The sequence below is a fragment of the Salvia splendens genome, chromosome 19, assembly GCF_004379255.2.
Source record: "Salvia splendens isolate huo1 chromosome 19, SspV2, whole genome shotgun sequence".
In the NCBI taxonomy this organism is placed as follows: domain Eukaryota; kingdom Viridiplantae; phylum Streptophyta; class Magnoliopsida; order Lamiales; family Lamiaceae; genus Salvia; species Salvia splendens.
Genome location: NC_056050.1, coordinates 20,538,925 through 20,611,013, shown reverse-complemented (window position 1 = coordinate 20,611,013; position 72,089 = coordinate 20,538,925). Strand labels below are relative to the sequence as shown.

The following is a 72,089-nucleotide window of genomic DNA, read 5'->3' as shown; positions in this document are numbered from 1 at the left end:
AATGTACTCCATAACTTTCCGGGAAATTTCATGAACTATCAGTTTACTAATGTCGGAGCTGAAAAATAAATAAATTTGAAGTCATTGAACGACATTGTCGATGAAAATTGGAAATATATGTATCATATTAATTATTGTTAGGAGCAAAAATTTCCTAACCTTATATAAAAACAAGTATTGATTTAATCGATGGGAAATTGAGATGACTCGAATAGAAAATGCCCAATATTTCTCAATCCATCTTATCAGTTTTGGGCTTGGACCACTAACGTCATGGACCACAACCAATGTGAATCACCAATTTAACTGATAATAACAAGAATTAATTAATCAATCAATTAATATTATTCAGTAGATGAGTTAATCCATTAATTAATCAAAATATCCGAAAATTTATTAAACCGAATTTAAATAAAATTTTGGAAATGAATTGACGAAATCAATATATTAGCTGTACGTGTCGGTGTCGACTAGTTTTGTGTCAATTAGTACCACAAACTTTTTCAGAGAAAAAGAGATAAATTTTTCTTTCTAAATTAAACGCTTTTGAGATTTTCCGGATTATATAATAGGATAATATAAAGTTTACCCATTGTAGAAAATCTTGGTTTCCCGAAACATACATAGAGTCACAGAGATACTCTTTGAGAAAACAACAAATACTTTATTATTTTATTTATTTATGTATATTTTTTAAAAGTTATTTGTACAATTATCCAAATCAACAGTAACTTTGAAGATTTAGTAAATATATACTCCCTCTGTCCGTGAATAGGAGTCCCATTTTTCCATTTTAGTATGTCCGCGAATAGGAGTCCCGGTTCACTTTTACCCAGTGGCGGATCCGGGATTTTAGATTTGGGGGTACGATAAATAGTTATATCAATTTAGAGTTTCAAAAATTATTTGATCTTTTAATCACAATTTATATCTGTATTTATGAATATGTTATGGAAGTTCTTATATATTTATATTTTAAGGATGATTTATTTCAAGTTTTGTAATAGAGTTTCAAAAAATATTTCAGTTATTTAAGCAAAGTTTTAGTCTGTCATTTAAAAAGTAGAAAAGATACAGTTTTAAATCGATTAGAACGAGCCGAAATTTTAAAAATGCATTAAAATGTTTACAAGTGATAAAAAAATAGTACTAATAAAGATTAAAAAAATGTATTATAGAGAATCAAATATAATATTTTATAAGAGAAAATTAAATACATTAGGAATTTTCGATGTACTAGAAAGGAAAAGATAAAACAATTACATTTAGCAAAAATATTATACTACAACAGATGTATTATAAATCAGAAGGAGAAAAAAAATAATTGAATAGATTGGTAGAAAATAAAATGAGAGTAAAATTTAAAGAAAATAAAAACTATTCATGAAATATACACGGGAAAGAAAAAACAGTTACCGAATAAATGCATATACATTTGAAAATTTAGGGACTGTTAAGAGGAATCAATCCCGTATCTCTCGGATGGCAGGGCAATAATCCTATCACTGGGCTACTACTAATACTTTGTTTTGGCGTACACTCGAACCCCTTTATTCCAACGTAGATCCGCCACTGCTTTTACCATAAATGGTAATAGAGTCTCATCTTCCACTAACTCATTCCACTCATATTTCATTTAAAACTAATATATATTCATATTCCACTAACTTTTTTCCACCCATTTTTTTAACATTTCTTAAAACTCGTGCCGCCCATAAATGGGATTCCGAATAGCGTACGGAGGGAGTACAATAAAATAAATAATGTTAACTTAAATTACGAGAGCGTTGCTGATGAGTACAATCCATATAAAATATTTAATAGTGCTATAATATCAATAAGCTGTACTCCTAGTATATAAAATCTATAGGCATGATAAAAAAATACTCCACTAAAATAAAAAAATGTGTTAAATGAGTGAAATGAAGATAAAATAAATTACGAGAGAGAATAAAATAAAAGAAATAAAACAGATTAAAATAGAATAAAGAATAAAACAATAGTGATTAGATGTTTTACTTTTAATAAAAAACAGAAACGACTCAATTTATTTGGACATAGTGACAAACACGGATTTGCATATTTTTAAGGGCTAGATTTGACTTGTTTTAAATGTCAATCTTGCAAAATATGTTCTTAAATTGCATATGTTATACATTTAGTATTTTTGACGTGTTTGTTGATAAATGATAGAAAAAAATAGAAAAAGGTGAAAATGGCCAAAATGCAGCAGCGTCAGTTTATGCCGATTTTTCCAGTAACTGTGAAGTCCAATCAGTGCTTAATGCATATAATTTTCTTTGTCTTCGAAAGAGCTTCACGTGGATATCTCGCACGTCTCAATCGGTGTTTTGTGGAGAAAGTTATGACTATTCTACGAACGTTGCGCAGTGCAGTCAAAGCTGACGGGAATTTAGGCGGAAATTCACGGAAGAAAAGAAATTATTATATTGTGAAGCCAAATTTCTCCCATTTCTTGAAGGCAACGAAAATTATCAAAAAATAAACATTTTCCCAACCTATAAATACCTCTAACCTAATTCATAATCTCGATCTCATAGCCTCCAATCTTTCTCCATCTCTACACCTCCTTCCATCTCCCATTGGAGCGGAGTCCTGCAGATCCAGGCAAGAGGAGACTGAAGATTGAAGATTCAACCTTGGGTTTTATCATTTTCTTTCATGTCTCGTTTTTTAATTGTATTTCTTACTTGTCTATGAGTAGAACATCATTTGTGGAATTTTTTTTGTGAAGATATTCAATTGATTTTCTTTGTTAGCTCTTGCAGTGATTTGATTTATACGTGCCTTCTATATTCAATTGATTAGCTACCTCTTGAATACATGTTAGAGTTGATTAGAGTACTCGGGAGACAAAATAATTGACTTGGAAAGGGGATAATTCACACTTTAATTCAATAGAACTTGGGAGAGTTGAGGTTTCACGTGAGGTCATTGGTCTTAAAGGTCTTTTGGGAGTTAGATGTTAGAGATTTAAAGGGGACTTAGGTTTCAACATCTAATCTACTGATTTCTCACAACGGGAAGGGGTTTAATCAAATAGAGTGACCGACTTAATAACTCTAGAGACCGTAATTCAAGGAAGTCGATTTGATAATAGCTCGTTATTGAGTTTTTGGATCCTATAATTCTGCAATCCTCAGCATGCTTTGTATTAATTTTTTATGCTTTCTGTTATTTGTTTATTTATTTCTGGCTAGTTTATAAAAACCCAAAACTCCGTGTCTCTAAATAGTAAATGAATGATAGTCAGTTGCAATCTTAATCCCTGTGTTCGATATCCCGGTACTGACCTTTAGCTATACTAGATCTAACCTGTAAACTTGCAGATATTTTTAGTGCTAATAAATAGTGCATCAAGTTTATGGAGCCGTTTCCGGGGAATATTATTGCTTTAAGCTGATATTGTAGAACGGTTGATAATACTAATTTAGAGTGTAATATTTTGTATAGTTTTATTTTGAATTTTTTTATCTGTTTTGCAAGGTTTGTTATTTGAGGAGAGCACGAAGCACAACAATGGATTACCCTCCACTCCGGTACAAGATACAATCATCTGGTACAACACTTGATATGCTCCGTAGAGCGTGGGTGAGATATAAAGTTCAATGATGATAACTCTCTGTTTTTGGTTAATTTTTTTTTAAGTTTCCAGGTTAGTTTTTTTCCTCCTCCGTTGAGATGAAGTTTTACTCTGTAGAGCTTAAGCTGATTTTTTTTCTTTTTTTCTTTATTTTTTCATTTCTCTTTGTTTTAATGTTTGTTTTTTTTAAATTCGTTTTTATGCAAAAAAAATTGTTTTTTTTCTTTTTCTTTTACTTTTTTTTAATTGTTAAGAAAACAAAAAAAAAACTCCTTACCCTGATTATATTTCATTTTCTCCACATAAGTCACACGCACTCTTCAAATTCACGTTACTTAATCAAATTCTTTGAATTCTACCAATTATTTTTGTGCTCAACTATCAACCAACACAAGGTATGTTCTTCTTGTAATTTCTGAGCATTGAATTTGAATTCTTTCATTGAATGACTTTGTTGTTGATATGTATTGGCTGTTTGGATTAGAGTTTGATGGAGGATAATGAATTTGTATGTTTTGGATTTTTGAATTAATTATTGTTGCGTGTGATCGAGTATATTTGACCTTTGTGGTGAAAATTGAATATCACTTTGACTTGATTGTTGATACACATAGTTCATGTTCATAGCATTGTGAGGCTATTTTATCTTGCATGAATTGTGTATATTTAGAGCTTAATTGTTTGCTTGATCTTGGTCCATTGTTGAAAATTTTTGCAATTGATTGGGGGATAGAGAATATTATGGGGGATGAAAAATGATCATGTTAAGGTAGATAATTTTATTTGCATATTTTATGCCTTGATATGATTAAAGTTTGAGGGATTGCCACATATTATGCATTGTACTCTACTACAATTTTATTTATTCTATGCTCACATTGTGAAATTGTAGGTACAAAAGGCATCCTAAAGGAATTCCCAAGAATATGAGATATGTTATGAGCTTCAAAGAACGTCAAGCTAAAGACGTTAACCAAGCGCTTGTTGGGAGGCAACCCAACATTGGTATCATTTTCTTTTACATTTAATTTGTTTTCTTAGTTTACTAACGTCCCTACCGACTTTTCAAACTTATTCTTAACGTAGTTTTGAATAAGATTGGGGGATGAAGTGGTGGACTGAAGAGGCGGTTTGCCTTGATGTGATCGATGCGTGTTTCAAGAGCTCTTTCCTTAATGCAAATTCTTAGGTCCAGAGGATTCGCTAGAGCACAGGGTCTAGGAGATCGTGAACTTTCAGAATGCAGTCGTTGTCACAACAAATCCCGCTTCAAAACCTCAACCCTCTACACTATTGGCTAGTATAGGGAAGTCGGGATCGAATCCACGAGGATGGAAGCGTTGGAATGCATTGAGAGAACTTTTGGATGGTTGGCTGCTGCCACGCAACACGAGGATTAAGTTTTAACTACTAGGCCTGAGAATTGAAATCTAGTCTATTCTAACTACAAGATCTGGAGAACTGGAAGTACGTAAAACATTAAAGCATGCATGATCCGTATCCAAAAGCAACTTCGAGAGTATTCACCAAATTCCTGGGTCAAGTAAAAGAGTTTCCTAGAATAACCAAACAAGAAGGCGATGCGAAAGTAAACGACAAAACAGATTACCTTAACTAGCTACTAACAAAAGCTGCAACTAACAAACTAAAGCAACGCGACTACAACTACCGATCAACTTCATCTTCTCCAGCAAACAAGCATGAAATGAACAGAACAGAACATGAAAACAGAGCATACTTCAGATCGAACGATGAACACTTCAATTGAACTATCGGCTATCAGATCTAATCTCCTAGACTAAGTAAACAAGCAGTAACAGAGTTTTCCATGCAGATCTGATAAGTCGTATTCTAGGCCTTGGTTACTGGTCAGTATAACGTGCATAATTGGATTATATCTGCAAAACAGTTGCTAAAGCGTGCAGGGAAAGGGTTCTAGTCAGTATGGAAAGAGTCGGACAACTTAGGTGAAAAGGGCATCAGAATGTTGCTATACTGACTAGTATGCATATCAAAAAGTCTCGAGATGGAGAAGAAGGATTGCTGGGAAGATCAACCACAAACAAGGGCAAAAGAGTCATTACACGAAGAAAGTCTACCCTAAAAATCAAGGGCAGACCTCCATATAAATAGAAGCCACTTGAAGAGAGAAGGCATCATCAATTTTAGGACCTCTACACTTAGTTAGAATTCTCTCTCGGTAGATCATTCCTTTAGGATTGTCCTACATCTTCTCGTTCCTCGCCACAGCCATGGTCACCTGAAGTTCACCAGTTCGCCGGAGTTCCAAATTATCTCGTTCCAGCCAGTTCATCGCGTAGTGACAGTCGTTTCATCGCCCGGAGTGGCAAAATAATCTTTAATTGCTTTCGTAGTTAATCTTACTTGTTTTTCTTACGTTGGATCTGTTGCATTTTCAATACTTGCTGACTTTGAAGTGCTTTGGTTGAGATCCAGACGTTTTATTACTATGAAGTTGTTTTTGTGCATCGGTTTCTGTTTGATTCAGTTTCTTTCTGCCTAGATAGTGTAGATCAAGTTGCTATTGTAATTTCAAGTGTTGAATGCATATTTTCATTTCTAAGTTGATCGTTCTGAGTTTGTGAATTAAGTTTGATGTTAGATTTAGATTTAAGTGTTAAGTGCGAAGGCTTAGTTCACGTGATTTCTGCCACCTTGCATGCTACCCAGTTAGCGTAATTTCAGTTTCGCTAGTTTAATCTTTTGATTTGGAGTTTTAATTATTAGATCTTTTTTCGTGAGTTGTTAATTTGAAACTCTCGTTGATGAATTCTGGGTTTGTTGATTTGAGTTTATTCATGTGGAAGAAGATAACACCTACATCTAAGTTTGGGACCACTTTTACTTTTTAGTTACTTTTTGCTTTGTCCTTTACTTTTCTCTACCTTTTTCTGCTGGTACCCTACAGATCTGTCAGCCTAGTCACCTAACTATCACTTATTCTCTGATATTCCATTTAGCCTTTTATAGTAACCCCGTACCCTCCAGATATTTTATGAAACATAATGTTCCCTCAATCTCACGTACATAGCTGCTTGTTAATCATCTTTCACACCTCCTAGTCAGTAGTATACCTCCTTAATTTTCAGTCTAGATAGAATCTCAACCCAAAGTGTGGTAGCTAACCAACAATTCCAGAATATTACCACAATTACCAAAGCGCATTCATCTCTGTGGGATTCGACCCTTACATCCACTATACTAGTCAGTAGAAGTGGGTTGAGGAATTATTGATACCAGGTTCAGGCTTAGCTGGGACTTCCATCCTGATCAGTAGGATACATCCTTTGCTTGACGCGACACCTGCTCAAACCTGCTCTTTCAAGATCCAAACATACGTACTCCAGATTCGAACAATTACAGAATTCTAAGCTAGATCTACCAGAATCAACACCGAACAGACTAGATCCACAATTTTCAACATCATTTCAACTCCAATTCAACCTCAATTCAGTAAATCAACTCCAATCAACACCGATCTCAACTCCGATCAACAAAACAATTGTGAAAAGCATCCAAATAATAAATCAGAGCAGTAAACATCAGAATTAACAAAAAAAATAAAAAACGAAACTAGATTAACCATGAGCTTAAAACGAGTCACCAACAATCGCCGAATTTCCGGCAAGGAAATCGGTGAGATAAAAGTACGTGCGGAAGAGTAAAATTGTTTCTTCACTCCTTCTCGGAGTGGTGTTACACTTCCAAATGAACAAAACACACCACACTAACTACCCCAGATTTTCCATTTTGCCAAGTGCGTGAGCTAAGTGAGTGAAATTTAGAGTGAGCCGAAATAACCAAGGAAATTCTCTCACTAAGTGCTCTATTCCCTCGTAAGTTTCCTGGTATTTATAGGCGTGGCTCCAATCCCTAGGGCAACGGTCTTCTTGATTTGACGATTGTGCCCTTTGTGGATTTCACTCTTTTTTCTTCACTTTTCTCTTCTATTTCCTCTGACCTGGTAATTGTTCTTCATTCTTGGGTCTGGCAGATTTTTCACGCACCTGGACTTATAAATGCATGTTAGTACCGTATAAAATACAGAATTTATATAAAATAGATGCATGAAACGAGCCTTATCATGGACCGTGAGTTTATTTGTTTTTTTTAATAAACACGAGGTGAATCTTGTCATGAGCATAACATAGAAAACTTAGAAATACTCATGTTTAGGGACATCAGACCGAGTTGCTTATGATGAAAAGTTTGTTTATGTGTTGTTTGAGTTGACTTGATGCATTGATTTGAGAGTTTTGTGAAAATGTGCACAATTAATGAATTGCTTGTTTGCCTTGAATCATGCTTATACCTTGTGAGACTTGAGCTATAAATTTCTTTCTTGTGTGATTTATCTGCATTCATGTACTTGTTTCTAGAACTTGCTCTCAGTCTGCCTAAGTCTACATAGTATTTAAATGATAAAAGATGATGTTAGACCATCCTTCTCAGCTACTTTATATATCCCTTTTAATGACCTTATTCAAAATATTTTCCCTAGCTAGCCATTTTGAGCCTTTAAAGCATTTTTCTTTGGAAACTAAATAAGGGGAATATCCATACACTCTTGGTGAATTTTAGTTTATATTTTGTGAAAAGAGTTGGAGAGTTGAAGATAAAGTTTAGAATTTACTGAGATTTGAATTGTTGGTGGGGTGCTAAGTTTGATGTAGTAGAAATTGATCACTTTTGCTATGTTTGGGTTTAGTCACTTTTTAGCCATATTTCCTCACCTTACCAAAGAGCCTATATTATAACCTAAAATAAAGACCTTTCAGATTTTTTATTTTAATCACATAAAGTAGCGGAGGGATTAGACTTCAAGCAAACATATGGGAAACTTTGTATGTTGCATGATCTGAGAGCATACACTTTTTCCAATATACACTTTGAGAGTGAGTGATAAACACACTTCTAAACACTTGTGAGCGCATGTACTTCAAGGTGATCAACGAGCTAGTAATGAAAATGCACTAATAAGCTTTGCTTGATTTGATTTGTATTCTTGTCAAACTCTTTATTTCTTGTTACAATTTTTGAGGAAACTATGAAGTTTAGTTCTTAGCATCCGTGTTTCTTTATTAGTTTTTCTCTTGTTTTGTTTGAGACAAACAAATAATTAAGTTTGAGGGAGTTGACAAACACGGATTTTGCATGTTTTTAAGGGCTAGATTTGACTCGTCAATCATGCAACTTATGTTCATAAATTGCATATGTTATATATTTGGTATTTTTGATGTGTTTGTTGATAAATGATAGAAAAGTATAGAAAAAGGTGAAAAAGGCCAAAGTGCAGCAGCGTGAGTTCAAGCCGATTTTTCCAGCAAATGTGAAGTCCAATCAGCAAATGTGAAGTCCAATCAGTTCAAACCCATATCATTCTCTTTGTCTTCGAAAGAGCTTCGTGTGGATATCTCGCAAGTCCCAATCGGAGTTATGTGGAGAAAGTTATGACTATTCTACGAACGTTGCGCAGTGCAGTCAAAGCTGGCGGGAATTTAGGCGGAAATTCACGAAAGAAAAGAAATTATTATATTGTGAAGCCAAATTTCTCCCATTTCTTGAAGGCCACGAAAATTATCAAAAGAATAAACCTTTTTCCAGCCTATACATACCTTTAACCTAATTCATAATCTCGATCTCAGAGCCTCCAATCCTTCTCGATCTCTACACCTCCTTCCATCCCATATTCTATACATAATTCTTCCGTCTCCCATTGGAGCGGAGTCCTGCAGATTCAAGCAAGAGGAGACTGGAGATTAAAGATTCGACTTTGGGTTTTATCACTTTCTTTCATGTCTCGTTGTTTAATTGTAGTTCTTACTTGTCTATGAGTAGAACATCATTTGTGGAATTTTTTTTGTGAAAATATTCAATTGATTTTCTTTGTTAGCTCTTGCAGTTATTTGATTTATCTGTGCCTTCTATATTCAATTGATTAACTACCTCTTGAATACATGTTAGAGTTGATTAGAGTACTCGGGAGACAAAATAATTGAATTGGAAATGGGATAATTCACACTTTAATTCAATAGAACTCGGGAGAGTTGAGGTTTCACGTGAGGTCATTGGTCTTAAAGGTCTTTTGGGAGTTAGATGTTAGAGATTTAAAGAGGACTTGGGTTTCAACATCTAATCTACTGATTTCTCACCTCGGGAGGGGGTTTAATCAAATAGAGTGACCGACTTAATAACTCTAGAGACCGTAATTCAAGGAAGTCGATTGGATAATAGCTCGTGATTGAGTTTTTGGATCCTAAAATTCTGCAATCCTCATCATGTTTATATTATTTATTTATTTTTATGCTTTCTGCTATTTGTTTATTTATTTCTGGCTAGTTTATAAAACCAAAACCCAAACCTCCGTGTCTCTAAATAGTATATGACGACTAGTATATGATAGCCAGTTGCAATCTTATTCCATGTGTTCGATATCCTGGTACTGACCTTTAACTTTACTAGATTTACTATAAACTTGCAAGTATTTTTAGTGCTAATAAATAGTGCATCCCATAGTGAAAATAAATACGACTCAACTTAGTTGAAAAATACATATATTAGTATATAACTAGATACCAAGTCTAGATCGTATAATATTTTAATCAAAAGGCTAGATTTAAGGATAAATTTTATAGATTTAATTATTAAATTTTTCGTAGCAGGGCATTTTAGTCACCCTGATTTTCAAGTAGGCAGCGGAGTTTGTAACGGAGAGACAAATCCCATTGCTGTCGTGTTTGTGTAGTTGCTTCCATCTCTCAGACACAAGTGTGAGGCCTTAGGAGATGAGCTTCTGGCAGCCAGTAGGTTAAGGCCTCCTCCTTAACGGGTACGTACCTCGATTGAACCCCTCAAATAATGTCGGGCCGGAGTATGGGGGCCGCCAAGGCGATGAAATCACTTTTTTATGCTGCAATGATTTTCAAGTAGGCCACTAATGTTAGGATTTACATGCAAACCTTAATACATTAGGATTTACATTCCTTTAATACTATAATGTTATACTATTTAATTTTCAGAATATATTCCATTTTTAATCATATGGATTACTGTGTCCTAGGGGAGTGATCAATTGCCAACTCAATCTTTAATTACTAACTACAACTAATTTAAAATCATATGATTTGTAGAAATCTAGTGGTCTATAAATTGTCATGTGTAATTTCATTTTATTATTATATAAATTTAGTGTTTTATACATACATCTAATTGCATTCATAATATAAATCAATAACAAAACACCTAATTAAATTAATTTTTTAAAGTAATTAAATCAATTGAATATTTTTAATTAAATTATTTTTACTCATTTTATGGTTGAAACACCTAATTAAAAATATTCAACTCTTTATCATTATGAATACAATTCACAATTTTAAATTTTGATTAGTTATTAATTTAATATAAAATAATAATTATTATTAATATTTATTAATTACTACTAGTTTTTACTAATATAAAATAATATTATTATAATGATTAAATATAATTATAACTATAATTATGATTAAGTATATTTAAATAAAATTAAAAAATAAATTAATTATTAATTTATAACACCAAAATAATAATATTAATATTGATTAATAATAGTATAAAGAGTGATGAGAATGAGAGAAGATATTATAATATCACTTTTGGTATTAGTTTTGTCTATGCTCAAAATATTCTTTATGACTTAAATGGAAAGATGAATTTGTTTAAAGGGTATTTTGGGGTGAAAATTGCATCAGGTACCTAAAAATGTGATTTATAGGTAAAAAACAATATAAAATAAAGATCAAGTACCATTATGTGCGAAAGTGAAAGATCAGATATCATTTATGTAGTTCACTCTTTACAATATGCACGTAGAGACATTTCATTAAACTGAGCGCGAAAATTGACATGCCAAAAACTGTGGCTTTATACATTTATTATAGATATAGATTATAGTAACCTAAAATAAATGGTTTAATTGACATTCCTCAAACTGACCACTGATCAGGAAAAGTGCATTTGGTGTGGATTTCGGCCTCTCCAAACCAATGTCACTAGGACAGGAAGATGGCCGCGTTCACGAATTCATCAACCACCACCCTCTACTCAATGAGCCACCTCAATATGAACCTATCCGGCTCGCTCTCAAGCATTATAGGCTTGTCCATCCGGTTCTTCAAGAACCCTTCGGCCTGATCCTCAAGAGGATCCTGCGCACCATGGACTGGAAACTGGAGCGTGCGAATGGGCAGCTGAGCAGGCGTATGTATGGTGAGATCATGCAGATCAGGATGAAGAAGGAGGCGAACGATGATCCGGCCTCCAAGTATTTCTTGTCTCTTAATACTTAGAGCAAGCAAGACATAGAGTAAGTTTGTCTATCTTATGTTTCACAGCACTATTCTTCAAAGATGATCAATTTAATCACAATGTATTTTCTTGATCATTAACTAAAAATTATGTCATCAAAGAAGCAATAAGATCCTAAACATTTTATCCCTTACTTGCTAGAAACATCAGCCTTTTAATTCCCAAGAAGCGCATTGCTTATGGCGGGAAGGAGGAAGTACTAAAAATTGACTAAAATGATAAAAAAAAAACAGTCTTTCAATTCATGGCAAAACTCATTAACAATTACTACTACTATATTACACAATGCAGAAATGAATAACAAACAATCAAGCTGTTGTAAGTTCCAATCCACATTCCTTCCCCTAACCCTAGAAAACCAATCACGTCGGGATGCAAAGGGGTCGAGGCAGGGCACTAGAATCAGCATTGGTGAAAACCATGGACTTGTTGAGAAACTGAAACTCATCCATGGACTGCTGCCTCTGAGCCCCGTGCCTCCTCTGCTTTGCCTTTGTTGCCTCAGTCAAGTTCATGTAGTTCGGCCTGCTGATGCTACTGCCTCTCTCATCAGTCCTGTCCGAAGCAGTGTTTCCTGAGATGGAAGTTGCTGTGAACATCGAGGATGAGGTCGAATTCTCATCGTAGCTAGGGCTCGACGACGAATGAGCAAAGGGTGGAGGCTTTGCTGATATCCTCTTGGTCATGTTGTTCCTCCTCACTTTCACCATACTTGGCTCAGACTGCTTAGATACATTGCTCTTATTGCATTCTTTGACCAACGGAGTCGAATCAGAGCATCGTTCCTCTGTGTTCGACTTCACCATGAGCCGATTCTCCCACGGCTTCGCCACCATCCACATCTCCAGCCAGCTCCACCCAGAGGTGTTCTTGTCCAAGCCTTGACATTTTGGCACAGTGATGCATGAATCACAACTCTGGCTTGATTTCCACTGCAATAGATAAGAGAGAGTTAGCAAATGATGAATCAAATGAGTAACATTAAGTTATACCTTTTGAGCAAGAGAGTAAGCAAGGGCTCTCTCCCTCTTGACAGCTCCCTCTTGCCTCATTTGAACCTTGGCCTTAACCTCTTCAAGAGTCCCTCTACTATCACACCATCCATCCTAAAATCAATTCAAGCACTCATAAGATTAAACCAATCATTTTCAAAACAAAGCAAATAAAGGGACTACAAGTCTACAACTAAACCAATACCTCAGCCTCCTTCAAGACCTCATTCTCGCGGTGGCACTCGTCGAGGAGGCGCTGCACGGCCTGGCCCTCCACAGACATCCGGACACGGCGGGCCCGGACTCTGGCCTGAACCCTAACAAGAGCCTGCATACACCGTAGAGTCACTGCAGCCTGCTTCCTAACCTGCCTCCCTCTAACAATTGCTTGAAGCCTCACTAATCCCTTCAATGCCCTCAAAGCCCTTCTTGCCTAAACCATAAATCATTACCATTTTTTGTTAATTTTTTAAAATCATTCTTTGCTGCATATTATCAATTTTTGAAATTATTTATTTAGCTGATGAAAATGCTGACCAGGAATCCTCTGAATGCGGTTTGGATTCTGATGGCGGCCCATTCTTGGCGCACGGCGTGGAAGTCCTTCGGCGGCGCTCTGACCACGGCGGCGACGGCGGCGTTGAATGAGGAGGACTCGGAAGAGAAATCCGGGCCGGCATTGATTTCTTCGGGCCTTTTCACACCTTTCCAGATCTTCCATTTTTTGCTCTTTCCACTAATCTTTTCCTGTTTTTTCAAGATTGCAAAAGGTTTCATCTTTTTAGATAAATCAAAGAACTGCAACACTCACACAATTAGATAAATAAACAAGTTACAAATCTAAACAAAATGAAAAAAAAGGTTTCATCTTTTATCTATTAAAAGTTGGAAATGCAGCAGAGAAAATGGGACCATAAATTGAGCAGGGAATGCATATAGAAACGTGCAAAAAAAGGGAATTTTTATTATTATAAACTGAAATTAGGAGCTTACATTGTCATCTTTATCTTGTTTCTTAATCCCTATCAAAGCTTTGACCCATTTTCCAGAAGCCCCCATTTCTAGCTGACTCCAAACCTTCAAGAATAATCTTCGAAACAGAAGTGAGAGAGTGTTGACTGAGTGAAGCAATTGATAGGCAGCAGAGGTGAAGTGAAACAGAGCTATTAACTTTTCAAATTTTTTTTGCTTGAAAAGGATACAAACATAAATAAGGGACAATGAGAGTGGTGGGGGTGTTCCAACTGGCAATTTCAGAACACAAAACCCATTATAGATAAATCATTATTATGGTTTCCAATGGAGAAATTAATTACCAAATCTATAAATAAATGCATTTGTTGTTTTTTATTTGAATAATGTTATGCGGCCACATTATGGCCGGCCATAAATTAATTAAATAACAAAAAAATTGTTTTTTTTTCAATTTTTTGGTTTAATACTACTTGATTTTACTTTTATATCATTTTCATTATATGTTGCTCAACATGTTAGTGTTGCTCTTTCGTAGTTTTTGCTCAACTTATTACTACTGTCATTTCTTGATTGTTGCTCAACGTATACAGTAATTCGTGATATTAATGTGTTTTACGTAATGGAATTCAAAGATAAGTATCAATTCACAAGTCCATTCACACACATATAAGTTTATATCGGTAATTCTAATTTTTTTATACATGTAAATGAACTAAATTAACTCTTTATGGCCAGCCACATTATGGCCATTTAGCATCACTCTTTTTATTTTCCTCTGTTGTGGAAAATAGAATGACAGCTGCATTTTAGGCGTCATTAATTTTCATTCATTACAGTGAAAGTACAAATAAAATTCTTGGGAAAAACTCCTACTTGCAAAGACACAATTAACTCGGCATTTATGAAGTATTTTTGCCAGCTTATTTAATGCTAAAAATAATTCTCTTTATTTTGGGTTTTAAAAAAACTAAAATGTTGAGAGAAAAGTGTGTATGGAAAAAGAGGGGCACCTCCTAAAATTGTGTTTAAAGGAGTATAAAGAATTGCAAAAGATCGTGAATCTAAATTATAAAAATAAAAAAGGAAAAATATTGAATTGCAATAAATTTCACAAAGTTGGAGTAGTTAGTTACAGACTATAATAGTAAAAATAGTTAGTTGAATAGTGGGGTGGGGCATAACTGTGTGTAGTGTGTTTGTTGTAGTGTCCAATGAGTGAGAGAGAGAGAGCCGTTAGTTTATGGCATTTCAAAATTCAAAAGGTGGGGCCGCCCCCTTCCCGCTCCAATGTGTTGGACGAAAATGTCCTCCAAATTAAATACTACGACATGAAAAGGCACAAGAAGGAAATAGGATTATATAATTGAAAATTTCATTTTTTAATGTTGTAGTACTTATTTAAGTTATTCTTGTGTGAAGGATAAATTTCTTTTACGCCTCGGATTTTAATAGATTATGTGGGGAAACAGAGTGATGATGTATAAGTGTATAACAGACTACACATAAAAAATATTTTGGAGTATAAAGTTTTGACTTCTATCTGTTGCGGTCAATGGAAAGGTGTAGTATTTAAAATCAATGGTATTTCACTATCAGAAAACTGAACTCTGATGTTAACTTTACAAGATGCCTTCAATTTTCAAAACTAATAGAGCATTTGTTTTTAAGTTTTATCATTCCATGATATCGTACCATGTCTGCAAATAAGAGTCCCGATTAACTTTTACTATAAATGATAATAGAGCCTTACATTTTACTAACTCATTCCATTCACATTTCATTTAAAACTAATACTATATACAAGTGAGTTCATAATCCACTAACTTTTTTTTACCTACTTTTTTTTTACATTTCTTAAAACCATTGCCGCCAAGAAATGAGACTGGCAAACGGAGGGAGTATAAATATGTTTTTGGTGACTGAGGTAAAATTTAAAACCATAACATTTTAATCGTAGAAATTAGAATCCCCCTTCTAGGAGAAGTATATTAAATGTAAATTAGGGTCTAGCTTAATTGAGTTCAGTTTAACTAAGAGCGTCCACTATAGGTCCACTATAGGGGAGCCGCGGCCGATTGGTGACTGAGGTAAAATTTAAAACCATAACATTTTAATCGTAGAAATTAGAATACCCTTTCTAGGAGAAGTATATTAAATGTAAATTAGGGTCTAGCTTAATTGAGTTCAGTTTAACTAAGAGCGTCCACTATAGGGGAGCCGCGGCCGATTGGTGACTGAGGTAAAATTTAAAACCATAACATTTTAATCGTAGAAATTATAATACCCTTTCTAGGAGAAGTATATTAAATGTAAATTAGGGTCTATCTTAATTGAGGTCAGTTTAACTAAGAGCGTCCACTATAGGTCCACTATAGGGGAGCCGCGGCTCGGCCGCGGCCCCCTATAACGAGAGCCACCAAAATCCGGGGGTGCCCAGGAGAGAGTCACGCCGGCGGCTCGGCCGTGGCGCTTGGGCACGAGCCGCGGTTCCCCTCTTTTTTGATTTTTTTTTGTTTTAATTTTCTTAATTCTATAAATCTACCCATTTTTCCCCATTTTTTTACCTCATTCCAATCTTCACTCTTCTCAATTTATCTCAATTCTACTTTGAAAAAATGAGTTCCGACGATGAGTTTCAACAATTAGTAGTTTCAACAATTGGTCGATAGGGAGTTCGATGAACTAGTTGAAGAGGTGCAACGTGAAGCTGACGACGAGGAGGAGGCGGCGGCAGCGGTCCTTCGGCCGTTCCATCATCGGCGGACAATCTGTCGTGACCATGTCGGGGTCGACCAGCGGTTGATGGAAGACTACTTTGGCGATAACGCCCGTTATCCGCATGAGATTTTTCGTCGCCGATTCAGAATGTTGCAACGACTCTTCATCCATATAGCGACAATATTGACGCAGCGGTACAAGTGCTTCACACTTTTACGTGATGCTAGCGGTCGACCCGAATTGTCGACATATCAGAAGTGTACCGCTGCAATTAGGCAGCTTGCCTATACCGGTCCCGCTGACATGTTCGATGAATACCTACAGATGGGTGAAACAACTTCCCTAAAGACGCCGAGACAGTTTTGTAATGGCATCCAGGATATCTTCGGTCGGGAGTATCTACGGAAGCCAAATGTCGATGAATGCTAGAAATTGATAGATATGCATGGGACGGTGCACCATTTTCCGGGGATGTTGGGCAGTATCAATTGCATGCACTGGGAGTAGAGGAACTGCCCGATGACTTGGAAGGGGCAGTTCACATCCGGATTTAAAGGGAGACACCGCACGATGATACTGGAAGTCGTTGCTCACTACCGTTTGTGAATCTGGCATGCGTATTTTGGTGTCGCAGGGTCGAACAACGACATCAACGTTCTACAATCGTCTCATCTCTTCAATGACGAGTATCGGGGTGAGGGTCCGACGGTCAGATTCTTGGCCAATGGCACGCAGTACAACAGGGCATACTATTTGGCCGATGGGATATACCCTCGTTGGCTCGTTTTTGTCAAGACGATCTGACAACCGGTTGGGCCGAAGCAATCCTATTTCGCGGCAAAACAAGAGGTTGCTAGGAAGGATGTTGAGCGAGCTTTTGGTGTCCTCCAATCGTGATGGCCATTCTACGGTGCCCGGCATGAGCTTGGCACGAAAATGATGTTGCCTCCATCCTGTATGCATGTATCATATTGCACAATATGATAATAGATGACGAAGGATTTGCTGCAGAGCGCTGGTCACCGGAAGAGGGTGCTAGTACGAGTCACGGTATTGCCACTTCCCCACTGCAGATGGGTGTACCGCGTAGTGATACATACTTGATCCAACGGTTCACCGATATGCGGAGGGAAACATCACATACGACACTACAGGCTGATTTGGTTGAAGAGGTCTGGAATCGTAGGGGAGGGGGCAGAGCGTGATATGCGTTCGCGGTGTAGTTTGTGTGATGTCGATAATTTTCGTTGTATAATTTTACCCCTTTTCTATAATACAGCGAAGATTTGGTTTTAATTTTTGTTTTATTAAATTATGCATTTTTTAATAATTATTCTAGTCTGATAATTTTTATTGTAGTTAAATTAAAATACCTCAAAAAATGAAAAAAATTAATATTTGTTGGCTTGGGCTTGTCCACTATAGTGTGAACAAGTATTTTTGGTGGCCCGTCCAAGTTTTGTGGTCTAGGCCAAGTTTTGTGGCTTGGCCCAGGGCCACGGGGCTCTGTGGACACCGTAATTGCGTAACTCTATAGGCAATAATTGATCTAGGTACTTATGTCGTCGCCGCTAATATTTTTCAAGAAATCGATGAATTATTAATTTAATTACGCATCTGCACAGCTTATTTGGATTACCTTATGTTGGTAAACTTTAAATACTAGTACTATTAGGGTGTCCACAATGGTGGCCCTTGAAGGCCACCAAATGTGGCCCGACCACCATTTGTGGCTCTCATGTGGCCCTCCGCAATGGTAAAGTAACAAAATTAACAAGGGCCACCAAATGTGGCCCTCTATAAAACAAATTAATTTGTTTTCTTTTTTTATTGTTATTTTTAATTTAACTATGTTAAATTTTAGTAGACTAATAATTTGGGAAATAAACATAATTTAATAAAGTTACGAATTAGAGTCAAATTTTCGTCGTACTATTGATAGAGGAAATTTCTACAACGAAATTTTTAAGAAAACACAACATAAAAAGATAAAAAAACGCCACCGCTTTCTACTCGGTGGCGTCATCGGAATCCAGCACATCTTCTTCACCACCTTCTCTCCCGCCACCAGCGCCCCCACTGCCGCTAGCTTTGCCCGTCACCGACCCATCAGAGAAGCCCAACTTCGACCTCAATCTAAGAATGAGGTCGTAGTACATCTTCTTGGTGATAGGGTCCGTCGATTTCTCGTACAAGGACAAGTTATCCGCAAGTTGCTTCATCATCTGCACCTCCAATGTTTGAGCCAACGCCGCGGTCGGCGAAGGGCGCGGTGCCGCCGCGCTCGCCCAGGAGACTTGGGAAGCGGTTCATGCTTCCCGGATGGCGGCTTGTTGGCCCTGCGGGCGCTGGGGCCTCGACATTGTCGAGGGGGGCTCATCCCTCACATCGTCATTCAGGTTGAATGCACGTGAGTCGCTACCACTGCTGTAGGTTCCGTCGGCCCCGAGTTTTGTCCGCTTCCCAGTGGGACCGGTCTCATCATCGCAGATCGCCTTGAATTGAGGGGAGTCTCGGAGAAGCATGTATTCATTCTAGTAGGTGAACTTGGGCCAACCTTTAGTATTGAACAACTGATACGATAACGCTCGTACGTTGGCTTCGCTGCGGCCACTTTTGGCATTCTTGAGTTGTTTCTCGTAAATGCTCCTGAACCTCTTCACAACTCTACTGATCCGGCCGAACTTCTTCCGGATCTGGCCTTCATCACGCTCGGCACTGCCTTCTGGTTTGAAGCCGTTGTACACCGTCAGGAAGCGCCTCCAGAAGCAAATGTCGGTCTGATCAGTGCCGATGACCGGATTCGTCGTGACCACCTCCCAGGCCCTCGCAACAGCAAGGGATTCGTCGTCGTTGTATTGGATCCCCCGCCGATCACCACCGCTCCGCCCGCCGCCTCGGCCGCCGCCGGTTTCCGGCTCTCCGCCTCCGCCTTGGCCCCCCACGGTGGGCCCCTGCTCTCTGCCGCCTCGCGTCCCACCGCTGCCGCCTCGCCTCCCACTGCCGCCACCTCGCCTCCCAGCGCCACCGCAGCCGCCTCGCCCCCCACCACCGCCGGTACGGCCACCCCCGGTGGGGGCCTCCATCTCCACACTACCGGATGTCGGGGTCTCCGGTGTACCCATCAACTGTTCCCATGTGACTCTATCAGATTCAGACAGAGGAGACTGGGAGTATTGGAATTGGGAGGATTGGAAGTGCTGGGACGGGTTGTTGATCGCGTCCATATTCGGTCAGTAGTCACTGATAAGGCTAATTTCATGCATGGGTCTAGGGATTTAATTCGTGATTTTACTAGGACTAACGCACGTTTTAAGCCAGGTGTGTGAAGGAATTCGCCAGGTCCAGGAAAGAAGACCAAAAAATCACAAGGTCGAGGAACTGGCGATTTAGTGAACGATTATGAAGAGAATTGCTCGACGGAGGAAGCTCCAGAGTTGAAGGGTAGAATAGGGATTTCTACGAAGACTCAAGGGCTATGTCCGCATCTATAAAAGGCAGAAGCATGCAAGCTGGAGGGATCTTCTCGGGGGAGACCTCACCACAGCCTGTTGCTTAGTTCACTTTCCCACACACACACTTGATACTAGTTTTGAGGAGATCTCAGTTCGCACGTTCGGGTTTCATCTTAGCTTCGATATGGTGTAACACCGCTCTTGTTAGGAGCGAAGAAACAATCTATTTTCCGCTTTCCGCATTTTACTTACTTTGCCGAGCTTCGTTGTTCGAAGCTCGGTTCGCTGTTTTCACCGAATAGTTTCTGGTTTAAATGCAAGTTTGATTTTCCGTTATGGCGATTGTGTTGATTTCTGGTTTGATCGTTTCGCTTATTGAGATTTTGGAGTTTTAAATTGTCTGAGTTGGATGCGTTTCGCAGCTGTTTACTGAGTTATTGTAGGTTAATGGTCAGATCCGGGAGATTGGAGTTGGATTGTGGAAGAATTTTGGTTGGATTTGCTGGATTTGTTGGTTGTTGGGTTCGGATGTCTTGGATCCGGAGTGGATCAAGTATTCTGACGTGAATCTGAGTAGTTTCGATCTGATTTTCATGCTTAGTTTACGTGTTTTACTTTCATTCCGTCTAGTGTACGCAGATCTGATGTTTTTCCGAGTTGCAGCAAGATAACGACGACCAAATCTCTATATTCTGTCGAATCTCGCTTTTTGCTCTGTTTTGTTCATCTGCAAGTTTAATTCGGTTGAGAGGATGCATTTTGCTGCGAGCTAGCGTCAGAGTTTGTTAATCTGCAGTTCTTTCCGTACTTGCCATTTTTGGAATTATGGTCCCCACTTTCAGTCATATTCTGTTTAGCTAGATTAGGTAGTTGTTTACACTGTCTAGGAAGTGGTTATGTTTCTTGTTGTCGAAGTCTGAATTTACAAGTTTAACATGTCCTAGGTCTAGCATTTACATTTTCTGCCTAGGTCTAGAGTTAGTTTAAAATTCTCAACCCTTTTGTTGCGTGGCAGCAGCCATTTGTCTGTCCAAAGTCTCTGAGCACTACTTTGCGAGTCCATCTCTGTGGGATCGACCCCACTTCCCTATACTAATTCATAGTATTCAGGTTGAGGGATTTATATTTTTTTGAAGGGGAGTCGATGTGTGTCCAACGACCAAGCACCTTATGTTCTCTTAAGTTCCTAGACCTTGTGCTCTAGTGGATTTAAGGAGCGTGGTGTCTTGACCAAGCGCTTGCAGTGATCTATTTCTGTGCACACGTGTTAAAAAAATCCTCGTTTCAAATGGCGCCGTTGCCGGGGATGGATGGCGTACTTTGTGTTAGTGCCTAGAGTTTTTGGTGTGAATAATTTTAATTTACTTTTTCTTTCCGTTTTCTTTGTAGTACATGAGCAGGAGCTTCCACCGGAGTAACTCGTCTGGTTGGAAATACGGTCAGTTCGTTTGGAAGATCAAGGATACAGCCTCCACCGTGACTACCAGATCAGGGTTCACGACGGGAGATCCGTTCCCGACTGAGTTTTTGAGTGACGAATCCTGGGAATCTTCAGGACGAACAGATCCGGAGTCCCCACCAGAATCGGAAACAGAGTCAGAAACAGGGGAGAAAGAGGAAGTTGAGATGGCACACGTAGCGGACCCAGATCCAGAAATAGGGTCACTAACGGCTCATCTCGATGGAGAGCCAGCACACGCAATAGTGATGAACCCACGTCAGAGATCTATTGAGATCAAAACGAATGTGTTAGGAGTCTTGCCAACATTTTCTGGGCGAAGGAGTGAATGCCCGTACGAGTTTTTGAACGAGTTTAGCAAGTTATGTGGCATTCAAAAGAGGCCTAATGATGCGACAGAGGAGGACTATCGCTTGCGCGCGATTCCTTTCACTCTAAAGGGGGAGGCAAATACATGGTTGTTGAGATTACCCCCGGATTCTATCCGCACCTGGAGGGACTTTAAATTGGAGTTCCTAGATTACTTCTTTCCATCCAACAAGACGAACGCTCTGAAGAAGGAGATAGTGGAATGCAAGCAGGATTACGATGAGTCATTGAGCCAATACTGGTCAAGGTTCAAGGGATTGCTGGACGCATGCCCGAATCATCGGATGATAGAGGCAGAGACCTACTCTCTGTTTTATGAAGGGGCAACTCCCGAGTCTAAGGATTTGATGAACTCCTCGAGCGGGGGGAATTTTACAAGAAAGAGAGGAAGTGAGGCAAGAGAGATTTTGGGAAGATTAATCGACGCCAAGAAGGCGTATGACAGTACGAGGAATGCTGTGAGAAGAGGCTCTGTGAATGCATTGAGGGAGCAGGAGGATGACAAAGTTGAAGCAAGGATTGATAGGCTGGAGAAAGCCTTGCTGAATGCTATCGAAAAAACTAATACAGCCGCACCAAAGGAAACGGCTAAGTTGTTAGGTCCAGTAGATAATCAACTCCAGCAATATTACGGACCTCAGGAAGGTGATTACCAGGCCCAGGCGAACGCGATGGGAAGTTGGAATCCTGATGGAAGTTGGAACCAAGGAAGACAAAGAGATGCACCCTGGAGGAATCACCCGAACTTTAGATGGTCTGAAAACGAGCAAAGCTAGCCAGCACCCCAACTGAGTATACAGTCCGCACCGCAGCCCGAGAGGCAGGGTAACTGGAGAAATCATGAGGGGCAAGGAAATTGGAACAACCGTAATCAAGGAGATCACTCGACCTGGGGAAACAAGAATCAAAATTATCAAGGGAATTCTTATGTACCACCACATCAAAGGAATTTCCAAGCACCTTACCCAGGTCAAGGAAGTAATTTCAACAACAATCCAGGAGGTCAAGGGCACATTCGCCCAGGCCAAGGAAGTGGAACAAACCAAAATATAGGGCCAGGCCCAAGTCAGCCAAGCTCTAGACCAAGGAACCTTGATGAGATGGTTCACGACCTCGTTAGTTCCCAGCAGCACATTCAGAACAATTTACAGTCGAACAATGATGTGGTCCACAAGCTTCAGGATGCGCAGCAAGAACAGAAGGCGGCAATGGATATGTTGGCCAAACAGTTGTCTCAAATAGCTACTTCCTTGAGTGATATGCGGGGAAACGAGGGCAAGATTCCTGCATCGGTAAGACCACCTGACAAAGCCAATATTAGCCAGATCACGCTGAGATCTGGGAAGGAGTACGAAGGGCCGGTCATGAGGTACAGAGAGGTCACGACCCCCATTAAGGATAAGGAAACAGAGGAAAAAACCACTGAATCAAGAAACTCGGTTGAAAGCAACCCTGCAGTTAGAGATGAACTTCAGGCAGGAGATTTAGAGAAACGGCTGCCCAGGACAATCGAACCATTTTTCCTAGATCCAGAACTGGAATTGGTAGAGAAAAAAGGAGTCGATGAATCTTCAGCAGGTGAATGTTCCGGAACCGGGAAACGACCAAAACCTTTCCCAAACCGAGGAGAGGCAAAGAAAAAGAAGGATGAGCTAGTGGATCTTATGGATATTTTCGGGAAACTGGAGATAAATCTACCCTTCTTACAGGCTTTGAAAATGCCAGTTTTCAGCAAGTTCATCAAAGAGTTTATAGCTGGGAAGGCTAGACCTAGTGGAAAAATCTTGATAGGCGAGAATGTGTCCGCGGTAATTCAGAAGCGGAGGATGCCTTCGAAATGCAATGACCCAGGTATGTTCACCTTGCCTATTTCCATCGGCGATGTAAAAATTGAGCATGCTATGTGTGACTTGGGAGCATCCATAAATGTGTTACCCCTGTCCATATACAAGAGGTTAGTGGGAGTAGGTATGGTGGATACGAAGGTTGTGATCCAATTGGCGGACAGGTCATGCATCTGCCCTAAAGGAGTGCTCGAGAACGTAATAGTCAAGGTACACGACTTCCTGTACCCAGCTGACTTCCATGTGATTAAGATGAGCGATAATGAGTCTGTAGAGTCTGGTGGAGTATTATTGGGGAGACCTTTCCTGCGAACTGCTAAGACTATCATTGATGTCTTTGATGGTACTATCTGTCTCGATTACAATGGGGATAAATATACATTCAGCATAGATGAGGCAATGAAGAAGCCACTTGATGTTGAAAATTTGCATTCTGTAGATATCATTAACCCCTTGGTCCAGGAATACCTCGAGACTGAATTAATGCAGGGACAGATTGAGAACTCAGAGATGAGTCATGCTGTTGATAGGGAGGTGGCCAGTTGGTGCCAAGCAATGAATACGAGCAAGTTGTCAGATGAAGAGCTAGCAGAAGCAATTCTGGAATTTTGCACCAAGCCCGAGCTAGCCAGATCGAGGGAGACACTTTATGGGGCAAGCAAGGAAGATCTTCCTGGATCGACTAAGGGGATGACGACTGGAGCAGCAGAAAAGAACCCCCTGCCCCAGGAAAAAGATGTTCCCAAGAAGGAGTTGAAAACACTTCCGCCAGGCCTAAAGTATGCTTACCTTGAGGCGAATGAGACTTTTCCGGTGATTATCAACAGCAACTTGATCAAGGAACAGGAAGAGGAGCTGCTGAAAGTCATCCGAAGGAACAAGAACGCTATTGGTTGGACACTTTCTGACTTTGTAGGGATTAGCCCTGATCTGTGCATGCATCACATTCGATTAAATGAAGGAGCGAAACCCTGCAGAGACCCTCAACGCAAATTGAATCCCAATATGAGGGAAGAGGTATTGAAGGAGGTATTGAAGTTGTTATCCCTAGGAATCATTTATTCCATACCAGACAGTGAATGGGTTAGCCCAGTACACATGGTACCCAAAAAGTCGGGAATCCAGGTTGTCAAGAACGACAAGAATGAGTTGGTACCGACCAGGCTAGTCACCGGTTGGAGGATGTGCATTGACTACAGAAAATTGAATGAGGCAACCAAGAAAGACCATTTTCCCCTTCCGTTCATTGACCAGATGCTGGAGAGATTAGCAGGCAAGCAATATTTCTGTTTCTTGGACGGATATAGTGGGTATTTCCAAATTTACGTGGACCCCGAGGACCAGGAGAAGACAACTTTCACGTGTCCGTTCGGAACGTATGCATATCGGAGAATGCCGTTTGACCTTTGCAATGCACCAGGCACTTTTCAACGATGTATGATGAGTATTTTCTCAGACCTGCTGGAAGATTGCATCGAGATCTTTATGGACGACTTCACTGTATACGGGGATTCATTTGATTCATGTCTGGCGAGCTTGGATGTAGTGCTGAGAAGATGTCAAGAGAAGCACTTGGTTTTGAATTTCGAGAAATGCCACTTCATGGTCCCTGAAGGAATTGTCCTGGGGCATGTAGTATCGGAAAGGGGCATACAGGTGGACCAAGCAAAAGTGGACGTGATATCAAAACTGCCCCACCCGACAAATCAAAAGGAAGTGAGGGGATTCCTAGGTCACGCAGGATTCTACAGGAGATTTATAAAGGATTTTGCCAAAATTGCTCAGCCACTCACTCATCTGTTGCATAACGATGTTGAGTTTGTTTTTAATGAGGGGTGCATTAAGGCTTTTCAGCTGCTGAAGGACAGATTAGTATCTGCCCCCATCATCAGAGCACCTGATTGGGGTTTGCCGTTTGAAATCATGTGCGATGCGAGTGACTATGCAGTAGGGGCGGTGCTAGGTCAAAGAGTTGACGGAAAAAGTTACGTGATTTTCTATGCGTCAAAAACGCTAAATCAAGCCCAGAAAAATTACGACACCACGGAGAAGGAAATGTTGGCAGTCGTGTACTCTTTTGAAAAATTCCGACCATATCTGCTCGGGTCGAGGGTGATAGTCTTCACAGATCACGCTGCGATAAAGTACTTACTGGCAAAGAAGGAGTCTAAGCCAAGGTTGATCCGATGGGTGTTACTGTTACAAGAGTTTAACTGGGAAGTCAGAGACAAGAAGGGGACGGAGAACAAGGTGGCTGATCACCTGAGTCGCATTTACCAAGGTGAGACGGATGAAGCAATACCTGATGCGTTCCCGGAAGAACATCTTTATTATTTTAACGATTCTCCTAGACCTATCAATTGGGAAGAAGTAATGGCAGCAACAGGTCCAGGAGATGCTGAAAAAAGGAAATGCCAGGCGAATGCAGAGCCATGGTTCGCTGATCTAGCAAATTACTTGGTCACTAGAGAAGTGCCCAGTTCCGACGAAATTTCCCGGGCCCAGAAGATGAAATTAAAAAGTGAAGCCAAATACTACTTTTGGGACGATCCGTATTTGTGGAAAATGGGAGCTGACCAGGTAATTAGGAGATGCATTCCGGAGTGGGAGCAAAGGGATGTGCTGAATCATTGCCATGCTTTAGCTTGTGGGGGTCACTTTGGACCTAGGAAGACTGCAAGGAAGGTTCTAGACAGTGGTTTCTACTGGCCTACATTACATAAGGATGCATTCGAATTCTGCCAGAATTGCGAAAGGTGTCAGCAGATTGGAGGAATTTCTAGAATGGACGAAATGCCACAAGTTCCGGTGATTGTTTGTGAGATTTTCGATGTTTGGGGTATGGACTTTATGGGTCCATTTCCATCTTCATATGGGAATACATACATACTTGTGGCGGTGGACTACGTTTCGAAATGGATAGAGGCAAAAGCTACGACCTCCTGCGAAGCTGTGGAAGTAGCCAAATTTCTGCGGTCTAACATTTTCAACAGGTACGGGATCCCTAGGGCTGTCATCTCAGACCAAGGAACCCATTTTAAGAACCGTACAATAGAGGCTCTCATGAAGAAATACGGAGTCCACCATAGGTTGTCTACACCTTATCATCCTCAGTCCAACGGCCAGGCAGAAATATCAAATAGGGAGATAAAGGCCATTCTCAAAAAAACGGTGAACCCGTCTAGGAAGGATTGGAGTAAGAGACTGGATGATGCATTATGGGCTTATAGGACAGCTTATAAGACACCTATTGGTATGTCACCATATAGGTTGGTATTCGGAAAAATGTGCCACTTACCCGTGGGAATCGAACACAGAGCATACTGGGCGGTCAAAGAGATCAACATGAATCCGCAGGCTTGTGAAGAAGAGAGGAAGATGCAGCTCCAGGAACTGGAAGAGTTACGGCTTGAGTCTTATGAATCTGCCATGTGGTATAAGGAAAAAACTAAGCTTTGGCATGATAAAAATCTCCGGGTCAAGGAACTCAGGGTAGGACAGAAAGTCCTTTTGTTTCAATCCAAGCTCAAGTTGATGCCTGGAAAGTTAAAGTCTAAATGGATTGGGCCTTACATCATCATGGGACTTCGAGCAAACGGAGCAGTTGAAATCCAGGGAAGTGCACCAAATTCCATACCTTTTCTTGTCAATGGACATAGGATAAAGGTCTTTAGGGATAGCTCAGAGTTGTGTGTAGTGGACGAAGTGCCACTACGCGCACTCTTTGATATCACCTAACCAGTCTAGGAAGGAAGTGTTTTTAAAATATCTCCTGGGTCTAGTAATTAAAAGTTTGACCATACCCTGATCCAGGAAATTTTGAGAACACTTGACAACAATTTTGTAAATATTTAATTGCTTTCTTTAAATCAAGAAAAATCCAAACAACTAAAAAATTTTATTCTTCCAAAAATATTTTCGAAACACCAGACCCATCGGGAATGTTTTTGATGCTGTCATATCCTAGACCCGGGGAGTTCGGCGTTTCATATTTGTTTTTTTAGTTTGATGTTTTCTTTTAGTGTGTTTTGGCAGAAGGAATTTACTTGAGCAAGGAATTGTGGGGTAAAAGAGTTTTGGAGGGAGTTGGCACCGGTCCGGATTTCAAAGAGCACTTTATGGGGAGGCGTACGGTCGCTAGCGTCACCACCTGCACCCGCCTGCAAAAGGAAACTGTCCTCTCCAATGCCTACACTATGATCGGTTTTGGCCTTCTTATTTTCTCATTACTCATTCTCTCTCCAAATATTCTCTCTCCCAAATCAAAAACCCCAAATTTCAATCTCTCTCTAACCCTAATCTGAAAATTTCGCCCAAGTTCTTTTCAAAATTTTCTGCAGAATACCATGGATAACCAACAAGGAACCAGCAGCGCTTCTGGATCCGCCGAGAAGAGTGCGGCGGAGTTCATGAATGAACTATTTCAGAAGTTCGGAGGGGCCGATAAAGCGATGCAAGCGTTCGCGATGTTTGCAATGGGACAACCCATGCCAGCCGTTCCAACAACCACCGTGACACAACCGGAGGTTGTCGAGACACCACCCACTGCTGTACAAGAAACTGCACCGGAGGCTGCTACCATTATTCCAGAAGAAACCACCTCTGCCCAGGACACAGTCCCAGAAACCGCCACCAGGCCGGAGGACGATGCAGTGCCCGCCGTTCCAGGATCACCCATTGCGGAGATTCGCGAAGTAGAGACAGATCTGGCCGCGGGACTGACGTTATTGGCCGTAAGTGAACCCAGGTTAGGTTCTGATTCTCAGAAGGAAACCCCTGTTTTAAAGTTTGGAGGTGATGGTGTTTCAGAGGGAGTAAACCTTGATATTTCTGCTGTGAAATTGGTGGAGAGTGTTGTTGGGGGGGTAGATGCTCTTGTTGCGGTAGTTGAGGACACCGCTATTACTGTTAGTAGGGTTGAGGGGGAAACCCCTGTTCTGGAGGCGTCTGTTGAGAGGGATGCCGTTGTTGATGATGATGATGTTCAAGTGGGCGGAGAAGCCCTAAATTCTGAGAAGGATGTAGAAAAGGAAACCCTAGACGTAGTTGGGGGCGATGAAGCCCAATTTACTGAGGAAGATGTTGATGCGGGAAGGACTCCCGACAAATCTGTGGGCACTGAAGCCCAACCTGAAGGAAATCTTACGGGGTTAGAAACCCCTGTTTATATCACGGGGGCAACCCCATTGTTAGCAGAGGAAAGTGGAGCACTCGATTCTGAGGGTGCTCAAGAAACTGTCGATGCAGGACTCAACATGATAGTGGATTTAACTGAGGTCTCTGAGGAGGCCGATTCGCAGCTTAATCTAAGGGAAACAAGGAGACGGACACGTCGGAGTATTCTTGATGACATTGACGTATCTGCCCAACAAAAGGAAAAGGATACGCTGGACCTAGCGACAGCCGTGTCTGCGCAGGAAGACTCCCCCAGGCCGAGTGGAAGGGAGAGTGACGAAGAGGGGCGCCGCGCGAGGGCTAAGAAGAGGAAAGGGAAACAAATTGCTTCCTCCTCGACCGAGAAGGAGAGGGGGAAATCTACTGAATCCCCACTTCCTCCACCCGCCAAGGTACCATACGCCACAGAGCCCGAGAATCCTGCCAGGTCCAGTGATTCAGAGGAGGAGCAAGACGAGGATGTACTGAACTTTGAGCCGACGGAGATTTGGATTACAAAAGAGCTGCTAGACGATATGAGAAGATTTGACGATCCAAAACGTGTGGCCATATACAAAGAAAAGAGTGCTGAGGGAAAGGTGGCGAAGTCCGGAAAAATGTACCACCCGGCGGAACTCAAACATATTAGCTCTAACGATGAGTTCAGGGGGTATATAGATGCAATCGGTTTTGATTGGTTACTAAAGCACAGCACTTTCGAAGTTCCAGTCGACGCGGCCCGTGAATTCTTTTCCACCTTCCGGTTCAAATCCACCGCCGATTTGGATACGGATTCCATAGCTTTCAGGCTTTTTAATGAAGAACATAGGATGAGTATCCGGGAGTGGACGCTGCGGATGGGCTTGCTAACGAGAACAGAAGATGATGAGGGCCTGTGGAACGACAGAATGGTTGGTCCGCCGAAGTTGACGCCAGGATTTCAGGCACAAGGTGCGTGGGAGTTCTTGACTCACTCAAGAGTGGGTCAATTTAAAACAAGTTTTTCGAAGGCACACCATATAGAAAATCGGGTCCTGCGATTCGCCCAAACTTTTGTTAGCTACAACTTGATGGGCACTGCCAACAACGCCCTGACGACCGCCGACCTATACTTTACGTGGTGCATGGCCACAGGAGTACGAGTTCATTTGGGTTATTGGTTAGCCCAAGCCTGCCATCAAGTCACCTCCAACCCGTCCAGGCATCTGTACACGTGCCATCTTCTCGGGGCCTATTTGCAGCGCAACATTGTAATTAAAATCAGCAAGGCCTGCCGTGTAGTAAAGATGTGCTCAGCCCCGGAAGTCTTCAATTTCGACTTTTTTTTCAACAAGGGGTTGCTGATCGCCCGAGGGAAGGAGGTGTGTTTTTATGAGGTCGGTAAGTCAGAGGCACAAGTCAAGCAGGAACCCGATGGTGTGGAGGTAAAGGATCAAGCCACTGAGGACGAAGTCAGGCTGATGGTTCAGGGAGTTCAGAAAGAAGTTGAGGAGGTAAGGAAAGGAATCGACGGGGTACGCAAGGAAATGACTGAGATCCGAAGGGAATTCGGAAAAAGCAGGGAAGAGGCCGCAGTCCTGAGGGGACGTATCACCGATTGGGTGGCTTCGTCAAGTGAGCAAACCAACAGGATGGCGGAGGGTGTTGCTTTGATGACGACCATGCTGAAATGGCTGCACAAAAAGTTCCCGGATGCATCAGAAACTATTCCTGGGTCTAGCGGCAACATTACAACGCTAAGTCCAGGAAGTGTATCCGCGCAGAAGCCATCACAAGACCCGAGGCCTCACATCACCCCCTCTTCCGCTAGACCCGTGATCCTGAGGACAGCCATACCCCGACCTACTGATGACAGACCAGAGAAGCCGGAGATGCCGGCCAGGAAGAAAGCAAAGGTGACCCAGCCGACGGTGCCACCAAAGTTTGGCTCCCACGGGGGCCAGACACCGAATTGAATTTCCCCTCAAACCCAAGTAACTTTTTCTTTCTTTTATTTAACAGTTCTTTCGTTTTATTTCTGTTTTACCTGCCAGCATGCTTGGTTCTGTATATATGTGTTGAACCCTTCCACTTAGACCAAGCATTGGTCTAAGTGTGAGAAGGGGTTATATGTCATAACATGTTTTGTGTTGTATGTTGTTCCTTCTCCCACTTAGCCCAATGCTTGGTCTAAGTGTGAGAAGTTTGTGTTTTGTTGAGTTCGTTTCATGTCGCCACTAACTGGCCTGCTTTCCACTTCATACGGATTGCTTGGGGACAAGCATAAATGAAGTGGGAGGGGGGACGCAGTTAGTGCAGTTAGTGTCTTGAACATATTCTGTTAGGTCTAGGAGTTTGTAGAAGTTTTTTTTTTTAGGTTTCGTGTTTGCATAACTGGTAAAATAAATAGCAAAAAGCCCCTTAGGGAGAGTAATTGAAGAGAAAATACATGCTAAATTGTGAATCCTTTTCTCTTAATAAATCAAAGTCAGTTGGATGAAGTAAGAACGATAGAGGATGCCTTAGATAACCCAGTTGTGCAACCCTACTATAAGAGCGAGTTATAAGCCTATACACTTTGATCTAACTTGTAAAAAGAATGGGCTACCACTTGATGCTTAGGGAGTAGAGAATAAAGGAGGTATAAGCTGGACGAAGTCCAGGAAAAGGAGGTATAAGCTGGACGAAGTCCAGGAAAAGGAGGTATAAGCTGGACGAAGTCCAGGAACCGGAGGTATAAGCTGGACGAAGTCCAGGGGAGGAGTTAAAATAATAAAACCGGAGGTATAAGCTGGACGAAGTCCAGGGGAAAAAAAAAAAAAAAAAAAATATTTTAAGGGCAGGAAGCAGTAGTAACCAGACCCAGGAATAAAAAGGAGACGGTAGGAAGGAGAAACTCTCATAACCCGATGCATCAGTGGAGTAACTTTAACTTAAGAGCGATCCGATCCTAACATCCCTGGTGAGGAATGAGTGATCGAGTGAATCTAACAATTGGGAAGTCAGAAGGCTATCTTGACGAACTGACAACTTGACTAGACAGAAGAAGGGAGGGGGAGGAATCTGAGGCTGTAAACGCTTGGATTGACCTTAAACTTGTGGGGATGGCTGCTAGGAAAATACCAGTTTATGCGCTTATGTGTTTTCTTTTCTTTTGTGATTTTTATGTGTTTCGTGTTGTAGTTGTCTAGGTCTAGGAGTCTGTTTTGTTTGTAGAATAGTACTTGGGGGGGGCCGTGCATTGAAATTCGCCTTATTTCTTTTTCTTGTCTTTCATACTTGAGGACAAGCATGGTTTAAGTGTGAGCAGTTTGATAAGGCTAATTTCATGCATGGGTCTAGGGATTTAATTCGTGATTTTACTAGGACTAACGCACGTTTTAAGCCAGGTGTGTGAAGGAATTCGCCAGGTCTAGGAAAGAAGACCAAAAAATCACAAGGTCGAGGAACTGGCGATTTAGTGAACGATTATGAAGAGAATTGCTCGACGGAGGAAGCTCCAGAGTTGAAGGGTAGAATAGGGATTTCTACGAAGACTCAAGGGCTATGTCCGCATCTATAAAAGGCAGAAGCATGCAAGCTGGAGGGATCTTCTCGGGGGAGACCTCACCACAGCCTGTTGCTTAGTTCACTTTCCCACACACACACTTGATACTAGTTTTGAGGAGATCTCAGTTCGCACGTTCGGGTTTCATCTTAGCTTCCGATATGGTGTAACACCGCTCTTGTTAGGAGCGAAGAAACAATTTATTTTCCGCTTTCCGCATTTTACTTACTCTGCCGAGCTTCGTTGTTCGAAGCTCGGTTCGCTGTTTTCACCGAATAGTTTCTGGTTTAAATGCAAGTTTGATTTTCCGTTATGGCGATTGTGTTGATTTCTGGTTTGATCGTTTCGCTTATTGAGATTTTGGAGTTTTAAATTGTCTGAGTTGGATGCGTTTCGCAGCTGTTTACTGAGTTATTGTAGGTTAATGGTCAGATCCGGGAGATTGGAGTTGGATTGTGGAAGAATTTTGGTTGGATTTGCTGGATTTGTTGGTTGTTGGGTTCGGATGTCTTGGATCCGGAGTGGATCAAGTATTCTGACGTGAATCTGAGTAGTTTCGATCTGATTTTCATGCTTAGTTTACGTGTTTTACTTTCATTCCGTCTAGTGTACGCAGATCTGATGTTTTTCCGAGTTGCAGCAAGATAACGACGACCAAATCTCTATATTCTGTCGAATCTCGCTTTTTGCTCTGTTTTGTTCATCTGCAAGTTTAATTCGGTTGAGAGGATGCATTTTGCTGCGAGCTAGCGTCAGAGTTTGTTAATCTGCAGTTCTTTCCGTACTTGCCATTTTTGGAATTATGGTCCCCACTTTCAGTCATATTCTGTTTAGCTAGATTAGGTAGTTGTTTACACTGTCTAGGAAGTGGTTATGTTTCTTGTTGTCGAAGTCTGAATTTACAAGTTTAACATGTCCTAGGTCTAGCATTTACATTTTCTGCCTAGGTCTAGAGTTAGTTTAAAATTCTCAACCCTTTTGTTGCGTGGCAGCAGCCATTTGTCTGTCCAAAGTCTCTGAGCACTACTTTGCGAGTCCATCTCTGTGGGATCGACCCCACTTCCCTATACTAATTCATAGTATTCGGGTTGAGGGATTTATATTTTTTTGAAGGGGAGTCGATGTGTGTCCAACGACCAAGCACCTTATGTTCTCTTAAGTTCCTAGACCTTGTGCTCTAGTGGATTTAAGGAGCGTGGTGTCTTGACCAAGCGCTTGCAGTGATCTATTTCTGTGCACACGTGTTAAAAAAATCCTCGTTTCAGTCACCGAACCCCGATGGTTGGCAAACTATGTTCCTCTGCTGGGATGACTGGCCCCGGAATTGGGGCGATTGCGGACTCCACATCTGATTGGGGAAGTTGCCGTATCCCGAGTCTCCGTACCACGGGGAATCACCATCTCCACCTTGCATTTTTTGTAGGGATTGGAAGTGTAATGAAGGGATTGGAAGTATAGAAAGAAGTGAAAAAAATGGAAATGGAAGTTCATATTTATAAAAAAATTTTGAAATTTAAAAAAAAAAATTCAGCGGCCCAGCCGCGGAACGCGGCCCGTTGCAGTGGAGGGCCGCGACTCACACGTGTTGAAAGATATGAGTATTATTCATTCAACTTGTTCAGAGAATTACAATAGGTATGCCTCCTTTAAATAGGCCAAGGGTTACATAAAATTGGCAAGATTTGCAATAATACTCATTCCCTAATTAATTTTTTTTCCTTGCTTACCTATTTTCCTTACTTACATATTTTCCTTTCTAACACTCCCCCTCAAGTTAAGTAATGGGATTACCAATACTTAACTTGCCCAATACCTCATGGAAGCTTCTTGCATCGACAGCTTTCGTGAGTATATCCGCCAACTGATCTTCAGATCTCACAAAAGGAAGTTCTACCGTCTTGGCCTCTATATTGTCCTTGATGAAATGTCGATCCACCTCGACATGTTTTGTCCGATCATACTGAACTGGATTTTCAGATATACTGATTGTCGCCTTATTATCACAGAACAACTTACATGACTTCTGTGAGTTTAAGTTCAACTCAGTCATCAATTTCCTCAGCCACAGAATCTCAGTCAACCCACTCTTAATCCCTCGAAATTCAGCTTCTGCACTTGACAAGGCTACCACTTTCTGTTTTTTGCTTCTCCACGTGAAAAGATTTCCTCCCACAAAGGTAAAATATCCAGCAGTTGATTTTCTGTCATTTGGGTTCCCTGCCCAATCAGCATCCGTGAATCCATGAATCTCTAAATGTCCATGATTCTCGAATAGAATCCCATGGTTCGCTGTCCCTTTCAGATATCGAACAATCCTCAGTGTTGCTTCCCAGTGAGCTACTTGAGGTGCATGCATAAACTGACTAACTACTCCAACTGCATAAGCTATGTCGGGTCTAGTGTGGGATAGGTATATCAATTTCCCAACTAAACGTTGATATCTCGTGCGGTGAGTGGCTTCAGCTCCTTCAACTATCCGCAGACCATGATTCTGAACCATAGGAGTATCTGCTGGCTTACAGTCCAGTAGTCCTGTCTCGGTTAACAAGTCAAGTACATATTTCCTCTGACTGATGAAGATCCCCTTCGTTGACCTTAGCACTTCTATACCCAGAAAGTACTTTAGTAATCCCAAGTCCTTCATTTCAAACTCTGCAAACAAATTCTTCCTTAGCTTGCTTATTTCCTCTTCATCATCTCCCGTGAGAATCATGTCATCTACATAGATGATGAGGCATGTAATCTTTCCTTCTCTTTTCTTCAAGAATAATGTATGATCATAGTTGCTTTGTTCATACCCATACTTCTTCATTGCCTTAGAGAATCTCCCAAACCAAGCTCTAGGTGACTGCTTTAGCCCATATAGTGTTCGTTTTAGTTTGCAAATCTTTCCTCCTTCGAAATCTCCAACAAATCCAGGTGGTGGCTCCATGTAAATGTGCTTCTTCAGTTCCCCATGTAAGAATGCGTTTGTCACGTCGAACTGATGTAGTGGCCATTCCCTGACTGCCGCTATTGAGAAGAGCACTCGAATAGTACTCATTTTTGCTACCGGTGAGAATGTTTCAGCATAATCAACTCCATAAGTCTGAGTGTATCCTTTGGCCACAAGTCTCGCCTTGTACCTTTCAATCGACCCATCTGGCCTCCGTTTGATAGTGAAGACCCATCTGCATCCCACAGTTCGAACTCCATCAGGTTTAAGACATACTTCCCATGTATTGTTCTTCATCAGAGCCCGCATTTCTACTAGCATTGCTTCTCGCCAGTGAGCAATTTTCATAGCCTCCTCGGCCGTATATGGGATTTCTTCTTCTTCGTAAAGTGCTGCTTCAAACGCCCTAGCCATCTCTGTTAGATTTGCTTTAGCCAGATTCGCCATAGAATATCGGCTTCTACTAATTCTCTCAGGACTGTATTTCTTAGCCGGGACCCCACGAGTAGTTCTGTTGGGGAGTATATAGCGGCCGGTATCACCATCAATTGCTGCATTCTCATTCTCGTCTACACCAAAAGTGTCAGGAGTAATAACTGTATTATCTGAGCTAGTTTCAGGAATTACCTCGGATATCACTGGAGGAGGACTCGATTCAGGCGTAGGCGGTTGAGGAGGCTCTACAGCAGATGTGACTGACTCGGCAGTGACACTAGCTTGTTCTGTTGGTTCCACGTTCGAGATACTTGGATGTGGCATCAGAAAACTGAGGGGTCCAATTTTATCACACTCCCCCTGAATAGCACTCTCCCCTGACCCCGAGGTTGGGTGTGATAGAAGTATTCACTTTCTAGAAAATTACAATTCATGGTTGTTATAACCTTCCTAGACCCCGGGTGATAGCATCGATAGCCCTTCTGATTTACCTCATACAAAAAAAAAACACATTTTATTGCACATGCAGAAAATTTTCCTCTTTTGTGTTTCGGTACATGCACATAAACGGAACAACCAAAGATTTTGAGCGGAAGTATGAGAGGTGGGGGAATATCAGTTAGGGATGCGAGAGTCTGCAAAGGAGTTTTCATACCCAAAATTTTTGTAGGCAAACGATTAATCAGGTAGACAGCAGTGGCAACAGCTTCGGGCCATAAAAATTTAGGAACATTTGAGTCAAAAAACAGGGCTCTCGTGACCTCTAGGATTATCCTATTCTTTCGTTCAACTACACCATTTTGTTCAGGAGTGTAAGGACAAGTAGTTTGATGAACTAACCCCTTTTTCTTTTAAAAAAAGCAGTCATGTCTTTGTTAACAAATTCCCTACCATTATCGGATCTAAGAATTTTGATCGTGGTTTGGAATTGTGTCTGGATCATTGTAAAGAAACGGGTAAATTTTTCAAAAACGTCAGATTTATGCTTCAAAAAATATACCCAAGTCAATCTAGTGCAGTCATCCACAAAAATGAGAAAATATTTAAAACCATGATCACCAACAATAGGAGCTGGACCCCAAACATCGGCATGCACTAGAGAAAAAATAGTCTTAACGCGAGTATCACTTGATCTAAAGGATTGTCTGTGGTTTTTTGCCAAAACACAAGATTCGCAAGTAATATCCTTAAAATGGGAAAACTTTGGAAAAAGCAATTTTAAATACCCAGAGGATGGATGCCCCAATCTGCGGTGCCACAACCAAGCTTCCCGATTTGCAGATCCGTGAGCAAGCATCGCGGTGCCACCTTGTTGAGTAATCTTATCCACATAATAAAGACCTTGACGCTCAGTGCCACGCCCAATTATCCTCCTCGTCCTGATATCCTGTAATACACAGAAATTTGGATGCATTAGTAACGTACAGTTTAATTCTTTCGTCACGTGGCTGATAGACATAAGTTTATGAGATAATTTGGGCACATAGAGGCAATTTGTAAGCTTCAGGGTTGGGGATATTTCAATGGTTCCACTCCCACCCACAGCGGTCAACTCTCCATCGGCAGTTTGAATTTGGCTTTTAGTTGCCCCATTAAATTCACAAAAATCTTTCAGATCATAGGTCATAGTATCAGTTGCCCCACAATCAAAAATCCACTCACTCTCCTTAGGGTCAATTTTACTTTGGGCAATGCATGCAATAGGTACATTTTCCAAGGGTGCAAAACGATTTGGGCTTAAGACGGAACTTTCAGACAGTTTTGGGGTCAAACGTGGAATATAGTTTTTCTGGGGTCCTAACTGTAATTTTCGCGGGTCATATTGCATATATTCTGAACTATAAGGACCAGAAATTAAATTACTCATGCTTTGGGGTTTATTCTGAAAATCAAATTGGGGATCGGGGTTTCTCAACCCCAATCCGTTACCTCCATATGACCCGCCTCCTTTCTTCTCCATGAAGGCTGCCTCGCCGGGCCTGCCGCCTCCACCCGGTTGAGGACCGGTATCTCCTGCTCTCCCACGGGTGTTAGTCATCTCCCTATTCCCTGCTCCTTGCAGAAATAATCCGCCTCCATCTTCGACTCCGATGGCTAATCGAGCTTTAGCCTTTTGATTTTCATCCCACCATTCCGGAAATCCAACGAGGAGGAAACATGTATCTCGAGTATGTCTTTGTTTTCCGCAATGAGAGCACCAAAATTTTGATTTGTCGGGTTTGAAACCGCCTTGGCGATTGGGCTGTTGCGCGGCGGTTCGTGGTGGTGGCTGGTTTCTGACGGCGAACCCGTGTCCGACTTGGCCCGATGATGATCCATCGTTGATTGCGCCGGTCTGGAGATCGATGTCTGCTGCCGGCATGATTTTCAACCGCGTAGCTTCTCGTTTTACCAGACCGTATGCGGTCTCGGCTGAGGGCAACGGGGTTTCCTTGAGAATACCCCTTCGGATCCCGTCATATCTTGCATTCAAGCCTGTTAGGAATTTGAACAGCCGTCTTGTTGCTACATACGTTCGAAGTTGGCTAATCCCCTTGTCGCAGCAATCCACAGGTTGATGTTGGCATCGGTCAATTTCGACCCAGATTCCGTGGAGATGTCGCCAATATGTTTCTAGCCCATGTTCCCCTTGCACGATTCGGCCTGCCTTTTCCTCTAGATCGTACAACAGATATGGATCTGCAGTACTTTCGAATGTAGTTTGTAGGCTCTCCCACAGAGCTTGCGCGGTTTGGTGATGTGCAAAGTCGACAACAATTTCTGTTTCGACGTTGTCAATTATCCATGAGAACACTGTCATATCGGCTTCCTCCCATTCTGTGTACCCCTTCATTCCAAGTTCCGGCGGCTGCGGTGTACCGGTGATATACCTGTTTGCTCGTCTTCCCACGATGGCTACTCTCATCAGCCGTTTCCATAGGGGATAATTCATCCCGTTGAGTTTAACGGCTAGAGTAACATTCTTACTTATCTTTAATCGTGTCTCCTCCATATTTGGTTTCTCTTCATCGTCTGACATGTTGCAGGTTGAAAATAACCGCCTTCTTGGTTGGGAAAGGTATTAGGCTATGATGATTTTGTTACGAGCCTTTGCTCTGGTACCATGTTGAAAGATATGAGTATTATTCATTCAACTTGTTCAGAGAATTACAATAGGTATGCCTCCTTTAAATAGGCTAAGGGTTACATAAAATTGGCAAGATTTGCCATAATACTCATTCCCTAATTAATTTTTTTTCCTTGCTTACCTATTTTCCTTACTTACATATTTTCCTTTCTAACAACACGGCTCAGCCGCGTGAAGGCCGCGGCCGCGGCTCGTCCTCGGCTCTCGGCCCTGCGCCCCGCCTCTTGGCTCTCTGCAATGGGGGCCGAGCACCGAGCCGCGGGCCGCGGCTCCCCCATTGTGGACACTCTTATAGATAGATTAGCCTCGAGTTCAATATGATCATCAAGAAATCAAATTCAATATCCATATACTTTGGCTCAACTTAATTTCATTACATAAAAAGCTTTATGGAACATAAGAATAGACATTGGGCATCCGTTGTTTTACTTTTCTAATTTCACCGTTCAAAAAGTGTGCTAGTAATAAAAATTTACTAATAAATTTTCTGATAATACATTCTTAGACTAAATTGTAACGAAATATAGAATTAATGAACATGTATTAGTCTGGATAGTAGTAAAGTAGTTAATATTCGTAACCAAATACAGCCTTAAATTAACGCTCGTTAATCAATAAAAAACACATATAATTAAATTGCAAGGCACGAAGCACGTATGTTTAGACGCATAGAACTTGCAATCGCTCTGTCTTGTGCCATTTAATTATTTAGTCACTCTTCTTTTCTATACTGTATAAAACATAATTTGATTGGTGTATCAGACTACCTATTTGGTCAACACAATGTCTTCTTCCTGTGTGAAAAATAATATACTAAGATTGTGAGGTATCTAAACCAAGAATATCAACAAACATAATTAAATGCTATGTACATACAAGAATAAGACAATTCAGATTAGAAACGCTTCATTGATTACCTTGAAATATACTATACTTTCCCATGTATAACTTATAATGTTCAAAGAAAATCAACATCATGGAAAAAATATTAAACAGAGAATTTATTTTTATAGTAGAATATAAGGATCTCTATAAGTATAATTAATTGATTTATAAACCAATTTCATTTCTTGAGTACAATGACAGTCAATCAAAAATGGACAGACATTTGCAGTTGTTGAATGTAGCAAATAGTAACAGTCAATGGTTCTTGTCACAATAATAAACAATGTAATGCCTGCATCCCAACAGATTCCTTGGAACAATTACTTTATATATGGCACTAATAAATTCATTGTTCAAATTTGTTATTGCCTAACATGTAGAAAACCTTGGAATAATGAAGACATCGATGGATATCTGTAACCCATAGAGAAAGACGACCCAATTAAGAACGGAAGAAAGAACCTTGAAATGATGAAGATATTCAATTGAATATGAGTTGAAGAATTGTTTTTCATTGATATGTTATGATTTATGAATACATGGTAGTCACCAATCTTTATAGGTGGTGTTCGGTTTCCTAGATAAAATACTACCAAAATACAATCTAGGATTGAGTTGTGAGATTATTTTAGTCACATGAGGTTAGTTATGATTAATTATCACATGATTATCCATCTACAATTGAGTTGTGGGATTGAATCTCATGAACCAAACACACTACATATTTAATCTTTGGATACAATCTTCTAAACCGAACTTATAAAGAATCCCTAAGGGAAAGTTGTCCTTCGGAAAGGGCGACCGCACGCTCCTGCCCATGGATCCACCGATGTGCTTGAGTAGTCCATCAGTCAACATAATTATAGATTTATACGGGGTCCCATTATACGCATGAGTCCCCACCTTAGTTCCGAACTGTCGAACCAATAAGAAGTTCATTATTACACAATACTGAGTTCATTTAAGATCGTTTTACTTTATTCTTTCCAAACTAAAGTAAAGCGGACTAAAATTGAACTACGCGTTATCGAACATATTATAAAATGAAGTAAAACGAACTAAAATTGAAGGGTTCGACCGTTCGGTGCTAGAAATTAGTTCAACATTGAACACAATCCGACTTATACTAGTTAGTTTTTCCATATGAACTCAAATAATAAAAAGTAAATACCTCAAACTACTTTCAAAACGTGTAATAACTAAAAATAATGTTGTGAATGTGACATACCAACTGTGCACATCCCTCATGATCGCCCAATTGGCTTCACCTCTCCGTGCACTGCAATGCCGCACCACTTCATATCTCTTGATTTTAATTTATAATTATAACCTTGATATGGTCATTTCTCAGCAATCAACTATCACCATTGACTCATTGACTTCAACTAAAAAAAATAGACTATAATCGATGACAGTGTGTATCCATGATAAATAATTCCACCTATTAAAAAGGACAGCCACAATGGAAAATAGTGTACCACTAATTTGGAAAAAGTAAACGGTTTGGTATCTATATAATTAGAGGTTGTGTTAGTGTGAGCTAACAAATATTGTTTGGCCATATTAGTGAATCACTTTATCCAGCCATGATCATCACAACACATAACTACATCTTCCTCACCACTTCATATCTCTTGATTCTATCACTCCATTCTGCTGATGCAAAGGAGTGCAGTCCTTGTTCAGCCTGCGGTGCTATTCGCAATATCAGCTTCCCTTTCCGCCTCAAGAGCGACCCCACCCACTGCGGCAGTTCTGAATTCGAACTCACCTGCGAAAACAATGTCACCTTCCTCTATCTACACTCTATCAAGTTCTATGTCAAAGATATCGACTATGATTCCTACGCCATTAGGGTGGTTGATGCTTCCTTTAACAATGATACAATCTGCTCTTTCCCTATCACTTCCTCCGATTCCTACAAATTCACGCCTGCTTCTTATTCTCCATATATTCTTGATCCCTTTGGTGAATTACTGCCAGTTAACTTGATTAGCTGCCCCAACCCGGTGCTGAATTCTTCCCACTTTACAGATATGTCTGCCTGTACTTTATCACATACCAGATTTAGATATGTATATGTTGGGCACATCTTGGCCTCAGAGGTACCACATTTGTGTACATTAGATCTATTAGTCTTCACATCGTGGTCGGGTTTCGGTGATTTTACTAATGTTTCATTCTCACAAATACAACAATCTCTCCTGTACGGGTTTGAACTCAGATTCTGTTATGATTGCTATATAAAAAAATCCACAATACGGGGTAAGAAAGCTAATCTTGTTAATTAAAATGTATAATTTCATCACTCCTCATCTTTGCTATCTGATTCTGTAAAATGCAGGGAAACTCATACATCACTTATCAGGACTTAATCGTAAGGATTTGTACATTGAATTCTAACAACATACTTATTCTCTAACTGCATAATATGTCTTCATAATTAATGATTACTATAATTTATATGCAGCCTTTGTCCTTATTCCTCTTGCCATTCTAGGTGCCTACATAAGTACTCTTTTTTGTCTTCTTTCTTTCTATCAAGAATCATTAATAGTGGTTATAAGATTACAAGAGATATAAATCTAATCTTGTCAAAGAAATTCCAGTTTTCATAATTGCAGGGGTAAGCCTTCCTGTGACAATCATCATCGGAATTGCAGGTGTATTAGCACTATCATTTACTCCTCCTATACACTACAGTAAGAATCTTCAATTTCATTTCTCTTTTTCGTCTCTCTTAATCTCTCAAATGTTCCATTTTTTTTATTTAGGCTACGACAATCAGACTATGCTACAAGCAATTAATCACATTGTATTCATTGGTACGCTTTTTAAATTAAGTTGTAGTTACTATATTAAATTCTAATTTATACAAGTCCATCTACTGATCTACCCAATTCAACATAGTTTAGGGAGATGACTTCGATCATTTCAACATTGTTAATCCTGTTTTTTGTAATTATATGTTGTGTTTGTCTATGTATATATGCAGCAATTTTCGCGGGTTGTTTGGCAATTATAGGTGAGCTCTTAATTTATAAATGTCCAACTATGGATAAGATTAGATTGCTAATTTTGTCTCCTGTAGTTTGTTTGACCATAGCACTAAACCCCCTTCTCATAATAATCATCGGAGTTGGAGTTGTATTGCCACTCATCTTTATTGCCATCTACAACTGTAAGAATCTATAAATTCATTTCTCTTTCAGTAGGACTAAATCTATTATCCCTCCTTATACGCTTTAATTCCATTTTTTCTTTTTTCATATATATGGTAGTACTTCTACGGGACACATATATGTTGGATTACCTTGAGTACCTCGTGGTACCTGGTAAGTTGAATCACCATTTTAATAGTATTATACTCACTCTGTTCAAGCTAAGATGACACATTCCTTACAGGATTTTAGGAGTTATTGGTTAATGTGTTTAATTGGAGATAGAAAATGTTGGTGTAAGTATTAAAATAGAAAGAGAATGAAAGATGAATATTTTAATACGGGTGAGAAAAAGTGATTGAGTGTATTAATAGGAGAGAAAAAGTTCCAAAAAAGGAACTGTGTCATCTTAGTTGAGACAAACTAAAAAGGAAAAAAATGTCATCTTAAGTGGGACGGACGGAGTAATATGCATAAGTTTTTTTTGGCTTTTTCTAAATTCATCCGTGTTCATTTTTCCAGCCATTATCACTGAGGTCATCATCTGGGCACCAAGGATAATCATTTGTCCTTTTGTATTCTGGTTTTTGATCAACAAATTCGGGAGAAGACGTTTATCCTCTTTCGAGGGAGTAGAGTCATTCCTACAAAGTGATAACAAACTCGTGCCAATAAGGTATTCCTACTCAGACATAAAGAAGATGACTAAGAACTTTGAAGATAAATTAGGCCAAGGAGGCTACGGCTCTGTTTACAAGGGAAAACTTCGAAGTGGCAATCTTGTAGCAGTCAAATTGCTTAGAGATTTCGGAGCAAACGGGCAAGACTTCATCAACGAAATAGCAACTATTGGAAGGATCCATCATGTAAATGTTGTCCAACTTGTTGGATATTGTGCTGAAAGATCAAAGCGAGCCCTCATTTTTGATTTCATGCCAAATGGTTCCCTTGACAAGTATATTTTCAATCGAGAAAAAGCACCTTCATTGAACTGGGACATGAAATTTAAGATTGCAGTTGAAGTGGCTCGAGGGATCAGGTATTTGCACCATGGTTGTGACATCCAGATCTTGCATTTTGACATCAAACCTCACAATATTCTTCTTGATGATAAGTTCATCCCAAAAATATCTGATTTCGGGTTGGCAAAATTATGCGCTGCAAACAAGGAGGCAGTGACATTGACGGCTGCCAGAGGAACCATAGGGTATGTTGCTCCTGAACTTATCAATAGAAGTATTGGTGCAGTGTCATATAAGTCTGATGTGTATAGTTTTGGGATGTTGTTGATGGAAATGGTAAACTTAAACAAAGACTTGACAAGGAACAATGATGAATCTAGTAAGTATTTCCCAAACTGGATATACGACCACTTGAACCAAGGAAAGGACATTGACATTGGATATGTTAATGAAAATATTGATAGAATCATAGGTCGAAAGATGACTATTGTTGCATTATGGTGCATACAAATGAGCCCAGACAATCGTCCATCAATGAATAAGGTGTTGGAGATGTTAGAAGGTGATGTTGAACATTTACAGATTCCCAATTATCTATCGTTTATGGAAGGAAATGAGGAAGAAAGCTGGGCTACAGATTCAAATGCTTCCATATCATTGTTGAATAATAACAATGAGAACAACATTATTGAGATTATTAGTAGTGCTTGAAATATTTGTATTATCATCTATGTTTACTTAGAAACAAGTTCCACTGATTGTGTATTTGTGAGATGTTCATAATCATATGTATCATGAGTGAAGTACCAAATTATTTATTAGTTTACCATGATTAAAATGGGCTTAAAAACAATGTAACGCTTACTATTTATGTTTATGTATAGGCTCCATTTAAGCAAGTTTTTATGCACATTAATCATCTTTTATTTTTTATAAGTGATTCACTGCTATTGCTTTAGACAGAGGGAAGGCGTTTGCCATTTTGGTTAAGTATATATATAGTTTGGGGTCATGGGATTAACCAATTAACAGAAGCAATGCAAGGTTGAGGAAGCTGCTAGCAAGTTTGGTCAGGACCCAAGGTCTTATCAAGTGCTGACAAAACGTTTTATTGGAGACGAGACGAGAATGGAACACTGAAAGGTTGTGCGCGTTAGTTGCGAGAAGGACGCCTGTGGGAGGTTCCAATTCAAGAAATTTTTTGAATGTTATGAGTTTGAAAAAGTATTATTGTTGGTGTTGGAAAATGCTGGCAAACTATGCCAAGCTGTCATGAATTAAACAATAATGTACAGTGTTGTAGGGAATTTCTCCATCACTTTGACACTATTGTTTTTTTTTTGGGGGAAGAAACTATTGGATTATCAAACATTCAAGTGCTTCGCTTGCTCTTGGACTTGTAAGTCATTATCATAATTCACATCTTTATATTTGTCTCATTTATTTTTTGCACTCTGTTTGGCCTGCATCATTCAAAATATTAGTATATTTTTAATTAGAGGTTGTAGTGTTTGGAGCGTTTGTTATTATTGCTGAATACAATAAGCCTGCTACTACCCTTCATATTCATATTGATTTGGAGAAGACTCAATCAAATGTGCAAACTTCACATCCAGCCATGATCACATCTCATCACTCCATCTTCATCTTCATCTTTCTCTTCACTTCATCTCTCTTGATTCTATCACTCCATTGTGCTGGGGCAAAGATTTGCAGTCCTTCAGCCTGCGGTGCTATTCGCAACATCAGCTACCCTTTCCGCCTCACGAGCGATCCCAACGACTGCGGCCATCCCAGATTCGAACTAACCTACAAAAACAATGTCATCTTCCTCTATCACAACTCTATCAAATACGATGTCAAATCCATCTGTTAACATTGCAATCAAACAGCTTGATTCACAAGCTGATGGTGTGAATGGAATGCATGATACTGCAATGAATAAAGTAAAGATCCTAGAATGCAAGAATGGTGTGCCTCCAATGCACAACACAAATCATAGCTGGAAAGACATCTTTGTTGGTACTAGAGTGAAATGAGGGACCACAAACACAGTTGTTGAACAACACCTAAGAAGACAGAGAATCGTTGCCTAGTTACTGTTACAACAATTTGTCCGTAGTGATCTTTGTTGTGTAGCTAACTAGGTCAAAACTCATTTAGTCTAGATGATTTCATTGCCTAGTATATAAGCCATGTAGCAGCAGCTGTAAACAAAATTTCGAAAAACATTATCAATTCGTTGTGTCTTCTTCGTGATAGTTTTCACTGCTACATTATTTTCATCTTCACAAATGAGTTTTCAGCTTTTCTTTTATGGTATCAGAGCAGGTCCTTGACCTGTCTCTCCTACCCCTCTACTCCATTTCTTTGTAATCTCTAAATCATGGCCGAGGAAGCAGATTCCAGTGGCATAAACCAAGTCACAAACGACTTTTCTTCTTCTCTGGTTCCCACTCTCCCAAACAATCATCCTATTTCTATCAAGTTGAGTGACACCAACTATCTCATGTGGAAACAACAGATCCTAGCCACCATAGAGGGCTACGGATTGGAATCGTTTCTCATTGGTGACCATCCACCGAAAATGGTCGAATCTGGACAAGTTGTTCAAATGCGTCCAAATCCAGAATTTCTCCTTTGGCATCGCCAAGATCAACGTCTTTCAGCCTGGATACAAGCATCCTTGAGTGAAAGTGCCATGGTTCTTGTTGTTGGTTTAAGATCCACGAAGGACATATGGAATGCTCTTGAAACTAACTTTGCTAGTCAATCAAAAGCAAAGATAATGCAGTATAAACTGCAGATCCAGACCATGAAGAAAGAATCACTAACCATGACAGAATACTTGATCAAGATGAAGAGCTGTTGTGATCTGGTCAGAGTTGCAGGATGCAAGATCGAAGAAGAAGACCAGATTCTGCATATTTTGAGTGGTCTTGGCAGGGAATATGACCCCGTAATGGTCACCATTACCTCTAAAGTCGAAGCTTCCACAGTTCAAGAAGTGACTGCTCTATTGTTGAGCTTTGAAGCTAGACTAGAAACTACAAAGCACTCTCCTTTGAATCTTGAAGGATCACAGCCTACTGCCAGCATTGCTAACACCTTTGAGTCAAGAAAGGAAGGAGGATATCCACCAACAGGAAACTTTTCTGGAAGAATGCAAGGAAATAGATGAGGAACTAATTTCAGAGGAAGAGGCGGTAGAGGAGGCAGAAGCTCGAACAATCGGCTGATCTGCCAACTTTGTAAAAAGCCTGGGCATTCAGCTGAAAGATGTTGGTATAGATATGAACCAGCTAACAATTCTCAGTCCAGACAGCCTCAACAACCACACTCTTATCAGCAAAGTTCCTTTCATCCATCCAATCCTAGTGCTCACTTTGCACAAGCTCGTGGACAACAGAACTTCCAGCCTCCTGCTTCTCACCACTCAGCTTCAGAATGCGCTTTTGATGTGAACTCAAGTGCTTCTTGGTATCCAGATTCGGGTGCAACTCACCACATCTCAAATATTGGTCAATGGAGGTACGCAACTTCAACTTGAAAATGGTATTGGTGTAAAAATTGCTAATATTGGTCAATTGAATGTTACTTCTTCAGTTATTGCTTCTAAAAATCTGATTCTTAACAATCTCCTTCATGTCCCTGATATTACTAGGAACCTCCTTAGTGTATCAAAGTTTGCCAAAGATAACAATGCATTTTTTGAATTTCACCCTGATTTCTGTCTTGTGAAGGACCTGCAAACCAAAGCAATCATTCTCAAGGGCACACTTGATCAAGGGCTCTATCATTCCTCTTGCCTAAAGCACACATCAAGTCTTCCAGTTCCAGTCTTTCAAATTCAATCAAGTGCACTCAGCTTCCACCTACTATCTGGTCAGTTTCCCTAAGAAACTTTCCTTCCGTTTCTGGTGTAGTTCATTTGTCTTGTAATTCTGTTTCGGTAGGAAATATAGAACTATGGCATAGGAGACTTGGCCATTGTGCATTTGATGTTGTTGAGACTCCGAAGTTGTAATATTCCTTTTAACTCAATGAAATCAAGCTTGTTGTGTCATCCTTGTTGCATTGCAAAATTACATAGGTTTCCTTATACTCCTGTTTCTTAGCATATTGCTCCTTTGTCTCTAATTCACAGTGATCTTTGGGGACCAGCTCCCTTGAACTCTAGAAATGGCTTTTCCTATTATGTAACATTCATTGACCACTTTAGCAGATTTACATGGTTATACCTTTTGAAATCCAAGGGGGAAGTTCTTTCTATTTTTAAATCATTCAAAGCTATGGTGGAAAATCTCCTCTCTTGCAAGATCAAAACATTACAATCTGACTGGGGAGGAGAATACCAAGGTCTAACTTCTTTTTGCAAGAATATGGTATTGCTCATAGGGTGTCTTGTCCCTACACACCTCAACAAAATGGACTTGCGGAAAGGAAACATAGACATGTGGTCGAGATGGGATTAGCCCTGATGTCTCAAGGAGGATTGCCTCCGAAATTTTGGGATGATGCATTCACTACAACTTTCTTTATTATCAATAGAATCCTTGCTAAAACCATCTCCTATAGCTCTCCTTTTGAGTTACTGTTTAAATCCAAGCCTGACTACACCCAATTGAAGGTCTTTGGTTGCTTGTGTTACCCATTCTTGCGGCCTATAACAAGCACAAACTGCAAAACAGATCCGAAGTTGCCACTTTTATTGGTTATAGTCCATCTCATAAAGGGTTCAAAGCCCTCCTTCCCACATGAAAAGTTATTGTTACTCGAGATATTCTATTTGATGATTCATCTTTTCCATATTCTTCCATTGCTACTAATCCTCAATTCCCATCTCTCACTCATTTTATACCTGTTCCACAGCTCCCTATATCACAAAACTCCCCTATCATCTCCAATTTCCAAAATTTTATACACCCTTCACCAACTCATTCCCCACCACAATCTCCTGTCTTTAGCATTCCACCAAACTCACATAGCAACCCCTCTGATCCTCCTTCATCACTTCCTAACCGCACACCTTTCATCGTTTCTGATCCTGCTCCAGTAGATTCCAGTAATGATCAAAATCATTCTCCTATTCCTACATCACCCATCGAAGCTTCACCACCTTCTACTCAATCAATTCCTCTTGTCACAAATCAACATCATATGATCACTCGTGCCAAACGAGGAATTTTTAAACCAAAAGCATACACTATCTCTCTAAACACCCTTCCTAGATCCATTTTGGCTGCTCTTCTCATTCCAGTTTGGAAAGAAGCAATGCTAGCTGAGTTTTTGGCCCTTCTCCGCAACAAGAGATGGACTCTTACTGGCCTTCCTGCTGGCAAGAATCTGATAGGTTGCACTTGGATTTTCAAGATAAAAAAGCATGCTGATAGGTCCATTGCAAGACACAAAGCAAGGCTTGTAGCTCAAGGTTTTTCACAACAACCGGGATTTGACTTTACAGAAACATTTAGCCCGGTTGTTAAACCTACAACCATCACAATTATACTTAGTCTTGAAGCTTCTTTCCAATGGAAAGTCACCCACCTTGACATGAACAATGACTTCTTGCATGGTGATTTACATGAAGATATATGTATGAGGCAGCCTCCTGGTTTTGATCAAGGCAATCCTCAATTGGTGTGCAAACTAAACAAAGCCATTTATGGGTTGAAACAAGGATCAAGGGCTTGGTTCTTCACCGTGCACACTGTTCTTCTTTCCATGGTTTCTCTCAGTCTAAGGCTGATGCATCATTGTTCTATAAGACCCACAAGTCCGAGGTAACATATCTTCTCATCTATGTGGATGATATTTTGATAACTGGTTCTAATTCATTGGATATTCGGCATGTCATTGATCAATTAAGTGATCATTTCTCACTAAAAGATCTAGGGGAAGTGAAGCACTTTCTAGGTGTTGAGGTTTCTAAAACACAAGAAGGTCTTCACCTAAATCAGGCCACCTACATCAAGGAGCTGCTGAATAATTTAAACATGCAAGAAGCCAAAGGAGCTGCCACACCAATGATCTCTAATTCTCAACTCAGTAAATCAGATGGAGATCCCATGGCTGATGGAATGTTGTACAGAAGTACAGTTGGAGCGTTGCAATACGCGACAGTCACAAGGCCTAAAATCAGTTTCAGTGTGAATAAAGTCTGTCAGTTTATGTCTTGTCCTCTTGAGACTCATTGGAACGCTGTAAAGCAAATTCTTAGATATCTTACTGGGACCTTGGACTATTGTTTGCATATTCAAGCTTCAAATACAACTATTACTACCTTTTCAGATTCTGATTGGGAGACTGATCTTGATGACAGAAAATCAGTGAGTGGTTATTGCTATTACTTGGGGAAGAACTTGGTATCTTGGAAATCAAAGAAACAGTCCGTGGTTTCGAGAACAAGCATGGAAGCAGAATATCGCAGCTTGGCTCAAGCTGCGTGTGAAGTCACATGGATAAATTCAATCATGGAGGAGCTGAAGATAAAAAGAAAGGATGCTCCCACAATCTGGGTAGATAATCTGAGCGCTATAGCCCTTGCATCTAACCCCGTTCTTCATGCAAGGACGAAACATGTGGAAATCGACTTGCACTTCATCCGTGATAAGGTGGTCAAGAAAGAAGTGGACTTGCGGCATGTTCCCACCTTGGATCAAGTTGCGGACATCATGACTAAACCGCTTAGTCACCAATTCTTCACGAGACCCAGGAACAAACTTGGAGTGTGTCCCCTCTCCTCGCTTGAATTGAGGGGAAGTGTTAACATTGCAATCAAACAGCTTGATTCACAAGCTGATGGTGTGAATGGAATACATGATATTGCAATGAATAAAGTAAAGATCCTAGAATGCAAGAATGGTATGCCTCCAGTGCACAACACAAATCCTAGCTGGAAAGACATCCTTGTTGGTACTAGAGTGAAATGAGGGACCACAAACACAGTTGTTAAACAGCACCTAAGAAGACAGAGAATCGTTGCCTAGTTATTGTTACAACAGTTTGTCTGTAGTGATCTTTGTTGTGTAGCCATGTAGCAGCAGCTTTAAACACAATTTCGAAAAACATTATCAATTCGTTGTGTCTTCTTCGTGATAGTTTTAACTGCAACATTATTTTCATCTTCACAAATGAGTTTTCAGCTTTTCTTTTACCATCAACTACCAAAAATCCACCATCAGGCTGCTTGATGCTTCCATAAACAATGACACACTCTGCATCCCTTCCTCATCTCCTCCTCTTTTCAAATCCATGGATCCTTACTATAGTTACTATTCGCTCTATAATGATCGGTTAACTTAATTATCTGCCCCGATCCATTACATAATTCTTCCCTCTTTACAGACATCACTCCATACTGCGCCTCGTATTCATCCCATCCCGAATTAAGATACGTAAAGGTCGGGCGCCTCAAGGCCTCAGAGGTGCCACAGACATGTGGATTGGATCTAATAGTGATGACATCGTGGCCGGGATTCGAGTACTCGAAGAAGAATGTTTCATTTGAAGAAATTCAGCAATGAGTCTTGTATGGATTTGAACTCTCCTTCTGTCCTGAGTGCAGTGAACAAGTCATAATATGGAGTAAGAAACCAAGCAAGAATGTTAGCTGAGTTTCATCACTAATTTGCTAATGCTAATGCTTTTGATTATGGAAAATATATGCAGGGAAACTTTTATATAAGTTATTAGGACCACCTACACGTAAGGATTCACATTTTGAATACTAACAACTTATAATTATGTTCTTAAATCATAACTACCTAGTTTAATGATTATTATCTATTTATGCAGGAGTTTTCCTAATTCCTCTGGCCATTCTAGGTTATTTTTCTTTGTCATTTATCGATATTCTCAGGATTTGTTAATAATGGCTATAAGATTATGATACGCTCGAATTTTGCACTATTTTAAGGTCTTTATTTGGTCTGTTTTTAATGTTAAAATCACAATTCATGTCCATATTCTACATATTTTCTCTATTTTGGTATTTTGACGTATTTTGTGAGATTTGTGCATATTTGAGCCTAAAAAGACACGAAAAAGACGAAGTTGGAAATCTGGAGCATTCGAGATGCCCAGCGGTCCGCTGCAACATGCACAGCGACCGCTGGGCCCAGTGACCACCGAGCAAAACTTATGTGACTCGTTCTATCGAAGTATAAACTGTGCTAGGGTATTGTAGATGGAATTTGTAAAACCATAACTGTGAACGCACATCCCTGGAATTCTCTTATATATCATACTTTTACCTCTTTAATTATTTGCAATTAGTTGTTTTATTGCTTTCAAATTGCTTTTAGTTTTCAAAATCTCCAAAATTCTCGATTTTCCAAATAGTGAACGAAGCTTAGTAGAAGGTAGCCAGTCTGTGACTTTATTCCCCATGTTCGATATCCAGTACTGACCTTTTGCTATACTATGTATACTCTGTATACTTGCAGGTTTATTTAGTGCTAATAAAAAGTGCATCAAGTTTTTGGCGTCATTGCCGGGGAATACATTCACTTTGTGATTGATATATTCAAACGGACGAATTTGCTACTTTGGATTTTACTGCTTTCATTTTATTTTTATTTTTATTTTTATTTTCCTTTTAGTCTAATGGATTTCTTCATAGGAATGGAGAGTCCATACAGTTACAGTGAGGAGCAGCAATGATGGTATTACGAAGAATGCTATAGCCCCGACCAAGGGGGATCGTATTATGACCCAGATTGCTTTGATTTTTCATACGATGCACAAGATCATTATACTAATGGAGATTCTGAAACATGTGCAGGTATGAAGGAACAACCCCGCTCCAAATGGGAGGAACTGCTAGAAATATGTATCATCAAGGTTCAAGAAAATATGAAGGTGACTAATCAGAGGTTGCTCAATTTGGAAAGAAACACTGGCCTTTTGGAGCAAGGATTGGCAAGTCTGACCGCACAAGTGAGGGAGTTAGAATTTAACATGGGAGTTTTGGCCACAACAATAGGGAGCAAGCACACCCCAGGGATGCTTCCTAGCCTACCAAAGATCAATATAAAAGGAAATTGTCATGCTGTGCAGCTCCGCAGCGGGACCACATACCAGCCTCCACAGGCAACAGATCTAGGCAGGGGAAGAAAAGAAAAAGAATAGGGGCCGAGCGACTTCACGCCAGCCGCTGATCAATCGCAGCGGCCAGCTACACCACTTCGCAGAGGTCTGCCGGAAGTTCCCAGCCAGCAGAGCCCGATTCAGAAACAGGTGCAGAGCTGCCGCCAGCGGCCGCTGCACCACTTCGCAGCGGTCCGCTACTCCAGAACCAGCCCCCAGATCCACATTTTCCCTGCACTGCCACCATCCCCGTACCCCCAGCGATTGAAGAGCAAGAAACTAGATGCCCAGTTACCAAGTTCTTGGAAGCCATAAGTAAGGTCCACATCAGCATACCATTGGTGGAGGCACTGCAACAAATGCCCAAGTTCTTGAAGGATGTGGTGGCCAAGAAAAGAAAGTATGGGAAATATGAGACTGTGGGCCTAACAGAAAATTGCAGTGCGATAATTCAGAAAGGACTGCCTACCAAACACAAAGATCCAGTGAGTTTTACTTTATCTTGTGTTTTGGGAAATAATGTAGATGGTAAGGCATTGTGCGATTTAGGAGCAAGTATTAATTTGATGTCTCTATCTTTCTACAGGAAGCTCAACATTGACAACCTCCGCCCCACTTCAATCACCTTGCAAATGGCAGACAAAACAACAACAACACCGAGGGGAATTGTAGAAGATGTTTTGGTAAGGGTAGGAGAATTCATTTTTCCTAGTGACTTTGTCGTTTTGGACATGCAGGAAGATACGAAAGTACCTTTGATACTTGGAAGGCCATTTCTAGCCACCGGGGGAGCCATGATAGACGTGCAGAAGGGAAAGCAAACATTGTGATTGCTTAATGAGAGTAGCACCTTTAACATCTATGCCGCTTTGAAATTCCATGGGAAGGAAGGAGCAGAAGGCTATCAAGAGTGTAGTTTCATCCAAGTAGTCACGGATTGTGTGGGGGAAGTAGAAGTAACATACCACCAAACTAAGGACCCTTTGGAATCTTGTCTCATAAATTCTTTTACTCCTACTTCTGATTCATGTACTTGTGATGCTAATGTGTGTGCGATGATTGCAGAACTCGAGATTCTTCCTGAAAAGATTCCTCAAAAAGGGAACACATTCTTGCCACTGTGTACCCCAGAAGAAGAAGAAGAGAGAAAGAAAGCATTGGGAAAACCATGAGGACCACCTAAGGTAGAATTGAAGCCACTCACAGAACACCTCAGGTACGCATTTCTAGGGGCCAGACAACACTTACCCTGTTGTTGTGTCCGCCGCCTTGAGTGAAAAAAAATATGAAAAGTTGTTATGTGTGTTAAACAAGTATGGGTCTGCCATAAGATGGTCTATTGGTGATTTGAAAGGGATTAGCCCAACCACATGCATAGGATTTTACTTGAGGAGGGGCATAAGCCTCGTGTGCAAAATCAACGTAGACTTAACCCCATCATGCAAGATGTAGTGAGGAAAGAAGTAATTAAGTTGCTAGATGCAGGGATTATCTATGCCATATTGGATAGTGAATGGGTGAGTCCAACGCAAGTAGTAGCTAAGAAAGGGGGATGACTGTAGTGCCCGAAAAGGATGGTGAGTTGATTGCCACGAGAGTAGCCATATATTGGAGAGTTTGCATTGATTATAGGATGTTAAATGCAGCCACTAGGAAAGATCACTTCCCTTTACCTTTTATTGATCAAATGCTCGATAGATTAGGGGATATGATTATTGATGATTATTCTGGTTATAATCAAATTGCAATTGTTCCCGAGGATCAAGATAAGTCTGCCTTTACTTGCCTTTATGGGATATATGCTTATATGAAGATGTCTTTTGGCTTATGCAATGGTCCTGCTACTTTCAAAGATGCATGTTGGCCATTTTTCATGATTTGATTGAGAATGTTATGGAGGTTTTTATGGATGACTTTTTTATTTTTGGGAAATCTTATGATCACTGTCTTGACAACTTGGCTAATGTTTTGCAGAGACGTGTAGAAACTAACCTTGTTCTTAATTGGGAGAAATGTCACTTCATGGTAAAAGAAGGTATAGTTCTAGGTCATAAAGTGTCTTCTGTAGGGATGGAGGTTGATAAAGCCAAGATTGCAGCCATTGAGAGATTGCCACCCCCATCTAACGAGAAGGCCGTGAGAAGCTTCTTGGGACATGTAGGGTTCTATATAAGATTTATCAAGGACTTTTCGAAAATCTCTAAGCCTCTTTGTAAATTACTTGAAAAATATTTAAAATTTAATTTTACTTATGACTGTTTGCAGGCTTTTGAAGATTTGAAGAAGGCTTTAGTGAGTGCTCCCATTCTCATCACCCCCGATTGGAGCCAACCATTTGAAATCATGTGTGATGCAAGCAACATTGCCGTTGGTTCCGCCTTAGGGCAGAAGAAAGATAAAATTTTTAGTCATTTATTATGCTAGTAGAACCTTAGATTCTGCACAAGCTAATTATACTACCACAGAAAGGGAGATGCTTGCTATAGTTTATTCTTTTGATAAATTTAGAGTTTATCTTGTTGGGACTAAAACCATTGTTTATACTGATCATACAGCTATTAGGCACTTGTTTGCAAGAAGGACGCAAAACCAAGACTCACCAGGTGGATCCTACTACTCCAAGAATTCGATGTTGAAATAAGATATAGAAAAGGATGTGAGAATGTAGTGGCAGATCACTTGTCTCGGTTGAAGCACCTGGTGGAAGGAGAGGATCTATCACGAGAAATTATGAGGACTTCCCCGACGAGCATCTATTCTTCACTCAAGCCACTTTTCCATGGTATGCCGACATTGTTAATTATTTAGCAGCCAAGGTACACCCTCCCGATCTTACTCCTTATCAAAAGAAGAAATTTTATAGAGATGTTAGATCTTATTTTTGGGATGATCCCTACTTGTTTAAGAGATGTGCAGATACTATTCTTAGGAGGTGTGTACCGCAAGAAGATTGGACAGCCATAGTGGAAAGATGTCACTCGTCGCCAACTGGAGGACACTTAGGTTTGCAACGAACCGCCATCAAAATCCTACAAAGTGGGTTCTATTGGCCAACCATCTACTGTGACTCCGCCAGTTTTGTGCTCCAATGCAACGAATGCCAATGCACGGGGGGAATATCAAAGAAGAAGGAGATGCCTATGAACACCATCATTGAGGTAGAATTATTTGATGTATGTGGGAGAGACTTTATGAGACCATTCCCAAAATCAGGGGAGTACCAATACATTTTGCTTGCAGTTGAATATGTGTCTATTCACATATCTCCATCTAATATAATCTCACAACTTAATTCTAAATGGATTATCATATGATAACAACCGAAAGACACCTTTTAATGAATCAAGGAATTTGTTTCTACCTTTTACTGTTCAGCGCAAGCTTTTTGGTCATGTTACTAAATGCATTCTTCTTCTTTTTCCTGCCATCATCTCTAGTATCATCATATGGGCACCAAGAATAATTATTTGTCCTTTGATAATCTGGTTTTTGATTTACAAATTCCGAAGAAGGCATTTGTCCTTATTTGAGGGAGTAGAGTCATTCCTATAAAGTGACAATAAACTCGCTCCGATTAGGTATTCTTATTCGGACATAAAGAAGATGACTACGAATTTTGAAGAAAAACTAGGCCAAGGGGCTTCAGTTCTGTTTACAAAAGAAAGCTTCGAAGTGGACATCTTGTAGCAGTCAAATTGCTCAGAAAATCCGGAGCAAATGGGCAAGACTTCATCAATGAAATAGCAACTATTGGAAGGATCCATCATGTAAACGTTGTCGAACTTGTTGGATACTGCGCTAAAAGATCCAAGCGTGCTCTCATTTATGATTTCATGTCAAATGGTTCCCTTGACAAGCACATCTTCAACCGAGAAAAAACTTCTCCAATGGATTGGGAAATGAAATTTAATATTGTAGTTGGAGTGGCTCGAGGGATAAAGTATTTGCACCATGGTTGTGACATCCAGATCTTGCATTTTGACATCAAACCTCACAATATACTTCTTGATGATAATATTGTTTCAAAAATATCAGATTTCGGGTTGGCAAAATTATGCGCCACAAATAAGGAGGCAGTGACATTGACGGCCGCTAGAGGAACCATAGGGTATGTTACTCCTTAACTTATCAATAGAAGTATTGGTAAAGTGTCTTATAAGGCTGATGTGTATAGTTTTGGAATGTTGTTGATGGAAATGGTGAGCTTAAACAAACATTTGAGACGAAACAATGATGAATCTAGTAAGTATTTCCCAAACTGGATATACGACCACTAGAGCCAAGGTAGGGACATTGACGTTGGAAATGTTGATGTAAATGACAATAGAAACATTGTTCGGAAGATGACTATTGTTGCGTTATGGTGCATACATATGAGTCCAGATAATCGTCCATCAATGAATAAGGTACTGGATATGTTAGAAGGTGATGTTGAACAACTGCAGATTCCCGATTATCCGTCACAAACAGTGTATATGGATAAAAATGAGGAAGAATGGTGGAATACAGATTCATATGATTCCACGTCATTGTTGCATGATAACAATGGTAGCTGAATTATTGAGATAATTAGCAATGCTTGAATCGGTCTCTCTTGTACAAGTAAATTTCCTTTCGTAATCAGAGTGAATTGCCATGCCATTAATTAGTTATGTACTTTTATGGTCTTGTGAATTATATTGATGAATTTATTAATTCATCTCATGTAACTAGTAACCAAGTTACAATGTGAGGATAGTTTTGGCATGTTTTTGAGCTAGAAAAAGGGTTTTGAGTTATTTGAAAAGAATTATCACAAGTAGTGAAGATAACTTGTGTTGTACTGCAGCACTAGCAGTGAGCTGTGTGGATATTACAGGTGCGAACTAAATTATACTCCATTCGTCTACGAAAAATAGTTTTATTTCAAAAATAAATTTTTTTTTCATACACTACTCACTTTGTCTTTGTTAGAAAATATAATGCGGAAAATAAAAGATTATTGCAGAAAGAAAAAGACGCTAAAAGCTTTATGACTACATTGTATTAGACTTGAATTATTTCTCTCAATGGTTACACAACTATTTATAGGCTCTAATTCTAGCTATACATGTGAAGTGGTTAAGCCTCTCTCTCGACTCTAATGTCGAATGACTGGACTCAGGAGTAAGCAAGTGTGCACATATGAGAATTAATGCAAAGCTCGGTCCAGACACAACGCTCCTTAAATCCACTGGATCACCTGGTCCAGGAACTCAAGAGAACTACAGTGTTTTTGTCGTTGGACACACTCGACTCCCCTTCAAAAATAAATCCTTCAACCCGAATACTATGAATTAGTATAGGGAAGTGGGGTCGATCCCACAGAGATGGATTCGCAAAGTAGTGCTAAGAGACTATGGAAACAAACGGCTGCTGCCACGCAAAAGGGTTGAGATTTTAACTATCACTAGATCTAGGCAAGAAATGTAAACTCTAGACCTAGGACACAGAAAACTTACTGGAATCAGACATCAAATCCGAAAGACACAATTACTCCCTAGACTAAGTAAACAATTACCTAATCTAGCTAAACAGAAAGCAACTAACAGTGGGGACCATGTTTCCAGAAATAGCAAGTACGGTAAAAGCTGCAGACAACCAACCCCTGCAATTTCCTAACCAACTCAGACGCGTAAATGCAGAAAACAGAGCATACTCCTGGATTCGAACAGAATATAGAAATTTGGACGCCGGAAACTTGCTACGAATCGGAAATACACCAGATCTACGTAAACTAGGCGAAATGAAATGAAAACACGTAAGTGCGGCATAAAATTAAACACTCCTGCTCAGAATCATGTCGGACGCTTAATCCACTCCGGATCCAAGCAGTCCAAACTCAACAATCAACAAAATCAACTCCATAACTCCGATTCTAATAGATCTGCTCCGATCACCGCCAAATTCCAACAATCACGAACAACTCCACGACATTAACCAGACAAAACTCCGATTCATTCACAAACCAGCTCCATTCTCCCAAATTCAACCATTAACCTGCAATAATCCAGAAATCAACCAACTCCAATAATCTAACTCCTGAATTCAAGTAAACACAATCAAACAACAGGAATCATCACGATCGACGTAAACGAAAACGAAACTTGCATAAAAGTAAGAAATATCCAGAAATAAAAGAGGTCCGAGCTTCGAACAGCGAACTTCGGCGAATTCAGCAGAAACGAAAGTGGAAAATAAATTGTTTCTTCGCCCTAAAGAAGGACGGTGTTACAACCAGATCGAAAATGTATGAAAGCTAGAGGTGAACCCCCTAGTGTGCCCTGAATTTCCCACCGAAAGAACCCAAGAGTGTGAAGAGAATGGACTAAGCTACAGGCTGTTAGCAAGGTCTCCACCGAGAAGATCCCTCCAGCTTGCATGCTTCTTCCTTTTATAGATGCGGACATAGCCTTCTAGAGTCTTCGTAGAAATCCCTATTCTACCCTTCAACTCCGAGGCCTCCTCCGTCAAGAAATTTCCTTCATAATGTCCACTTTTTCGCCAGTTTCCTAGGACCATGCAAGCGTCCTCTTCTTTTCCTGGATCTAGCGAAAATCTTCACACACCTGGCTTAAATCGTGCGTTAGACCCAGTAATTTCACGAAATAAAACCCCTAGACCGATGCATGAAATTAGCCTTATCAAACTGCTCACACTTAAACCATGCTTGTCCTCAAGTATGAAAGACAAGAAAATAGGAATAAGGCGAATTTCAATGCATGGTTACCAAGTAAAATCCTAAAAAAATGAAAACAAACTCCTAGACCTAAGCAACTACGGAATTGGAAAAGAAAACAACACAAAGAACAGAAACACAACAAAACAAACAAGCATGAACTAGATTCGAATTTTAAGCTACTATCCCCACAAGTTTAAGTTCAATCTGATCGATTACAGTCTTCAAATCTTCCCCCTTCCTTCGTCTGCCTAAACGGTCCGTCAGTTTGTCAAGATAGCCTATCAATTTCCCATCTGTTAGGTTCGCTCGATCACTCATTCCTCACCAGGGATGCTAGGATCAAAACGCTCCACAGTTAAGGTTATACCACTGATGCGTCGGGTTATGAGAGTTTTTCCCTTCTTACTTCTCCTTTCCTATGAATTTCCCTAGGTCAGGCTACGATTTTTCTGCCCTTAAGGATTATAATTTTTTTCCTCATTTTTCTGTATTATGACCCCTTTTCCCCTGGACTTCGTCCAGCTTATTCCTCCGATTTTTTTTTTCAAACCTCCACTGGACTTCGTCCAGCTTATACCTCCTTTTTCTGGACTTCGTCCAGCTTATACCTCCGGTTTTCTGGACTTTGTCCAGCTTATACCTTCTTAACCCATTTTTTTTCTCCTTCATACTCTACTCCCTAAGCATCGAGTGGCAGCCCAATTTACATGTTAGCACAAAAGGTATTTAGGCTTATAACTCACTTTATAGTAGGGCTGCACAGCTAGGTTATCTAAGGCATTTTCCATCGTCCTAACTTCATTCAGATCGCATTCGGCTTATTAAGGAAGAAGGTGTCAAAGTTGATCTGCTTTCTTTCTTCAATCACTCTTACTAAGGGAAACCTGCCTTATTATCTCACTAGCTCATGCGAAACACACATCCTAAAGACTCTAAAACAGAAAAAAAAAACAGACACATACTTACTCCCCCCCTCCCACTTCACTCAAGCTTGTCCCCAAGCTATCCTAGTGAAGGGGGGAAAAGGAAGTAAGAACAGCAGACAACAAACAAAACATATGAACAAAACAAACTTCTCACACTTAGACCGAACATCGGGCTAAGTGGGAGAAGGCGCAACATACAAAACCAAGACATGCAAAACAAAGCCCCTTCTCACACTTAGACCAAAAAATAGGCTAAGTGTGGGAAGGTATAACACATATATACAAACGAAGCATGCTGGCACATAAAAACACAAATGAAAGAAAAACGAAAAGTAAAAGACAGAAAAAAAAAGAATTACTTGGTTTTGGGGGATTTTAATTCGGGGTCTGGCCCCCGCGAGGGCCAGACTTTGGTGGCACTGTCTGCTGGGTCACCTTAGTTTTCTTTCGTGCCGGTGACTCCGGCGTCTCCTTCTGATCTTCTGTGGGTCGGGGTACGGTTTTCTTCAAAATCACGGGCCTGGAGGAAGACGAGGTGGTCTGAGGCCTTTGGGCTTGTGGCGGCTTCTGCACAGCTAGACTCCCTTGACCCGGCGTCTTGGAACCGCCGCTAGGTTCAGGAAGTCCCGTCGGTGTCTCGGGGAACTTCGCTTGAAGCCACTTCGTCATCTTCATCATCAGTGTGACGCCCTCCGTCATCCTCTCAGTACATCTGGACGATGATACCACTAGATCAGAAATGCGCCCCTTGAGGGCCACCATTTCCTCCCGAACCTTCCTAACTTCCGTCCTTATTTCTTCCAGTTCCGTTCGTACTCCAGCGACTTCTTTCCTGACACTCTCAGCCTCAGCACTATTCTTCCCTTCTCTCCGCAGGGCCACAATCCCCTCCAAAACCATTTTCATTTCTGACCTCATCCAACCAACCTCCTTTCGCACTTCCTCTACTTCTATCCTGGCTCCTGCTTCCATGTCAGCAGTATCCTTCACTTCCACCACATCGGGTTCCTGTTTCACCTGAGTCTCTGACTGCCCAACCTCGTAAAAGCATACTTCCCTTCCGCGTGCGATCAGCAACCCTTTATTGAAAAAATAATCCATGTTAAAAACCTCAGGGGGCGAGCATGTCTTTACCTCTCGGCATGCCTTATGGAACTTCATGATCACATTCCTCTGCAGATAAGCCCCGAGTAGGTGGCATGTGTATAGGTGCCGAGAAGGATTTGCAGTCACTTGATGGCAGGCTTGGGCTAACCAGTAGCCCAAGTGAACTCTTACCCCCGTAGCCATGCACCATGTGAAATACAGATCGGCGGTAGTCAGAGCGTTGTTGGCGGTGCCCATTAAATTGTAACTAATAAACGTCTGGGCAAATCGCAGGACCCTGTCCTCAATATGGTGTGCCTTCGAATACCTTGTTTTAAACTGACCCACCCTCGGGTGAGTCAAAAACTCCCATGCGCTTTGCGCTTTGAATCCCGGCGTCATTTTCGGCGGACCCACCATTCTTGCATTCCACAGGCCCTCATCGTCCTCCGTTCGTGTCAGCAAACCCATTCGCAAGGTCCATTCCCGGATGCTCATCGTATGTTCCTCATTGAGAAGTCTGAAATTAATTGAGTCAGCATCCAAATCGGTAGTGGACTTAAATCGGAAGGTGGAAAAGAATTCTCGGGCCAAGTCAATCGGAACCTCGACAGTACTGTGCTTGAGCAACCAATCGAAGCCTATGGCGTCGATATAAGTTCTGAATTCACCGTTGCAAGCAATCTTCTTGAGCTCCGATGAGCTATACATCTTTCCAGACTTAGCGACCTTCCCCTCAGTACTCTTCTCTTTATAAATGGCCTTGCGTTTTGGGTCGTCAAACTTCCTCATTTCATCTAGCAAGCTGTTTGTTATCCACACTTCGGCTGGCTCAAAGTTGAGTTCCTCTTCTTGTTCTTCTTCCGAGTCGTTGGACTCAGAGGAGCTCTCGGTTTCTGCGGCATATGGCACCTTAGCTGCCGGCGGAAGTGTGGATTCAGTAGACTTCCCTCTTGCCTTCTTGGTCGAGGAAGGAGCAATTTGTTTCCCCTTCCTTTTCTTCTCAGCCGCTTGGCGGCGTTTCTCCTCATCACTCTCCCCCTGCCAGGTCTGGGAGAGTTCTCTTGTTCAGATGCTGCGGTCTCTAGACCTAGCAATTCTTCCTCCGTCGGCTCCACTGTTTCATCAATCTCATCAAGGAGGCTCCGGCGAGCCCGCCTCCTAGCATCTCTGGGATTTACCGGTGAGTCGGTCTCCTCTGGGATCTCGGTCAGATCCACAATCAAATCCACCCCAGCGTCTGCGGGTTCCTGGCCAACTTCAGAATCGAGGGCTTCTCCCTCCGTGGACAACAATGGGGTTGCCCCCGAAATATAAACAGGGGTCTCTACCCCCTCAAATCCTTCTCCGACGTTGGCCTCAGTACCTACCGGTTTCTCGGGGGTATCCCCCTCCACATTTTGTTCAGAATTTAGGGCCTCGTCGCCCTCATCTTTACCAACTATAGGGGCCTCCCCCCCCACAGATTCTTTCAAAACAGGGGTTTCCCCCTCAGAAATACTAACATCAACAACAAAATCTTTGACTTCCCCAAACGGTTTCAGAACATCTCTCTCAACACATTCCTCACTGGCGAGTACGGGATTCACCCCCTCGGAAACACTAATCTAAATAAGGGTTTCCCCCTCAGTTGCAGAGTCTAACCTTGGTTCGTTCACAACCAACAATTCCAACCCTGTGACCAGATCTGAGTCGTCTTCACGATCCCCTGTTGTGGGTGGTTCCGGACTGGTGGTCGTGGATTCTGGAACGTCCTCCGATTGTGAGGTGGTCTCTGGAACAGTTGTCTCCTCTAGTATGGGAGTGGGTTCTGAAACGGCCTCCGGTTGTGGTACACTAGAAGTCGGAGCAGCCTGTACAGATTTACCCATTGCGGTTGCAAACATGGCGAATGCCTCCATCGCCTTCTCCGCACCCCTGAATTTCTGGAATAGCTCGGCCATAAACGTTGCCGCACTTGAATCGGCGGATCCTGAGGTGTTCCCGGCACTTTGCTTGTTATCCATGGAGAACTCTGCAAAATTTTTTACACAGTCTTGGACGGAAATTACTTTGATTAGGGTTAGAAAAGAGAAAGCCTAGAGAGAATTTGGGGAATTTCGGAAGTAGAGAGAGAGAGTGAATAAGTAAAATAAAAGGAGAACACGGTTATTATCCGATAGGTATGGGCGAGGACGGTTTTTGTTGCAGGTGGTTTGCAGGCATGACGCTAGCGACCGTACGCCTCCCCATAAAGGTGTCTTTTGAAATCCGAGCCGGTGCCTACTCCCTCCAAAATTTTACTCCTCAATTCCCTGCCCAAGTAACTTCCTTCTGCAAAATCACACTTAGAGAAAAACATTAAACTAAAAATTGAAACGCCAGACTCCCCGGGTCTAGGGTATGACAGTATCAAAAACATTCCTAAAGGACCCTGGTATTTCAAAAATATTTTTGGAAGATTGTTTGTTTTCTGATTTGTTTGGGTTTTCTTGATTTACTAAAAGCGACTAAATATTTACAATTTATGTTCCAGTGTTCTCAAGATTCCCTAGACCAGGCCATGATAAAAATTCTTCAATACTGGACCTAGGAAATCTCCAAGAACACTCACTTCCCAGAATGATCAGGCGATATTAGGGAGTACGCGTAGTTGAACTTCGTCCACTACACACATCTCCGAGTTATCCCTAAATACCTTTACCCTATGGCCATTGACAAGAAATGGAGTAGAGTTTGAAAAACTTCCCTGGATTTCTACCGCTCCGTTCGCACGCAGACTCACAACAGTGTATGGTCCAGTCCATTTGGACTTCAGCTTACCGGGCATTAACTTGAGTCGGGACTGGAACAGGAGAACCTTCTGTCCCACTTGCAGTTCCTTGGTCCGGAGATTCTTATCATGCCACACTTGGTCTTTTCCTTGTACCACATTGCTGACTCATAGGATTCAAGTCGCAATTCTTCCAACTCCTGGAGTTGCAGTTTCCTCTCTTCCTCACAAGCTTGAGGATTCATATTAATCTCCTTGACCGCCCAGTACGCCTTGTGCTCAATTCCCACCGGCAAGTGACACATCTTACCGAATACTAACCTGTAAGGGGACATTCCAATGGGCGTTTTATACGCTGTTCTGTATGCCCATAATGCATCATCAATTCTCTTGCTCCAGTCTTTCCTCGATGGATTCACCGTTTTTTCCAGGATCGCTTTGATTTCTCTGTTTGATATTTCTGCCTGGCCGTTAGATTGAGGATGATAAGGTGTAGACAATCTGTGGTGGACGCCATACTTTCTCATCAAAGCTTCAATAGTCCGGTTGCGGAAATGCGTCCCATTGTCAGATATTATAGCTCTGGGCACTCCGTACCGATTGAAGACATTAGCTCTAAGAAACTTCGATACCTCCTTAGCTTCGCAAGATGTGGTCGCCTTGGCTTCTATCCATTTCGAAACATAATCCACTGCCACTAGTATGTATGTATTCCCGTATGAAGATGGAAATGGACCCATGAAGTCCATTCCCCAAACATCGAAAATTTCACAAACGATCACCGGGACTTACGGCATTTCATCTCTTCTGGAGATTCCCCCAGTCTGTTGACACCTCTCACAATTCTGACAAAACTCGAACGTATCCTTATGCAATGTAGGCCAGTAAAAACCACTATCTAACACCTTCCTTGCGGTCTTCCTAGGTCCAAAGTGACCTCCACATGCTAGAGCATGGCAATGATTCAGCACATCCCTCTGTTCCCACTCCGGAATACACCTCCGGATTACTTGGTCGGCTCCCATTCGCCACAAATACGGGTCATCCCAGAAATAGTACTTGGCCTCGCTCTTCAATTTCATCTTCTGGGCGGGAAATTACTTGCGAACTGGGCACCTCTCCAGTGACTAAGTAATTTGCCAGGTCAGCGAACCATGGCTCAGCGTTTTGATGACATTTCCCTTTTTCGGCATCCCATGGACCTGTTAACACCATAATCTCTTCCCAGCTGATAGGTCGAGGAAATTTTTTCACGTAGTACAAATGTTCTTCTGGGAATGCATCCGGTATTGCTTCCTCGGTCTCCCCTTGAAATATCCTGCTCAGATGATCGGCTACTTTATTTTCTGTTCCCTTTTTGTCTCTGACTTCCCAATCGAATTCCTGCAAAAGCAACACCCATCGGATTATTCAGCGTTTTTGAAGCATAAAAGATCACATAGCTTTTCCCATCAACTCTTTGACCTAGTACCGCTCCCACCGCATAATCGCTTGCGTCACACATAATCTCAAAGGGTAGATTCCAGTCGGGCGCTCTAATAATAGGCGCAGATACTAGCCTGTCTTTTAACAACTGAAAAGCCTTTTTGCATTCCTCATCAAAGACAAAATCAACATCGTTATGCAACAAGTGGGTGAGTGGCTGAACAATTTTTGCGAAATCTTTTATGAACCTCCTATAGAATCCGGCATGCCCTAGGAATCCTCTCACCTCCTTCTGATTTGTCGGGTAATGCTGTTTTGAGATCACCTCAATCTTTGCCTGGTCTACCTGTATACCTCTTTCCGAGACTACGTGCCCTAGGACAATTCCCTCAGGGACCATAAAGTGGCATTTCTCGAAGTTTAAAACCAAATGTTTTTCCTGGCACCTTCTCAATACTATATCCAAACTAGCCAAACATGAGTCAAATGAATTCCCGTACACAGTGAAGTCGTCCATAAAAATCTCGATGCAGTCCTCCAAGAGATCCGAGAAGATACTCATCATACACCGCTGAAAAGTGCCTGGCGCATTGCACAAGCCAAACGGCATCCTCCTGTAAGCATACGTGCCGAAAGGACACGTGAAAGTTGTCTTCTCCTGGTCCTCGGGATCCACATAGATTTGAAAATACCCACTATACCCGTCTAGGAAACAGAAGTATTGCTTGCCCGCTAGCCTCTCCAGCATCTGGTCAATGAAAGGTAGAGGGAAATGGTCTTTCTTGGTCGCTTCATTTAACTTCCTATAATCGATGCACATCCTCCACCCAGTGACTAGTCTGGTGGGTACCAATTCATTCTTGTCGTTCTTGACCACCTGTATTCCTGACTTCTTGGGTACCATATGGACTGGACTCACCCATTCACTGTCTGGTATGGAATAAATGATTCCTAGGGAGAGTAGTTTCAATACTTCCTTCACCACTTCCTCCCTCATGTTAGGATTCAATTTGCGTTGAGGATCTCTGCAGGTTTTTGCTCCTTCCTCCAAGCGGATGTGATGCATGCACAAATCAGGACTAATTCCTACCAGGTCAGAGAGTGTCCACCCAATAGCCTTCTTGTTTCTTCGGATTACCTTCAGCAGTTCCTCTTCCTGTCCCTCGGTCAAGCTGCTGTTGATAATCACAGGGAAAGTTTCATTTTCCTCTAAATAAGCATACTTTAGGCCTGGTGGAAGTGTTTTCAACTCTTTCTTGGGAACGTCTTTTTCCTGGGGCAATGGATTTTTCTCTGTTGTTTCGGTTGTCATTCCCTTCCTCGACCCAGCAGAACCTTCCACACTCGCCACATAAGGTGTATTCCTTGACCTAGCTAGCTCCGGATTTGCACAGAATTCCAGAATTGCTTCAGCTAACTCTTCATCAGATAACTCACTTGTGTTCATGGCTTGACACCAACTGGCCACTTCTCTATCAATGGCATGACTCATCTCGGAGTTCTCAATCTCTTCCTGCATTAATTCCGTCTCAAGGTATTCTTGGACCAAAGGGTTAATAACATCTATAGCATGCAAATTTTCAACGTCAAGAGGTTTCTTCATTGCCTCATCAATGCTGAATGTGTATTTCTCCCCATTATAATCAAGGCAAATTGTTCCATCAAAAACATCAATGATAGTCTTAGCGGTACGTAGGAAGGGTCTCCCTAAAAGTACTCCGCCCGACTCCGCAGACTCATTATCACTCATCTTAATCACATGGAAATCAGCAGGGTACAAGAAGTCATGTACCTTGACTATCACATTCTCAAGCACCCCTTCAGGACAGATGCATGACCTGTCCGCCAGTTGAATCACTACCTTTGTGTCTACCATGCCTACCCCCACTAATTTCTTGTATATGGAAAGTGGTAACACATTTATCGACGCACCCAAATCACACATAGCATGCTCGATTTTCACGTCACCAATAGAGATGGGTAAGGTGAACATACCTGGGTCATTGCATTTTGAAGGCATCTTCCTCTTCTGAATCACTGCGGAGATGTTCTCGCCTATCAGAATTTTCCCACTGGGTCTAGCCTTCCCAGCTATAAATTCCTTGATGAACTTGCTAAAGACTGGCATCTTCAGGGCCTGTAAGAATGGCAGATTGATCTCCAACTTCCCAAAAATGTCCATGAAGTCCACCGGCTCTTCTTTTTGCTTCTTGGCTTCCCCTCGGCTTGGAAAGGGTTTCGGTCGCTTTCCTGCTCCGGTAGAACTTTCAGCTGATAACTCTCCAGTTTCTTTTCCCACTGCCTCATCTTCCAACTCCGGCTCTGGATCGAGGAAGAATGATTCAGTTGATCTAGGCAAAGGTTTCTCTAAATCTCCTGTCTTAAGGTCATCCTTGACCAAGGGAATACTCCCCCCCAAGTGTCTTGGCCTAGGAATTGTATCCTCTTCTTCCCTGTCTTCTTTGGGATCTGTCACCTCCTTTGTTCTTACCACTGGCCCATCATACCCTTTCCCGGATCTCAAGGTAATCTGACTTATATTAGCTCTATCAGGTGGCCTTACTAAGGCAGGAATTTTGCCCTCGTTTCCCCGCATATCACTCAAGGAAGTAGCTATTTGTGACAGTTGCTTTGCCAGCATATCCATCGCTGCCTTCTGTTCCTGTTGAGCATCTTGAAGCTTGTGCACTACGTCATTGTTCAATTGCAGGTTGTTTTGCATATGTTGCTGAGAACTGACGAGGTCGTGCACCATATCATCGATACTCTTTGGTGGTTTCGGGGGTTGACTGGGCCCTGGCCCTATACTCAGAGTTGGTCCACTTGCTTGATTCTGACGAGCGTTTCCTTGACCGCCTGAAGAGTTATTGTATTGATTTCCTTGGCCCTGGTAATTGTTCTGAAAATTCCTTTGGTGTGGGGGTACATAAGAGTTCCCCTGATTGCTCTGATTCATGTTTCCCCAGCTCGAGTGGTGTCCTTGGTTCCAATTAATCCAGTTGCCCTGCCCCTCTTGATTCATTCCTTACCAGTTACCTTGTCTTTCGGGCTGAGGTGCAAACTGCTGACTTTGTTGTGGTGCCGGCTGATTCTGTTCATTGTCAGTCCATCTGAAATTTGGATGGTTTCTCCAAGGCGCATCTCTCTGTCTCCCTGGATTCCAGCTCCCATCGGGATTCCAACTTCCCATTGCATTGACCTGGGCCTGATAATCTCCTTCCTAGGTCCCGTAATATTGTTGCATTTGATTATCTCCTGGACTAGGAGATTTCTCCTTCCCTTGTGAAGCCAGTGGAATCGTCTTTTCAATCGCGTTCAAAAGAGCCTTCTCGAGCCTATCAATCCTTGCTTCGACTTTGTCATCTTCTTGTTCTCTCACAGCATGCACCGATCCTCTTTTCACTGCATTCATAGGGTTATCCTACGCCTTCTTAGCGTCAATCAACTTCCCTAGGATCTCTCTTGCCTCACTTCCCCTTTTTCTTGTGAAATTTCCCCCACTCGAGGAGTTCATTAAGTCCTTTGACTCGGGAGTTGCTCCTTCGTAAAACAGAGAGTAGGTCTCTGCCTCTATCATTCGGTGATTCGGGCATGCATCCAACAACCCCTTAAATCTCGACCAATACTGACTCAACGATTCATCGTAATCTTGCTTACACTCTAGTATTTCTTTCTTAAGTGCATTCGTCTTGTTGGATGGGAAGAAATAATCTAAGAATTCTAACTTGAAGTCCCTCCACGTGCGGATAGAATCCGGAGGCAACCTCAATAGCCACGTATTAGCTTCTCCCTTCAAGGTAAACGGAATCGCTCGTAGGCGATAATCCTCCTCTGTTGCATCATTCTGCCTCTTCTGAATACCACAAAACTTACTGAATTCATTTAAGAACTCATACGGACACTCATTTCTACGCCCAGAGAACGTCGGCAAGATGCCGACTACGTTTGTCTTGATCTCGATAGTTCTCTGGCGTGGATTCATCACTATAGCTTGAGCTGGTTCTCCATCTAAATGGGCAGTGAGAGAGCCGATTTCTGGATCTGGGTCTACCACCTGCGCCATGACTACTTCCTCTGCTTCCCCTGTTTCTGACTCTGTTTCTGATTCGGGTGGTGATTCTGGATCTTCGCGTCCTGATGACGTCCAAGATTCGTCGCTAGTAAATTCACTCGGAAACGGATCTCCCGTGGTGAACCCTGATCTGGTGGTCACAGTAGAGACTGTATCCTTAACCCGCCAATCAAACTGGTCGTGTTTCCACCCAGATGAGTTGCTCCAGTAGGTAGATCTTGAGCCTCTGCTCATAAACTGTAAACAAAAGAGAAGGAAAACAAATCAAAACTATTTACACCACAGACTCTGAACACTAACACTAAGCACGCCACCCATCCCCGGCAACGGCGCCATTTGAAGTGGTTAAGCCTCTCTCTCGACTCTAATGTCGAATGACTGGACTCAGGAGTAAGCAAGTGTGCACATATGAGAATTAATGCAAAGCTCGGTCCAGACACAACGCTCGTTAAATCCACTGGATCACCTGGTCCAGGAACTCAAGAGAACTATAGTGTTTTTGTCGTTGGACACACTCGACTCCCCTTCAAAAATAAATCCCTCAACCCGAATACTATGAATTAGTATAGGGAAGTGGGGTCGATCCCACAGAGATAGATTCGCAAAGTAGTGCTAAGAGACTATGGAAACAAACGGCTGCTGCCACGCAAAAGGGTTGAGATTTTAACTATCACTAGATCTAGGCAAGAAATGTAAACTCTAGACCTAGGACACAGAAAACTTACTGGAATCAGACATCAAATCCGAAAGACACAATTACTCCCTAGACTAAGTAAACAATTACCTAATCTAGCTAAACAGAAAGCAACTAACAGTGGGGACCATGTTTCCAGAAATAGCAAGTACGGTAAAAGCTGCAGACAACCAACCCCTGCAATTTCCTAACCAACTCAGACGCGTAAATGCAGAAAACAGAGCATACTCCTGGATTCGAATAGAATATAGAAATTTGGACGCCGGAAACTTGCTACGAATCGGAAATACACCAGATCTTCGTAAACTAGGCGAAATGAAATGAAAACACGTAAGCGCGGCATAAAATTAAACACTCCTGCTCAGAATCATGTCGGACGCTTAATCCACTCCGGATCCAAGCAGTCCAAACTCAACAATCAACAAAATCAACTCCATAACTCCGATTCTAACGGATCTGCTCCGATCACCGCCAAATTCCAACAATCACGAACAACTCCACGACATTAACCAGACAAAACCCCGATTCATTCACAAACCAGCTCCATTCTCCCAGATTCAACCATTAACCTGCAATAATCCAGAAATCAACCAACTCTACCAATCCAACTCCAGAATTCAAGTAAACACAATCAAACAACATGAATCATCACGATCGACGTAAACGAAAACGAAACTTGCATAAAAGTAAGAAATATCCAGAAACAAAAGAGGTCCGAGCTTCGAACAGCGAAGCTCGGCGAATTCAGCAGAAACGAAAGCGGAAAATAAATTGTTTCTTCGCCCTAAAGAAGGACGGTGTTACAACTAGATCGAAAATGTATGAAAGCTAGAGGTGAACCCCCTAGTGTGCCCTGAATTTCCCACCGAAAGAACCCAAGAGTGTGAAGAGAATGGACTAAGCTACAGGCTGTTAGCAAGGTCTCCACCGAGAAGATCCCTCCAGCTTGCATGCTTCTTCCTTTTATAGATGCGGACATAGCCTTCTAGAGTCTTCGTAGAAATCCCTATTATACCCTTCAACTCCGAGGCTTCCTCCGTCAAGCAATTTCCTTCATAATGTCCACTTTTTCGCCAGTTTCCTAGGACCATGCAAGCGTCCTCTTCTTTTCCTGGATCTAGCGAAAATCTTCACACACCTGGCTTAAATCGTGCGTTAGACCCAGTAATTTCACGAAATAAAACCCCTAGACCGATGCATGAAATTAGCCTTATCAACATGGAAAATATATTCTAATTATACTAATATCCTTTGTATTTGATTTTTCATAATATTTAATTGATTTCCTTCTTTATTATTGCCATAACTTCATCTCTTGCATTTTTGTTCTCCAATTAATTGATTTCCTTATTCCAATAGTCTCCTTCTTCCCA

The 72,089-nt window shown here is 41.1% G+C and overlaps 2 protein-coding genes, 1 long non-coding RNA gene and 1 other non-coding gene across 11 annotated transcripts; 3 read left to right on the top strand and 1 right to left on the bottom strand.

Annotated features, from left to right (window-relative positions):
* Positions 1-12,209: 12,209 nt before the first annotated feature.
* Positions 12,210-14,209, bottom strand: LOC121780416 (protein IQ-DOMAIN 5-like). Its single transcript, XM_042178045.1, has 5 exons — positions 13,960-14,209; positions 13,504-13,713; positions 13,172-13,399; positions 12,967-13,080; positions 12,210-12,906 (listed from the first exon to the last, which is right to left on the bottom strand). Exons 1-5 carry the CDS (start codon positions 14,023-14,025, stop codon positions 12,337-12,339), a joined length of 1,188 nt encoding a protein of 395 aa, XP_042033979.1. The 5' UTR covers positions 14,026-14,209; the 3' UTR covers positions 12,210-12,336.
* A 27,198-nt stretch (positions 14,210-41,407) lies between these two features.
* LOC121780409 (cysteine-rich receptor-like protein kinase 41) lies at positions 41,408-44,870 on the top strand. Of its 8 annotated transcripts, XM_042178031.1 has the most exons (9): positions 41,408-42,113; positions 42,193-42,225; positions 42,319-42,348; positions 42,458-42,550; positions 42,623-42,673; positions 42,844-42,873; positions 42,940-43,029; positions 43,130-43,183; positions 43,532-44,870. In XM_042178031.1, the coding sequence occupies exons 1-9, from the start codon at positions 41,435-41,437 to the stop codon at positions 44,680-44,682; spliced, it is 2,211 nt and encodes a 736-aa protein (XP_042033965.1). In that variant the 5' UTR covers positions 41,408-41,434; the 3' UTR covers positions 44,683-44,870. The 8 variants fall into 8 exon arrangements, with proteins under 8 accessions (XP_042033965.1, XP_042033962.1, XP_042033961.1 ...); XM_042178028.1 differs by having other exon boundaries at positions 42,844-43,029; XM_042178027.1 differs by having other exon boundaries at positions 42,458-42,673.
* Positions 44,871-46,867: 1,997 nt separating this feature from the next.
* Positions 46,868-47,006, top strand: LOC121780501. The gene has a single exon (XR_006046042.1). It is a non-coding gene; the product is annotated as a small nucleolar RNA Z247 (small nucleolar RNA).
* A 4,085-nt stretch (positions 47,007-51,091) lies between these two features.
* On the top strand, positions 51,092-51,871 carry LOC121780420. The gene is made up of 3 exons (XR_006046013.1): positions 51,092-51,558; positions 51,643-51,678; positions 51,769-51,871. It is a non-coding gene; the product is annotated as an uncharacterized LOC121780420 (long non-coding RNA).
* Positions 51,872-72,089: the final 20,218 nt, after the last annotated feature.

Bases quoted from the DNA above. Each gene is read 5' to 3' on its own strand.
- LOC121780416 (XM_042178045.1), bottom strand. From the start codon at position 14,025: ATGGGGGCTTCTGGAAAATGGGTCAAAGCTTTGATAGGGATTAAGAAA. The intron at 13,400-13,503 runs GTCAGCATTTTC...TTTATGGTTTAG, and splicing joins CCGCATTCAGAGGATTCCTG to GCAAGAAGGGCTTTGAGGGC. The intron at 13,081-13,171 runs GTATTGGTTTAG...AATTGATTTTAG, and splicing joins AGGTCTTGAAGGAGGCTGAG to GATGGATGGTGTGATAGTAG.
- LOC121780409 (XM_042178024.1), top strand. From the start codon at position 41,435: ATGATCATCACAACACATAACTACATCTTCCTCACCACTTCATATCTC. The intron at 42,114-42,192 runs GTAAGAAAGCTA...TGTAAAATGCAG, and splicing joins AAAAAAATCCACAATACGGG to GGAAACTCATACATCACTTA. The intron at 43,184-43,531 runs GTAAGTTGAATC...TCATTTTTCCAG, and splicing joins TGAGTACCTCGTGGTACCTG to CCATTATCACTGAGGTCATC.